Here is a 72,089-nt window from a genome sequence, read left to right as displayed (position 1 = left end):
TAAATTTTTTAACATGCTACAAACAAGACTCTAAAAAAATTATTACTCTACGGTGTTGCTAAAGATGAACTTTAACTATTCATTTCTTAAAAGAACACTACATGAGGTTGGTAAACAAAATGTTGCAATATCTTGAATTAATGTCCAAAATTAGGAATTAGAGAGAAATCACCAATCACGTTTAAGAAGACAGACACCAAAATTTGCTTATGCTTCTCACGTGAATGATGAAATTATAAAATTTTAAAAAAGGAAATTAAATTAATCTGAAATACAATATAAGGATTTTGAGGTGATTTTTAATCCTTTAAAAAATCTTGATAATCTGTACAATTATGATGAAAACGAGATGGCTTATGAAAAATTATATAAAGTTTAAGCCTAACCTAATTATCAACTTCAAGACGTAAATTTGATCTATATATTTACATAATACAAGTAATTTTTAATGTGATTTAAAAATTTACTATGTAAATAAGACCTTTTAAATACGTTAATAACCCTGCTTATAATTATCATTTTACTGAAAAGTTTTTGGAAAAATAATAAATGTTCTTTTTGAAAATAAAACCAAACACACTTCTAGAAGTTAGAGTGAATATACCCGTTAGGTAAAATAAATTCATAGCCTCAATATTAAACAACCCGTTAGGAATATTTTAAACCACTGTTTAAAAGAATGATTTTATTTATAGGAGAGGACCTGCAATTCTACAAATGACCCAAATTGTAGGGTAACGCATGACTCCTGGATGGTTGCATTGGGTGTAGACTGAAGTTGGGAGCCTTTGATAAAATTAAAAAAGGAAATAAAATGATGGGGGGTCTTATATAGGAGAAGAAATTTATTTGCCAAAGATCAAAGTCAAGAAAGCTATTTGCCAACAGTAAAAATAATAAATTAATTATTAAAATTATAATCTTAGGCCATTAGTTTTTAAAATTCAAAAGTGTTAATCATTTTAGTTCTTGATGACTAAGTAGGATTAATCCAGCAAAAAAAAAAAAAAAACAGTTTGACTTCTTAATTTTTTTATCTGTATTTGACTTCTTAATTTAATTTCTTGATCACTTTTGATATCTTTCAAGTTATAATGGGACTTTTTTTAACATAGTTAACATGGTACTTAATTAACTTTGTTATGTTAGTCAATTTAGTTTCTAATGCTAAGAACTAAAATAATTTGTAATTTTAAAAAATAAGAATGAAATTGAGTGTCTTTGTTAATTTATAGGCTAAACTGACTATTCTTGAGTTTTATTAATTTAATTCTTAGCTATATTCAAGAACATAATTGAGAACTATAAGTTTTATTAGGTCTTATTGACAACTATAAGTTATTTCAATTCAATTCCAAATATTAGATGTATAAATTTCATTTCTAGCTTTTTAAAACAATTAATCATTTTTATTTTTTCTCCTTGATTTTTTTTAAATAAAACTTTATTAAAAGAGCTTAGAAACTTCTAGAAAAATTAATACAAACAAAGTTAGCTATGAATGCATTAGAAATAAATGCAGGCGCTACATCAAAAACAGGAATTGAAAACTGTAAATCCAGCCCAAATTTTGCCAAGGCATCACCAACCTGTGATTTAGAGTTAATGGCATTTACTACCGTTGGTGAATAATTTTATTTATTTTTATCACATTAAGAACTGATTTGGTGGGGGCTTAAGCCTCTCCAATACACCAAAAAAAGGAAAAAAAATTAATCAATAATCGAAAATATTAACTCACTTTGGGTGCCTTAATTATAGCATTTAAGTTAATAAATAAATGGGAATCATTCAATATTACATTTTAATGCTTAATTTTTTAAGGGTAAGAAGTTATTTTCGTCCTTAAATGTGTAGAACATTGATAAATTTACCCCTGAAAAATTAAAATTAAAATTTTAGTTTCCAAAAGTAAAAAAAAAAAAGCATACGTAGCACATTCAGAAATTTACCAGCACTCTGCTCAAGGACGAAAATGACTATTCATCTTCTCCTTTTTTAATCGTTGCAAGTATAACATTACGATAAAAAAAAAGGAAAACAAGCATAAGTTATAACAAACACAATAATAATCATAATATTGATTAATAAGCATAATATGTGTTGTTTTGAAATTTCTATTGTAATAGCATGAAGTAGAGACAAAATCAAGTTGAGTCTCATTTTTTTGTAAGGATTAACTTAATGGTTGTGCATTTTTGTTTGAGTCTCATGTTTTGGACAAAGTACTATCAGAACAATAAACAGATTATGCTTATTAATTAATATTATATTTATTATTACCTTTGTTCTAACTTATGGTTATTTTTTCAATTTTTTAAGTGTTTATTATAATGTTATACAATGATTAAAAAAGGAGGAAAAAATGAAGATTAAATTATATTTTAAGTAAATAGTCATTTTCGTTCCTGAATGTGTAGAGCACTGATAAATTTGTTCCTAAATGTGTCACATAAACTCTTTCATTAACGGACAAAAGTTAACGGATAAATAAATACGTTACATTTACTAAAATTTAAATTTTCGTCTTTCGGAAATGAATTTATCTGTGCTTTATACATTCAGAAACGAAAATGTCTATCTATCCTTTTTTAATGACTTAATTATATTGGGTATAAAATGAAATTTGTTATATAAAATATTTTTTCAAAAATAACATTCTTTATTTTGATATCAACTTTGTTAACCATTATTAGAGTAGTGTTGGAAATTCATTCCCTAAACACACTTCTTCAGGCAAGGACAAAGCCATGATGGAATAATAAGGGGGGGGGGGGGTTTGTTCTTTTTTTAAATTTTAGTCTTCAAATTTTAATTTTGGTCTAAGTTTTACATCTGTACACGTTTATTTTATTTTTATATATATTAATTAATTAAACTATATCTTAAAATGAATATCATATGTTTAGAGTTTAATTGGACCAAAATAAAAGAAATAATATATATATAAAATTGATAAATGAATCAAAATTTTGATTGTTTAAATATGGAGACTAAATCACAGAGGATCAAAATCATAAATCATGAAAAAAGAATCAAAATTACAATTTAATTCAAATAAAATCTGTCCAATAAATATATATGCATCAATTTTAATATAAATTATTATAAAAATAATATAATTGTCTCGTGCTCATATATATATATATATATATATATATATATATATATATATATATATATATATATATATATATAAATTGTTTTTTATTATATCAAATAGGTTAAAGACTTAATTTTAATTTACTAGCTTGCTTTTTTTCCTTTCAAGAATGATGAATAATAAATTAAATAAAAAAATATGAAATAACTATAAATATTTGTCTATATCGTGTAGTTGATTTTTAAAATTACCGACCAGCCATGTCAAGAGTGTTTTTGGGCACTAGCTACTGTGGACTGATTGGTTTCAACTGCAAACAAATTAGGGGAAATTCTTTCTCTACCAATCATTTTTCTTTTATACCCAACAAATTATGTGAAATATCAAATTTGACCTTCACTTAAAAGCTGATATACACCATCCACTATGCACTCATCCTCTCAGTCACCAAATTTTCATATTTGTGCCTCTTCTCCTTCTCCATGCTTCCTCTGTAAGTCTCTTCCTATCCTTGTGTTGTATTCAATTCGTGTTTCCTCTGTGAGTGTCTTATCCTCCACCGTTGAGTACCATTGTGTTATTGAGAGTGAGTGATTTTTTTTTCCATTGTATTTAATCCATACGAATTGTCGATCCGTATGAAACATGCAACATGATAATCCCTATGACCATACGAATTAATAATCTATATGAATCATATGAATTGTTCGCAGATGTAGAAAACTAACCCCTTCCGTCGTTACCACCATAACACCCACCACCACAACAACCACAAACTAAATAAACATGTAACTAATTACCGCAACAATGCATCTTGACAAAACCATCCACAACGGAAAGAGGAGCTCAACCAACATTCAAGAAAATGAATGATGTAAGAAGAAAAGGAAAAAGAAAATAATAAAGAAGAAGTAAAAAATGATAAAGTTGAATTTATTAAAAATATATTAGGTGTAAAGCAACTTAGGTGAAAAATAACCACAAATTAAGTTTCTTTTTTTAAAGTTTATTTTAATACAATTAACTCACAAAAAATTGAACCACATTAAAGGCCCATTGTCCCTGTCTATTATTTATTATTTAAACTATTCAAGAGAATACTTATCTCTTAAATGACAAAATAAATGACTGAATAATTAAAAAATCTATTCTTTTTTGACTGCCAAAGCCCCCCACTCTACAACATACATCCGTCCTTGCCTCCAAACACACACCAGCTAATTAATTGAAAATTTATTAAAAACTATATGATAAAAATCATTAAATATGATATGAAATTCACTATTTATCATTTTTAATAATTTTTAACCTATTGAAGAAAATATATTAATAAGAATAAGAATATAATTTTATCATTTTTGACCTATTAAGAAGAAAATTTCAATTTTTCACCTAAATATAAGAAAATTAAAATTTTACATTTTTAGTTCCTTAAAATTCTGTTTTAAAATTTTAAAAATTTAAATTTTTCATAAAAAAATCCAAACAATAAATTTTAGATTAAAAAAATTTAAATTCTTTAATAAATTACTTTTCTCAATTAAAATTCTCTATCCAAATATATTTATAGAAATAATGATAAGGAATTAATATAAGTATATTTTACTGTTAAGAAGTGGGCCAAGCTGGTGTTTGAAAATAATGGGCCGAATGACAAATCAGAATCCACTTCCCGGCTGAAGGATATTCTACTTCACCACAAGAAACAAAAAGAAACTCACGCGCGGACGAGTAGAGTGGGGAACCACGCGCCATTTGAGAAATCCAAAAGCCGAAGGAAAACGGCTTGACGTGATGACAGAGAGAAAAAACACTCTCTCCTCTGTCTGCTTTTAAAAGAAGTGTACCTTAAATAACAAACACTGCGGGTCCCACCCTCGTCCCCCTGGGTCCCAGTCTCATTTTTCTCTAATCTCTATTTTTCCAAAGCAACAACCCAACGCGAGATGAAAATAAAAACGTATGATGTTTAAAGAAAAATATTATTTTTATATTAGAAAGCAAGTATAGACACCATATTTTTTTAGTATTTATTAAAAATTATGAACTTGTGAAAAAATTATTAAATAAGTAAAACTTGCAAAAAAAATTATAATTTTTAATCAATAATAAAAATAAATTTAAAATATATTATTAATATTTATTTATAATAAAATATTTTTTTGTTTATATAACAACTAAAAGTATAATATAAAAATCAAGGAAAATAAATATAAGATTTAATAATACTTGAAGAGAAATAAATACAAAAATTAAAACTGGTCTGAGCTTGTTATAGTTTAATATTATATAAAATATTAAAAATGAAAATTTTATCTTTTATATTTTAATAAAAAATAAATGTGATATAAACAAATTTATGTAAAATATTAAATGAATTGTTGTATGAAACACACTACATAGACACATTTGTTAATAGGGATTCAAACCTTTATTAAGCTGTAAGGACCTAATCCTGTTCGTATAATTGTCATATTTTGAAGAAGAATTAAAAATAGTATAATTAATAAAAATAAAAAAGCAAAAGCATGCAACCATAACTATCACCACCAATTGACAAAAAAAAAAAAACTATCACCACCAACAGCAACAGCAACAATTTGGTGAGAGAGAATTCTTCCTCCAGTTTGAGAGAGAGAGAGAGAGAGAGAGGGTGTTTGTTGTTGGTTGGCTTTGAATTAGTGGGAACAAACCCCATTATATCATATCATTACTTCAGTTTTCTCTCCTTCGTTTCAATGCTATTGCTGGGTCTGTATTATTTTGTTCCTTTTTCTCCTTACTATGACTTTGTTTCTTCTTTTCTCTTCTCTTTTTGTTTTATGGACCGTAGATCCCTCTTTTCTCTGAAAACATTGCCGAACAACTCTTGGGTTTTGTGGGTTTTGTCATTTCTCAAGCAATAATAAATACAACAAAATGTGTTTTTTTAATTAATTTAAGAGAGTGGATTTTGTGGATTTTCCTGTTTCTGTGAATAGTACCATTTTTTTTTCTTTTCAAGTCGGTTTTGATTGCATATGGAGTTAGTGTTTTGATGCTTCAAGAAACTATGTAGTTTCCTGATCTGCTAGGCCCCCATTTGTGATTTCCAAGTTGGGGTGGTGTTTTGTTGTTAAGGGTTTGCAATTTTGAGATTTTTTTAAGTAATATTTTTTTTCCGCTTTCAAGCACCAGCTATTGGCTTTTCTGTATATAGCATTTCTTTGTTGATTTGGTTTGGTGTGGTGGTTGTCTTTTAGTTACTAAAATAGAGCAAAGTGGGATTACTTGATTTTGTCATTGTTCCATTTTATGTTCTTCTGTTGGTGGTTGGTTTAAGACTTGTCTTGGTTACTTTCATCATCTTGTTTGTTGGTAAATAGTTATTTATTGAAATTTAAGTTAGAATAAATGAAGCTAGTGTTGAATGAACTTGTGGTTTTATTTGCAGGGACTTTTTAACTGGAAGTCTTTTGTGTGATGCTATCTGATATTGGGACATGGAGAGGGTTGCAGAGCCGACGGTACTTCCTCGAACCTTGCCTATCCTGGTTGAGGTATCGAACTCGTGCACAGTTGCTGCTAGAGATTCCAGTCAGAGACTAAATCGCCAGGAGGTTTCGGGTGTTGGTGGGATTTCGCTGAGAGAAGTGAATCAAATGTCCAGAACAAGGGATGTGCGTGTTCCTATTACACATCTGGCCTCCCTCAGAGAAGTGGCTCAGTTAACGAATGCGCGGATATATTTGGTGCAAGAAGATACGGGATTCGATGCTCGATCCTCTGAAGAATCCCTCACCTTTGAGCCTACTATGGCATGGAAAGGAAATGGCTCTTCACCAGAAGAAGCCAAAGAATTCGTGCCCGATGTTGAGACATTGAAGGGGAGCAGTGATTCATTTGAGGATGGTGGTTTGAGTTTATTTGCTGGTGCTAGTCATCCCCCTGAACCTGTTGATACAGATCTAATGAGAATGGTTTTTGTACCGATAGGTCAAAACAAATCTGAGGCTGGATGCTTAATTAAGAACTTGCCCACAAAGGGCCCTTTCCTGGAAGATCTCTCAATTCGTGTTCCTGCAAAGAAACCAAGTCCAGCTGTTCTTTCCTCTGAAGAAAGTCTTGTTGAAGAACTAAATGGTATAGGGACCTTATCATTTTTGGGTCCTCGGGCATCACAGAATACTGAGAACTCTATCCTCCTTCTGGATGCTGAGGAAAAAGAATGTGTTTGGGATGCTTCTTTGCCTCCTAGTGGCAATGTCAGTCCACTTAGTAGTATTGATAGTATCGGTGTTGTCACTGCGATGAGCATTGCTAATAGTTGTGCTAGTACATATCGGAGTGATGCAGTGACTAGTGATGGCATGCTTAGTTTAGACAGGAACTGTGACAGTACTAAAGGGAGTGTAAGGGGGGATTCACTAGAGAGTGCTAAAACTAGTGTTAGTCGGCCAAGTGATAGCAGTGGCCTCAGCGATGACAGCAACTGGAGCAACATTACTGGTAGCGCCAATAAGCCTCACAAAGGAAATGATCCTAGGTGGAAGGCTATCCTTGCCATCCGATTACGGGATGGGATTTTGGGCATGAGTCATTTTAGGTTACTCAAACGACTAGGATGTGGTGATATTGGAAGTGTGTATCTCTCAGAGCTGAGTGGAACTAGGTGTTATTTTGCAATGAAAGTTATGGATAAGGCATCGCTAGCAAGCAGAAAGAAGCTGACTAGAGCACAGACAGAGAGGGAGATATTGCAGTTGCTGGACCATCCGTTTCTACCAACTTTGTATACACATTTTGAGACTGACCGATTCTTGTGTTTGGTAATGGAATATTGTCCGGGCGGTGATCTTCACACTTTACGGCAGCGACAACCTGGGAAACATTTCTCAGAATATGCTGCACGGTATGCTGTATATTTGCATAATTTGTTTCCTTTACCTAAGCTTTTTTTAATTACTTTCCATCCTGAAGATCTGCTTTGGACTACGGTGACCGACTTTTCTATGTATTTGTGTCTTATATGTGCCTGAATTCAAATGTCAATGCTGTAATGTAATTACCTTTTTTGCTTTTCATGAAGCTTTACCTAAACTAAAGAAATGTTAATTTTTGTAGCATTTAAAGAACAATTTCTTCAAAACAAAGGGGGAATTAAGGATTTGTAATTAATCTTCTTTACTTATTTATTTCTTTTGCTCATGCATTGAGGTGCAAACTTATTCAGAATCTTCAATGCCTGATTGTGTATTTCCCTAATTCATGGCTTTATCTTTTCCTTCTCTACAAGTTAACTTCCAATTCTGTTATTTCTAATTCTCTTTTGAGAGCTGTCTAAATTTGAACTCATTGTAGGCTTGAGTTATGCTAGTACTTGCTATACCTTCAAAACACAAACCATTTCTTATTCTGCTGAACATTTCAACAAGAATATTTCAAAAAGCATATTTGTTTTATTCTTCATTTCATTCAACCATGTTAAGTGATTCATGCATCATATTCATAATCAATGATGTGACTAGGCGGTGAACTGCATCTAGTTTGCATAAGGTCTCTTAACATGCTCTTTATTTTAATGAAAATATGAAATATGCTCATATATGTGTCTATCTAGTATTGTTAGATGGACCTGCCAACTACCTAGGGAACTATCTAACAAGTATCTTGCAGAAGTGGCGATTCTTACGAGAGTATTTCTGTTTTTGTATTATTTTTATACAGACTGATGTGTCTTCTTGCTTTAAAACTAAACATAATATTGAGGTGATCAGCCTTACAATTTTTTGTTTCTCATATACACAAAACTGGTGCATGATCATCTTGTTCTCCATATCATGCCTTTGCACTTGATACATTATTATTTGGCACCCAATCATCATAACGATTTACATTTTCATTTTCTCTACATATAGCTTTTATGCTGCGGAGGTCCTGCTTGCTCTTGAGTATCTTCACATGCTTGGAGTTGTGTATAGAGACCTCAAACCTGAAAATGTGTTGGTCCGAGATGATGGTCACATAATGCTTTCAGATTTTGATCTTTCCCTCAGATGTGCTGTTTCACCTACTCTTATTAGAACTTCCTATGATGGTGACCCTTCAAAACGGGCCGGTGGTGCATTCTGTGTTCAACCTGCATGTATTGAGCCATCATCAGTATGCATCCAACCTGCATGTTTTATTCCCCGGTTATTTCCTCAGAAAAACAAAAAGTCACGGAAGCCAAGAGCTGATCCTGGGTTGCCATCCAGCACACTTCCAGAGCTCGTTGCCGAGCCTACTCAAGCTCGATCTATGTCCTTTGTTGGCACTCATGAGTACCTTGCCCCAGAAATTATCAAAGGAGAAGGTCATGGAAGTGCAGTTGATTGGTGGACATTCGGAATTTTCTTGCATGAGCTATTATATGGTAAAACCCCATTCAAAGGGTCAGGGAACCGTGCTACGCTTTTCAATGTAGTTGGTCAGCAACTCAGGTTTCCCGAATCACCGGCAACCAGTTATGCCAGCAGGGATCTGATCCGTGGCTTGCTTGTGAAGGAGCCACAGCATCGTCTTGGGGTTAAAAGGGGAGCAACCGAGATCAAGCAGCATCCGTTCTTTGAAGGTGTGAACTGGGCGTTGATTAGGTGCAGCACACCGCCAGAAGTGCCGAGACCTGTGGAAAATGAAGTACCAGCAGGGAAGGTTGTTGGACCTGTTGATCCTGTTGGGGTTGGCAGCACTAGTAAGAGGATAGTAGGTACTGACAACATGAAGTCTGGGGGTAAATATCTGGACTTTGAGTTCTTTTAGTTTGAATTCCTCAATCTACTTTTTATTGTATTTGCCATTATTGGTCAGTTTCATGGGTGCTGCCCAGCATTACCGTGTTATCTCAGCTTACCTGTGCCTTTTAGTAAAACTCCATTTCAGTTGGAAATATGATACCTCAACTTTAGATTAGGTTCTTCTCCTTGTCTGATCCCATGATTCGTATGGATAATCCATAATGTAGTGTTTCTATACAGAATTTAAATACTTCTCTTGAAAATTATAATCTTTCTACATTTTTGGGCAAGATTTCTTCTGATGTTATCAGGTGCAGCTGATGGCATTGTTGTGTGATGTTCTTTCGTTCTGCCTATGATTATCATGGGAGTTAACATAGAATGCTCATAGAACAATGATAAGGAACAATCACAATTGGATTCAAAACTTCAAAGCAATTATAGACTGTTGAATTCTAGTGAGTTAAACAGGGTCAAGAGGCTACCTTGACTCATTCATTTTATTTATTTAGGAAAGCCTGGCTTATTATGCTTTGTATGAGTAGATTTTTCAGTTGAATCTTGGGTATGATAAAAACCCACACGACTTATGTTATTTCCTGTGGTTGTGTTAATGTTAGTATAAGATATCCTGCACGTTTTGTGAAATTTGATATAAATTATGTATTAAGACTTTTCACATTGAAAGGAAATAATTTCTTAATCACACGAACAAAATTTATGGTAACATTTCTTTCTTAACCACCGGCGACCTTTTTTTCCCTTTCTAATTTTCCCATTTGTAAGACTCAACAAATACAATATAAAAAGTGTGAAATCATTGAATTGATGTTAAAATGAAAAGGGTTTGAGTAATTCACGAAAGCAAAATAAGGGCCACATTTCACATAGCAGGCCTTTTCATTTTAATTATACAATCACTACTTTTCATGGTTTTTCCTTTGGTCCCCCCTCTACAACATTTGTTCTGCATGTGTGATAGATTCTTTGCGTGGAGATGAAAGGAGAGTTGTCAATATAATGTAGTCTTTTGTAGGTTTGTCACAGTTTGCTTATGTCCCATTATTTCTCTCTATTGTCCTTTCATGAAAACAGATGTTTCTGAAAGCTGCTACATAGTTTATGACAATGACATACCATTTCAAACCTGGACTAGAGTCAAGGTATGTTTGAATGGAGTAGAAGAAAAGAACAAAAAGGGATAATTTTTTCATTTTTAAGTTGAGAAAATTATTGAAAGTCACCAACCAACTACTTCTATAAACTCAAATAAACTTTTCTAAACTTTAATAGCTTGCTTATCCTTAAATATGGTTATGCTGTTGGCCATATTTTGCCATGCATATAATTACGATATGACTGGATCACTAAAATCCTTGATACATTATTTGGACTTAGGTCAACTTATTTACTTCATAGTAATATAGTATTTTTAAAATTCCCTATTTATTGGTACTTGCATTGCCTGCTTGGTTCAGGAAACTAGTTGGGCAGTTACCAAATTGGATCTTACTTGAGTAAACCCATTCCTTTTATGCGATAGTCAAATTTAGGGTAATTACTTTCTGCGCCTTATTTTTTGCTTCCTACACCTCCATAGTTTTTAATATCCCAAGATTACCCTTCTTCTATTGCAACTTCCTTCTTTATCCTAACTCTTGTTTCTTCTAATTAAATTTCATACCCCCTTACACAGTATCTACTGTCACCCTTCATTCACACCTTCTGTAGACGGCAAAGTCTATGTTTCAAGTAAGTTTGTAGGTTTTTTTTTTATCAACTTTTATTTCTGGATTTGCCCATCCATAATTCTCTTTTGTTTTTTGCCCTATGGATTTGCTTATCCAGAATTACTCAATTGGAAAGACATGTAGTCCGGATTACTCAATCTGAAATTGTGCTAACATAATTTTGGATTAGCCAATTCACAAGTCTTTTAACAATGTTCTGGTTTCTTGATTACTCAATCCAGAACAATTTTAAAAAGCTTCTGGGTTGACTTATCCAGATTATGTTTGTCAATATTCCAGATAGAATGTTTCTGGATCCTTCCGGATTTCAAGGTCCGTAAAAATGTTAGTTATATTCCAGAAAAGCAGTTCTGTAACAATGTTGATTTTAGTTTGTTTCCGGCAAAGCGCTTCCGTAATCTCATTACACTTCCAAATTTCATTACACGAAACAGGTCAATGACTTAATACACTTCCAAATCTCATTACCCAGAAAACTATATCCTGCGTAGTACAAAAGCGTCCCCAGAAACTATAAGCGTTTGTCCACCATTGTATAATAAACATAATACTAACGAACTACTTTTTGCATAAATATTGTCCGAACTGACATAACTCTACGGTTCCACACCACTATTGTTCCCATCTTCAGACAAATATCACAACACAAAAACCATAGTTGTAGTTAGTGTTAATATGTCCCCATTTAAGTATCAATCCACACCATATAATCCTATTGCCTAGTCATAAGCATATAGAGCTTTTATACCCTTGAAGCCGCAAAACATCACTTACGATAAGCACAGCAGTGACCAGTTATAAAATAAAACGATGCTTGCTGGGTTACATTGAAAAGGTATTTTTGTCCATTGAGATCATTTTGAGTTTCCTATAGGGTCCAGGAAGCAATTTGAAGGGAGTATCTCCAAAAACAATTAAAATAAAAATGACAGAACCAAGGGTTTTTCTTTGTGCACCCAGCAAAATTGTTGGTGCACCCAACAATAATATTGAAGTGACAAAAATGCCCTTCAGTAAGAATTTAAAAAAGCTCTCTCCCTCACTCCCTCTTCAACGTGCTGTTGTTGCTACTATTCATCTCTTCCTTTGTGCATCCAGAGTTCCACCGTTGGGCTGTGAATCAATGTGAGTCCCTCTATTGTCGCCCTCCGTTGTTGTTGCCTTGTCAATGACAGCCTTGTCATTGTCTCTGTCATAAGTGTCACGCTCCCTACCCCTCTAGTGGTGTGGTTGTTTTGTGGGTTGGGAAATCCGTATAACGCATATGTATTGATCAATCCGTATAACGCATATGTATTGATCAATCCGTATGTGTTATACGGATTTCTCTATCCGTAATTTTTTTATAATTTAAAATTAAAAGAAATAGTTATTTTTTTAAAATTATAAATATATTAATATATTTCTTATAAAAATTAATTTGTAAAAAAATATTTTGGAGACATTTTTTGGTTTATTTATTTAATTAATTATATTTGTTTTTTGAAGTTGTTTTTTAATAAAGAAGTTAAGTAGTTTGTTTATTTTTGAAACAATGTATATATATATATATATATATATATATATATATATATATATATATATATATATATATATATATATGTTATTTTGATTTAATATATTTGTTAAAAATACAAGTAATTTATTTATATTTGGTATTATAAGATATATTTATAATTTTTTTATATATGATAAATTCCAAATTTTAATTAGTATATACTTCACAATTTAGTTTAATAAGAAAATGTAAATTTGTAAATTATAATTTTTTTATTGATATAGTGGTATATAATATTACATTTATAGTATTAAATATTTATATAAATAGTGTTTTGAATTGTTTGGAAGTATAAAATTCAAATTTTTTCATTAGTTAAAAAAATTAAAATTATTGTGATAATAATTTGTTGAACTCTATCTATTTGAAAAAGTTATTTCTATATTCATTTATGAATATATAAAACTAATAAAAAAGATATTTAAAAAATAAATAATTTTTTATTTATGAATTATTAAATAGGAATTGATTGAAGTATTGTTTGAATTTTGACATAAATTGTTATGATTGTTTAAATGTGTAGATTATGGTTAGAACCAGAGGTTTGGGTCAGGCTTTAGGAAGGGTTATAGGAAGAGCCCCGGGGAGAGAAGTAAATCGTGATTTAGATGAAGCTTCCCAACGACGAAGGCCCACAACATCTGCATGTAGGCAATGGGAAGCTGCACTTGTTGCTGAGGATGTTCAGCAGGTGGATCATGTAGCTAACGAGATCCACGAACAGCCCGAAGAAGCAGCTGTTGATGATGTAGTTCCTGATGCTAAGGGTTTTCTAGGTGGGCCCCACGACACATCAGTTTTGATTGACTATGTTGATCATGTTGCAATGATTGTTTGGAATGGAGAGGTATTTATATTTTGAAATAAATCATATTTTAATAAGTATTTGTTATTATTGTTGAAATGATTTAAATTTTTATTTTCAGGAATGTCCTGAGTTGAAGTTATCCTCCCATGGAAGGAAGGTTTGGAAATTCGGCAGGCCTGCTCTAGAGATTGAAGGCTTAATGATTGCCACATGATTAAGTCCTCTGATCGCATTTTCCTTGGACACTGGTGATCGGGGACTTATATCAACTTTTGCGGAGAGGTGACATAAGGAAACTAGTAGTTTCCATCTTCTTATAGGAGAGGTGACTATCACCCTCGATGATGTGGTATCGTTGCTTCATATGCCCATCACAGGCGCCTTCCATAGCTTTGAGGCTCTTCATATGGACAAAGTGGTGTTGCTGTTAGTTGAATTGCTTGAAGTGAGTGTAGATAAAGCAAGAGCTAAGACAGTACAATGCCATGGGCATATGTTTGACTATCATGGCTGCGAGACATTTATCGCAGCAAATGTGATGTCGCACAGTGGACTGTAACATCTCGAGCTTATTTGTTGCATCTGGTAGGTTGTACTCTCTTTGCTAACAAGAGTGTCACATACGTGCATGTGGTATTCTTAGATGCTTTTTGTGACCTCACCCATAGTGGAAGCTACGCATAGGGAGTTACCACCCTAGTCCATATGTATGACAATTTGAATGATGCGTCTAAGAGCAACACCAAACAACTTGCAGGATATATCACACTTTTTACAGGTAATTATAATTGAATTTAATTTTTTAGTTTTGTTATGTATTTTATGTTGGTTATTGTGTTGATTTTTTTTGTTTTCAAAATATATGTAGTGTTGGATTTATAAGAATTTTCCTTCTATTGCTAAGTCTATTGCTGCTGAAGATTATGATGAGAGGAAACCAAGTGTCTGTCACAGGAAGTCTGGGAAGGCATTACCAGTGTCGACGTATCGGAAGCGTCTTGATAGATTGATGTCTGATGCTGTCTGCTAGATTTCTTATGGTGACCACTGTGCAATTAGAGAATTTGAGTTGATTTCTTTGTTTCCCAGACATATCCGATGAGGTCCAGTTGTTGTCATACATTGACCTGAGAGGATTGTGCGACAGTTTAGGTATGTTCAAACCATTCTTCCACACCTTGTTGCGTCAACGTTATGCATAGAAGATATTGATGATAGATGGATTCAATTTTCTAAATACCTTGCACTAGTGGGTCAGATATGTGTTGTGCCTGGACAGTGTGCAACAAACTACAAGGAGTGGTTCTACATGATTTCTCATCCCTTCATGAGTTTGGCATAGCTTGGGGATCCACCTATTGTGCATGATGACACATTTGTTGAACTAGATATTCCTCAGCACCCAGTGGCGGTAGCAGCTATGGACGAAGCACCTGCAGATGCACCTGGTCATTTAGAGCAACCTCAACATGCAACCGTAAAATATAAATTCAATTGACTCTGTTATTCATTTTATTTGAACATGCAATATGTATAAACCTTTTTCATTGTTGTCAATGTCATAGGAGGCTTGCCAAGCAATAGTTGAAAGGTTGGAACGGTTGCTCAACTTAAGGATAGTGACTGAAGGTACAAAAGCATACAATGTCATGGACCTATGGATCGTCAGAGGTTTGATTGCAGATCGCAGTGTATATGTGTGATCATGACGAAGATGGTGTATGGAAGACGCATGAAGACATAAATTTTATTTAAGAACTTTTTTATATTAGTCTCGAAACCCTAGATCATAGGTCATGAATTAAACCATAAACCCTATATTAGTCATGTAACAATAAACCCTAAGTTTTGAATTAACCCTAAACCCTAACTTGTGACATAACACTAAACCCTACTTACTAAAACCCGCCAAAACCCTCATTATTAACATACCAATAAACCCTAAATTGTGACACACTACTCAACCCTAATTAGTTACGTACCACTAAACCCCACGTATTCAAGTAACACTAAACCCTTATAAAGCACGTAACACTAAACCCTATGTATCATAGTAACTATAAACCATTTGAAAGTTAAGTAAAATAGATAATTATATGATTGTCCAATGAAACACCTGTATATTATTGTGTTGCATGACAATTACATAAGTAACTAAATGTTCACTCTTTACTTAAATTAATATACCTTGTTTTTAACATCAACAAATTTGTGTATTGATGCATTCTACTAATATATGGTGTTGACCACTACTTTGCCTGGGGATGACAATGTGTAGACCATAGCAAAGCTAGAGGCGGTAAGGGACAACAATCTCTTAGAAATACCTATTAAATATGGACATACACATTCAAATTATTATAACACAATTTAATACATAAATTAAAAAAACAGGATTGTCATGCATTTACCTGAACAAATTGATTGCCATGCACATGATCGATACATATTACGCGATGCACAAAACAATCTGTTTATGGCTGACTTCTAAAAGGATAGAGCGTCATGCTTTGTTGGAGAGACAGGGAAACAAGGTTGACATTATACCTTGATGCAATCACATATTCCATGTCGGTTATATTCATCCACTTATCCATGGTAATCCGCATGTTACAATTATAATCACATTTATTTAAAACAATTTTTAACTAATAAAAAATAACAAAATTTATATACCATGGATAATCTATCAACAAGTAGGGATTACTTTAATTCCTCAAATCTGTCTAAGCCACCAAGCAGGTTGATATACTCATCAGACCATTTGGCAAGTTCTTTAAGCAAATGGTTGCACACCAAATACCATGAATCTTCACTCATACCTAATAAGGCAACAATTGCACAATATCCACAGTTACCGTTAGCTTTGACATTGACAATGTTTTCAATGGAATCATGAATGCATGGATGAAATTAATCCAACATCGGAATAATCCTTCTTGGACTTGCTTGGTCAGATGATGATGCACTACATTTTACTGAAGAATTACTATTTTGCATAGAATGTAATGCATCAACATACTCCTAGTAAGATGGATCATGCTTTGTTTTGATCTTTTTTGGAGGAGAACACAGAGTTTAGATCAAGGAATGCAATTTCCCAAAGTTTACTCTTTAGAGTAACTTTACCATAAACATCAAGTTCTTGAAACCGCTTGGATATTGTTTTCGTCTCTTTTGTTATGCTAACTTTGGACTTAGATAACCCTTGGTTTGAAAAACTTAGCTTTCGCCAAAACATATGGATTACAACTAAAGGTATGCTACCAAAAACATATCTAGCTAGCTCGCATGGACAAGGAAGACCATGAGTAGTTCTTATTACACAACCACAATGAGAACTATCAATACCAACATAAGTCACACGCTCACACTCAGCAACAATTTGGTTTAAAACATACCTTGATACCATGCCAAATAGTTTTTTGTATAAGGTAACTTTAAAAACATGTCCAACCACATGTGTACTTGTCTCAAAAGATTTCTTAATTTCAGTGTGTTGCAGCGTGATCATGTTGTTCATGGCTTCCCAAATACTACATAGGTCTCCAAGGCTATTCTGTAGTAGTATTGTGAAGGCCTAATAAGCATATTCAACCTTGCATATGAAATACACCAAAAACAATAAACAAAGACAACTATTTTTATACGTTAAGTCCTAAAACCTAAGAAAAAATATTACGATTCTCATACTTGTTAGTTGTGGTGTTTCCTAAGTGCATCACCTTATTCGTCCAGGCCTTAACAATTTTTTCTTTGTAGGGAATTATCCATGTTTGGTTGACATAGTCAACAAACAATGGCCATGGTGAATAAGCAATTTCAAACTTCTTAAGGCAATCATCAAACTGATCCTCAAAAGGACAATCAACCAAACTCCCCAGGCTTCCATGACATAATCCCAGTAGATGAGATTAACTGATTTTTTTCTCCATGACTAACAACATTGTTAGCATTATTGGTATTGTTACTATTGTGGTTTCTCTGACTATTTTATGAATTATTAGTCATCCTTCCACTTCTTACTAACACATGCAACTCTCCTAAAGACTTGTTTTTAAGATCGAAAGTTATGGCAACTTAGTCACATTAAGCGTGCCAATTTGTTAACCATGAAAATTGTAAATAGTTTTGGAAAATGGGTTCTATCTATAAAACAATAATTTTTATTAGTGATTCTATTAACAAATAAATGTTCAAGCGTGAAACATAGAATTAATTTTCGATTGTAAGTTTTTTTTAGTCAAACAAACAACTATAGTTTCCATCTTAAGAGAATTATCTATATACTGATGAAAATAATGATAATGCTTTCAATAGTAATATCCATATTAATAGTTTTTGTACAAGTAGTCTTATTAGTAATTTCGATAATAATAGTTTCAATGACAATTTCTAATAGTACATTTTATAACAATTCTTAAAATAATTTTGATAGAAATAATCAAAATGAGATTGGATAGTTTAAAGAAGAAATGCAAACCAAAAAAAGATAAGGATTCAAAGAAATGTAGAAAAGTAAACGAAAACAAATTTTATTAAAAGTGGGATGAAACATACTTTTCAATGATAATTTTTAATGGTACATGATGCAATCCTACCCCCCAAGGGCATTGGATAGAAGACTCCAAGAAGATTGGACCAGAGATGCAAGAAAAGGCCCTAAGGTTCTCATGAGCCTTAAGGTAGTTTTGGGCCCATGGGCTAAGTATGAGCCCACTTATCTTTGTACATATTAGATTAGGATTTCATTATTTTTGGGCCTTGTATTTAGGGCTCCATAATGTAGGTAGGGTACCCTAGAAATGTAGGATTTTTCAGCCTTTGTATTTTAGGGCACCTAGACTAGTTTTTGTATTAGGGGTAGTTTTGTAATTTCATACACATTAAGTGAATATTTGACGTGTGTTTCTAGAAATAAATTTAATTGAATTGGGAGAAGCCCAATCCAATTAAATTTTAGAGGGGGAGGTGAGCATTTGCTTGCTACACCCCATTGCCAGATCATATAGTCACACTTTGTGCATGCCCTTCATGCTTTACATGCCTCATGACACCTAATCACACTTAGTGGAGAATCTTGGACTTGATTTTGGATTAGTGGGCTGAACCATAACTAAAATTCACTAATCATAATTAGTGAAATTTTGGCTCCAAAATTTGGCTCCATAAATTCAATTTCAAATTCAAGTAAAATTTGAATAGAAATTCAAATTTCCCTTCAATTTTGTGTGACACTTAGGCTATATATTGAGGCCATGTGTGTGCATTTTTTGAACTTTGAACAGTTGAAAATTTAACTTCAGATTTCAGAGCTCTTTTAGAACATAAAATTTCGTGCTCTTCTCTTCCTCTCCCTTCATTCATCATCTTCTTCCTCCAAGCTCTTATCCATGGCCTCTTATGGTGGTGAACTTCTTCTAGACTCATCTTCTCCTTGAAGTGGCATCTCCTCTCTCTCTTCCTTCTCCATTCCACTGTCATTCATCTTCCAAGAAGCAAAGGAATCCATTGATGAAGAAGATCCAAGGCCTACAAGCTCCAATGGAGCTACATCAGTACATTTTATAACAGTTCCAATAATAATTTCAATAGTAATAAAAAATAAGATTGGAAAGAAATAAAGTTCAAAGAAGAAATGGAGATTGGAAAAATATAAAGATTTGAAGAAATGAAGATTGAAAAAATATAAAGATTCATAGAAATGCAAAAAAGTAAACGAAAACAAATTTTATTAAAAGTGGGATGGAACATACATTGTGACCTTTGAATTGATAACCATTTTCGTGTGAGTGGTGTATGAAGATTTGTGTGATAGTGATTCAGTCCAACGAAAAATGGTTATCAAATGCCTTATTTATATATGCTTCTTGTTGGATCAAGTGGCCTTAGAATAATTAAGAAGGGGGGGTTGAATTAATTATTAATGTGTCTTGACTAATTAAAAATTATCCTTCTTAATATTACTAGATTCAATTAGGCTTTACTACTAAGTTATGAGGAAGTAAATAACAAAAACAATAACTTAGAAAAAAGTAAAGTGGAAATAAAAAGTACACAGTGGAAAAGTAAAAAGTGTAGGGAAGAAGAAGACAAACACAAGATTTATACTGGTTCGACCACAACCTGTGCCTACGTCCAGTCCCCAAGCAACCACCGGTTCTTGAGATTTCCAATAACCTTGTAAAATCCTTTACAAGCAAAGATCCACAAGGGATGTACCCTCCCTTGTTCTCTTTGAACAACCAAGTGGATGTATCCTCCACTTGAACTGATCCACAAGAGATGCACCCTCTCTTGTTCTCAGTATTACAACCCAAGTAGATGTACCCTCTACTTGTGCCACAAAGGATGTACCCTCCAATGTGTTAGGACAAAGAATTCTTGGGCGGTTAGTCCCTTGAATTCTCTGTAAGGGGGATACAAAAGATATCTCAGGCGGTTAGTCCTTTGAAATCTTTTGTATAAAGGGAAAGGGAAAAAGATATCTCATGCGGTTAGTCCTTTGAAATCTTTTGTAAGAAACAGAAGATATCTCAAGCGGTTAGTCCTTTGAAATCTTTTGTATAAAGGGAAAGGGAAAAAGATATCTCAGGCGGTTAGTCCTTTGAAATCTTTTGTAAGAAATAGAAGATATCTCAGGCGGTTAGTCCTTTGAAATCTTTTGTCAAGAGGGAGAAGGGAAGAAACAAAAGAATTCTCAGGCGGTTAGTCCTTTGAATCTTTTGGCAAGAGAAAGAAGTGAATGAAGAAGAAGTGTAGCACAAGTTTTTGAACAATGAACTTTTCTTGAATAAGGAAAGTTTTGAACAAAAACTCTTAGAAAGATGTTGAGAAATGAATCACAAAGTTTTGTAAAAACGTTATGAAAATTCATGCCATGGTCACATATTTATAATCATTTGATGACTCAAGTTAAAGTTTGTGACTCTTGGAAATTTCTTTAAAACTAGTCACCTTTTAAAAATTATGACTCTTTTGAAAACTAGTCACTTAAAAAGTTGTGACTTTTGAAAAAATCTTCAGAAACAAGTCACTTTAAGAATTGTGACTTTTGGAAATTTATTTTTCGAAATTAGTCATTGGTAATCGATTACCATTATAGTGTAATCGATTACACATCAAAAGATGTGACTCTTCATGTTTAAATTTGAAAATCAAAACATTTAGAAACACTGGTAATCAATTACAAGTATTGTGTAATCGATTACACAAGTTTAAAATGATTTGAAAATGTTTTATTAGTAGTTGTGACTCTTGAAATTTGAAATCTAACATTTTAAAATATTGGTAATCGATTATATGATTATGGTAATCGATTACAGTTTTGTAAATCAGTTTTGAAAACAATGCAGGCTACTGGTAATCGATTACTACCTTCTGGTAATCGATTACCAGAGAGTAAAACTCTTTGGTAAAAGATTTTGTGAAAAATTCTTGTGCTACTCAATATTTTGAAAAACTTTTTTAGTACTTATCTTGATTGAGTCTTCTCTTGATTCTTGAATCTTGAGTCTTGAATCTTGATCTTGATTGTTCTTGAATCTTGATTCTTGAAACTTGATTGAATCTTGAAACTTGATTATTCTTGAATCTTGATTCTTTGAAACTTGATTGTTCTTTGAATCTTGAATCTTTGACACTTGATTCTTGAAGCTTTTTGACTCCTGATTCTTTGAAACTTGCTTAACTCTTGATTCTTTGGCATCATCAAAATAATCTGGAAGTCATTGCTTCCATACTTCTAATACTAACGGCTGAATTATATGATTTCGACACTGTACACCAATTTACTAACTTCCTAAATCTAACGACCTTGATTGTCTTTGTTTGATCTCCATTGCTAACTGCTATAACTTCCTTTTCAAATTCAAACTTTAACTTTTCGTTTGAGCACTTCTTTTCTTTACATACATAATAAATTGTCATAAAACTACATTTATCGAAAACATAACATTTCGATATAAATATTGACATCTTACATTTGTTACTTCTAGTTAATATTGTCTTATCTCATTACTTCCTATCAAAATGTTTGCTATAAAAAATTGATGAAGTTCTCTCAAACTTAAATTTTTTTATAACAGAGATAACAATATAATTTGCATTAAATAACATAGCGCACACATGTAATCATGTAGTGGATTTCACGCTAATTGAAATAAGCCATGATTGCCTCAATAACCTATAACTAAGGGTGTTCATAAATTGATCCAATCCAATGTAGATTGAAAAAAATTGGAAACCAAATAAACCAAAAATCGAATGGATCGAAAAATTTGAAAACCAAAATTTTTCATTGGATTGGATCAGATTTCATATTTGATTTTAGAAACCGATTCAAACCGAACTTATACATATGTATATATTTTTATTCATAAATTTATAATATCAATCATTTCTATTTTTATTTCTTATATATTTATAAAGTTATCATATAACTTATATCTATTTATGAAAAATATTTAATTAAAGATATTTTTACCAATTATTTGAGTTAAGATGCATAAATATTCTATTATTAGTTATATAATGACATATAAATAAATATTTGATATTTTAAATTATTTTTATTGTGTATGTTACCTTTTATTTAGTATTTTCTAAAAAAATTTATAAATTGGATTAAAGCCGAAAATCAATCCATTCCAAACCATTTTAAATTGGATCGAATCGGATCGGATTAAAAGTTTAAACTAAACCGGTTGGATGATAAATTAACAAAACCAAAATTATTGGAGATTAATTTTTTCTTCAAAATCGATCCAATCCAATCCACAAACACCCCTATCTATAACTAGCCTCATCCATTAACTAGGTCAATCAATTATTAAAGATATTTTAAATTTAAATCATAATCTTCAAATTATCATTTATTTATGTATAAATGTGAACTATGATAGCTCTTTTTCCGCTTCCTCTCTTGCTTTCTCTCTCACTTTCTCCTTGATCCTTGAATTGTTGTCACTGTTCATCTTCTTCATTCTTCCTATTATAACGAGCTTTTACTAATTACTGTAATGGTGTTATCATCTCAGTTAAATCCTCAATTAGAACAACAAGATACTTCAAACAACACAAAAAGAGTAATCAACCTCAAAGATCCATCGTGATGCACAAAGAGAATTGGGTTTAGATTTAATCGTCATCCTTGGTCATGAAGATGAATGTAGAAGGGTTTGGGAAACTCAGGTACTACTCCTTGCTTATCTTGAAAACAAAATCATTTGTTTTGCAGGTCCATATTGGTCCCATTTAAACTTTGTAGATTTAAAAAAATGGTTCCCAACTTGTGATGATGAATATCCTATTATTCATAAGGAGAATATTAGGAATAGTTTTCTGAAAGACAAAGGTGGTATTTTTAGAGCTTCTCCTCTTAAAGACAGGACAACCTACATGGTTTAAGAGATTAGAAGCCATGAAAGTTCAACGTTGGAATAATATAGGCATCTACAATTTAATTCAACTTAGCAAATATGATGTAGTTAGCCTCGATATGCCTATGTTGATGGAAAGTTTCTTATTTTAGAATTGAAGTCTTCATGCTCTCAAACTTCAATGTGGTGCTATTACCCTAACCCTTCTAGATATAGCTGCCATTACTAGCCTCACTTGGGAAAACATACGCATTAGGTTTTCTTGATGACCAGATCAAAAGAAGTGAAATTGCAATTGATTAGAGCATCAAGTCATATGGAGGTTTCATTGAAAATAATGCAAAAGAGACAAAGGAAATCTCTAATGAAGAGCACTACACATTGCTTTTTTAATGTATTGGGTTTCAACACATTTGCTATGCACTTGATCACTTCGGATCCCAATGTACTGTTACAGCCTTGCTTAAGTTTCACATTGCAAGGAAAACATTTGTCTTAGAAAATTTCTCTTAGCTTTAGTTTTTAAGGTAATGGATGAGCCTATTGAAATTATGGATACTCCTGGAAGATGAAACATATAGTTGGCCTTTATGGATTGTTCAAATTTGATAAATTCAATTTTAGCCAACGATATTACTCTCAAAAGGACTATCTCAAAAGACATCAAACTCAAGCTTGAAGGAGCTTGACTGACCATTTTTACCCCAAGCAAGGGACTTTTTTTTACTTATGAATGTTATAATATACTCATCAAGGCCTTTCTTCAACTTGAAAAATTTGATGGAAATTTGGCTCTGTTTCTAAATAATCAATTAATTGAGCCACATTGATTGAAACAAAGATTTCCTTGTGAAACTCTTGGGCTGCAAGTAAAACTGATCAAAATTTGGAGTGCTTTTCTCACTTGGGACATAATTTTTGCTGGAATCACCTCAAAAGACATTGGGTTCTATCCCTATTAGCCTCAAATATTTGCAAGACAATTAGGACTCTATCAATTGCCTCCAATTCCTTTATATAAAAAGAAGACATTACCTTATTATTGTCGCAACCTATCCTTCGGTGGGAGGACGAGGCGAGATAAAAGCGTGTCTTCCTAAAGAGAAAAACGCGTGAGAGTCACAACCAATGTTTGTTCGAGGGAAAATTTTAGAAAAACCAAAAAGACAAAGTTCTGCGGATTTTGAAATGAGGGTTCGGGAGTTGTTTACGCACGGGGAAGGTATTAGCACCCCACGTGCCCTTCACAAGGGATGACAACCTTTAATCGAGTGTGCAAAACATGACTTCAAAATTGTGTATTTTCCCTTTTGATATTTTTATTTTTATTTTTCGGGGTCAATAAGGGTGTTGTCCTCCGGACACCTTTTGTCATCCAGAAGCGGCGAGCCCGATGACACGCAGAGACAAATTATGGTCATTCTGCACCTTTTGTCATCCAGAGGCGGCGAGCCCGATGACATGCGGAGAAACCATATGATCCCACACATTTTTTTCACTATCCAGAGACAATCAAGTCCAATAGCACGCGGAGACAAATTATGGTCATCCGCACGCTTTTGTTATCTGTAAGACTCGATGCTTGATAACACGCAGAGACTAACGTCATCTTCTGCACCTTTTGTCATCCAGAGGCAACGGGCCTGATGACATGCGGAGATACCTTATGGTCATCCATGCCTTTCGTCGACCGAGAGGAACGAATTCGATAGTATCAGGATGATGTTGGTTGTTCGGTGTTGATCATTTTCAAAATTTTTGCAGGTTTTTTCACTCTCGTCGTCCGGAAACATTCAAGTCCAGCGACACGCAGAATTCTTCTCTACTAGGCAGAGACGATTGGGTGCAATGGCAAAGGGAAGTGTCGTGGTTGTCCAACTTTGTCATTTTCAAAACACTGAAGTTTATTGACGCTTCTGATGCTTTTTCTTTTCTTACTGAATGACAGGTTCCACTGGCGAGGATATTGACCGGTCGAATGATGTTTCGCTCGAACGAAATTAGTGTCTTATCTTTACTTCCCTTTTATCTCCAATAAAAGACAAGTAAAGAGGGGTAACTGTCATACCCTAATTTCGTCCGGGGACCATCTGTTTGTTGGGATGTGACCTTCGCTTGACCACTTCGAGGTACTTGACACCCATTATGAGGCAATCCGTGAAGTTTCGTGACATGTCGGGAGTCGAAAGGAAGTGTCAATGCGCAATCCGTAAAGTTTCATAACATTCCAGAAGCCAAAGAGGGAACAATTGCGTAATCCGTAAGGTTTCGGACATTACAGAAAGAAAACAAGTATCGTTATGTAATTCGTAAAGTTCCGTAACGTTACAGAAAAAGAATCAGCAAAAAAGGGAAGATGGGGTGTATTTAGTAAACAAAGGTGTGCAAATAGCAATAAGGCCCACTTGGGCCTTCCAGGATGTTCTAACAGAAGGCGGTGCCTTCTGGTGGGAGCAACCCAACTCGCCTGGGCAAGCTGGGCGGCAACCACCTCCCTCTTTTTCCTTATAAATAGGGGGAGGAGGGTAGAACAAATTCATTCAACCCTCCTAGTATCTGAGATTCACTTAAAATTAGTGAGAAAAATTATTTCCGTGAAGAAAATCCAAGTCGAGGCGCTTCCGTAACGTTTCCGAGACGTTTTCGTGGGTGATTTCGTGAAGATTTTCCACCGTTCATCATCGTTCTTCGGTCTTCAACCGGTAATTTCCCAAAATCGAACCTTTCAATTCATTTTATGTACCCTTAGTGGTCCCCACTTGTTTCGCGTGCTTTTATTTTTATTTCATTTACTTTCCGTACCCCCTTTTGACGTGCTTTAGTCATTTATTTAAGTCATTTTCTCGCCTAATAAAAAATAAAATAAATTTCCACCAATCATTTGAGTTGTAACATCTTTTAATTTTTGTTAAAATGAAATCCGACCGTTCTTTCACGCCGTAACCACGTTTAAAACGAAAAAGAGGCAAAATAATAATATAATAATCAAAAAATATCTTTAAATAAAATAATTGAAAAAAATCAATCGGACATTTTTCTTTGGGATTTTCTTTCTTAATCGAATTGACTAATAACCAAAGTGAAACTAAGGCTAAAATCAATACATAAATCAAACTTTTGTCATCACTTAAAAACCCATTTTTAAAGGTCCAACGCCTTGAAATGGTCCTCTTCACTTTTATTGGTTAAACGTGGATTTTTAAAAGCCTAAAATCAATACATAGCTTTGTCACCTCTTTCAAAAAACCAAGAGATCATTAATGGTCCAATGCCTTAATGTTTTCTCTCCCTTCAAAAGAATCGAAAGATCGTTTAATGCTCCAACGCCTTAAATGACCTTTTATTCAATCAAAATATATCTTGCAAAAAAGGATAAAAACAACTTAACCAACGTTTAGTTATGAAAGAACTACGTAGGTCTGATTTCCTTATCACAATTGAGGAATACGTAGGAGCAAGGGTAACACCCTTGTCGACCACAAAAGGATAACAAATACAAAAGGCACAAAAAGACATAAAAAGCGTAAAAAAGGGAAGATAAAACAAATTGAAGTCATATTTGCACACTTGATTAAAGGCTGTCGTCCCTTGTGACGGACGCGTGGGGTGCTAATGCGTTCCCCGTGCGTAAATACAACTCCCGAACCTTTCACACTTAAAATTCGTAGATCAAGCCTTTTCCGGTTTTTCCGACGTTTTCCTCGAATAAACGTTGGTGGCGACTCCGTGCGTTTTCCTTCCTTAGAAGATGCACCCGTGAGTCTCGCGTCGCCCTCCCGCCGAAGGGTAGGTTGCGACAATGTTGAAGTAGGATGAAGATGTATACGCCTTTTTTTGAGCTAGAGATACCACGAACCAAGGTAATAGACAGAGTCAAGTTTCCTCTTGAGAGGGTATTGTCATCCCAAAATAAGGGAGAACGGCTTGTGTCAAACTTTGAGAAGAAAAAAATTGCCAATCATGTCTGCCATCTGCCACCTGCCACGTTGTCTGGCTCCTAAAAAGATCTATTGGAATGTGCTTGACCTCAAGAAGAAGAATTACTTCTCGTGCACTATTGGACGAACACAAGCCAATGCTCGGTATACGCTTGCTTCACAACAGAATTTGTTGCATTTCTCAAGGAACTCCATACTTTGTCTCAGAGCTAAGATTTATGTGCTTTTACACCTTATAATTAGGATACTTACCCAACTTCAGAATTCGGTATATACTAGCAAACTTCATATGCCAACATTGCAAGTTAAAGAAAGTTGCTAATTTTAGTATTCACTGAATTTCTTGTACAACATGGCGCTTCATTTAGCCAAATTTGCTTTTATGCCAACACATGTAATAGTTATTTCACAAGTAATCTATTTCGTTAATAAACCCAAGAAACAAAAAAAAAAATAAAGCATTCTACGACGTTTGTGTGGCAAAACTATCTTAGAATGTACATTCTAAGACAGGTTTGTCTCCCAACCTGTCTTAGAATGCACAACATTCTAAGACGGTTATGACCCAAAAACCATCATAGAATGCTGGGCATTCTAAGTCGGGTTTGGAGACAAACCCATCTTAGAATGCACACCATTCTAAGATGATTGTGACCCAAAAATCATTTTAGAATGGTGTGCATTCTAAGACGGTTGCACAACTGTCGTCGTAGAGTCTTCGATATTCTACAACTGCCACTTCAAAGACAGGTGAAAACCGATGTAGAAAGTTGAAAATAACCGACATAGAAAGGTGTTTTTCTAGTAGTGACACTTAAATCTTATCATCTCTCCCTAAAAGTGTGTTTTGTGTAAATTGAACTTAGATTCTCCCCACAAATTTAGCCTATGTTGCCAATTGAGTTACATCAATTGGGTTCATTTTTTAGATTTTGAATATGGAGAAATAACCCATGAGACTGATGTAGTGGTATAAGGCGTTGCTGCATTCTCATGTGGAAAATGATCTACTTAGTAAGAGAAGTTGTGTGTGATTTTTTCTGAGTGCAAAATTTCATTGGACAAATGACAACTATGCACCGCTTGCGAACGAGATTACTCTTTGATCCAGTGTGGATTGGAAGACATTCGTGGTCTCTGACTCAAAACAAAAAAAAATGATAAGAAATTTGATGAAAAGTTTTTATTAATTTTATTGTTTTATAATTGTTTAATAATAATAAGAACAAGAATAAGAATAATAAATACGACTAAACTCAAAGTTAGAACATGTTAGTGGACCAAAAGTGTATTGTAAGATGTATTAAATGTATTACATTAATTGTTTTTAATTATTTAACCAAAAGAATTAAATGGTTTTATATTTTTAATAAATAATTGTTTCTTTTTTCTTTTAATTGTTATATGCTTTAAATGTTAATTAGCATTAACAAATACAATTAAAATATTAAGATTGACATAATGGTGTAAGATATTTTTGTATTCATTTATGTGGAACAATCAATTTAATAAGGGGATATGTGTACAAAATTTTCTAGGGTAAGTGATAGTTACGCAATACGAATGATATCCGTCTTTGACCTAGTAGATTGAGGAACTTCTGTGGTCTCTGACTCTGGAAAAAAGGAATAAATAAATAAGGAATATGCTAAAAAGAATTTTGAAGTTTTTTTATTTAAATTTATGTTTATTTCATATTATTAGGAGTTATCAAAAAACAAAATCTTGAATGATAATTGCAAATAACTAACCTAATTTATTTTAGAGAAATCTTCTTAATTTATACAAAAATTCGAGAATAAATTTTTTTAATCAAAACATGAACATTCATACTTCATGAAATATACAAGTACTAAAAAATGAGAATGCATAAAAACTTGATAGTGAATAATATTGAGACTATGAATCTCTTGGCGCTATTTCTTCGTTGTTATTTTCCTAATGAACTTAGTGATGAAAGTCTGTGTCTGTAGTTCCTTAAGAAAATAAGTTTTTATTTTCAACATTGGTTGATTTGGTTTTTGCAAAAGAGTTGGTTTAGGGAGTGAATTGGCACTCACTGTTTTCCACACTTTATTCCAACCTATTATTAATTATTTCAGCTCGAATTATTTTTCATCATTTGTTTTTACCAAAATTCTTATATTATTGTTTTTTCACATATATGTTTCAATTTATTATTTCTATTTATCGTGTATTTGAATTTTAATTCTTAACATTTATGTTTACCTATTATTATTATCACTTCAATTATTTTATTCATTATTTTTCTTACTTAAATTCTTAGATATATTGTAATGTATCACATTTGTTATATCTTTTGATTTATTCTTTCCATTTTTGTGTATTTGAATTTCAATTTTAACATTTATTTTATTTTTATTCTAGTTCCATTTATATATTTTTTTTATTATCTTTTACTAAAATTCTTATATTATTGTAACATGTCCCCTGTGATACCCTCTACCCCGACACATAAAAGGTTCACATTCATTTCACTATTATTAAATAAAACTTATTAAAAATATATTCGATTCAAAACAAGGCCATCAAAATTTACAAAAAATGTTTTGTTAAATCAGTGAGGTAAAATAAAATAGACTAACATTATGAAATTAATATAGAACTTATGCCCCAATGTCACATCATATTAGAGCATTGTGTCCCAACGTCCTTCAGCACAAGGTTCCTTTAAGCAATTCACCTAGTCATTTGCTCTCCCAAACACAAAGTTCAAGATCATCACAGGATCCAAACACAAACAACACACAGGGGGTGAGTTATCACATTCCTAACTAATACAGAAATAAGACAACTACATATACACATAATATAAATGAGATACAACTTATTTAAACATAACTCACGTAATTCCACCACTTTGTCATTTAAAATTCTCTTTTCAATCATCAATCACTTTACACATGAATCACACACTCCGATCAAGACATAATAACACATCAATTTCATAATAAACAATTAGCAAGCGTATGCAACTGTTATGCTAAGACTCAAGCCTATATGCAATGTGGTACCATGTCAGTGAAAAACCACCCTAGGGCGCTTGGGAGTCCATAACAAGACACACCATACAATGAGTATGTCAGGTCGCTCTCACTAAGTAAAATCATAGGGAGACCAGTCAGAATCACGCTGTTTTGCAAGAATGCTCCAACCATGTGGGATCGACACAGGCTTAAAGGAGCACCCAAAGCGGGTGACCCCCAAGGACTACATTTCGAAGAGTCCATCAGGGTCTCTCCCTCCTGATTCAGGTACAACTCCTAAAATTTTTTTTTTTGCATGCAGACACTACTAATGAATTATACAATACCCACGACCTAACACTCGTGTTTTAAACATGTTTAACACAATTGTACTACAATTTAACACTAGTTCCTAATTAGGAAACCTACACTTTCTCTTTAACACTACGCATCAACACTTTTCTCAAGATAACACTGATCAAGTTATTGTACAATTCACAGCTGACAACACAAATAATGTCACATCAAGTGTTAACCACACACTTATTCACAACCAAAGCTGATTCACGGTTTTACATCTCATAATGTCACAATCCACCATCACATGTTTACACGTATCTCACAATTAACACATGTTCAACTTTGCACTTATACTCAATCTCAATAATAATACTATAATCTCAAAGCAACATGTTATTCCACAATTAATCACATATTTCATTTATAAACACTGCTCATGAATTATACAATACTCAAAACCCCACACTTGTGTTTCAAACACGTTTAACACATTGCGCTACAATGTAACACTTATTCCTAAATAGGAAACCTACACTTTCTCTTTAACACTGGTCGAATTATTATATAATTCACAGCTCACAACATAATTATTGTCACATAAGTGTTAAACACACACACTTATTCACAACCAAATATCATGCCCACAATTTAACATCTCATAATGTTACAATCAATCATCTCATGTTTACATGTATCTAGCAAATTGACACATTCCACTTTGTACTACTCAATCTCCATAATAATATTATAATGTCATTATAATAATTTATAAAACCTCATAACTCATACACATCACACAATAATCATATTTGCATGACACAAAACATATATATATATATATATATATATAAAAAAAAAAAATATATAATATATATATATATATATATATATAAGAACATCCTAATGGCTTACTAGTTATTTTTGTCTTTCTATTAACTATTATATGTCAATTAATGTGCAAGGTATATGATTAAAAAATTGTATTTCTGATTTTTAAATACCTAAAATTATGTCATTTATATAACAAATGAATCCTATAAATTATATTACTAAAACTAATGAAAAAATAATATGATATAATTAGAATTGCATGAAAAATCAATAGACTTAATTAGAATTGCATGATCCTGAAGTATATATATATATATATATAATATATATATATAATATATAATATATATATATATATATATATATATATATATATATATATAATTTGCAAATAGACCCTGCATCATAAAAGAAACCAAATAGTAAGAAATAATCTCACATATTCGGGAATTGGTGCATGTAAAAGAAACTAAATGATGTGATAATGAGAGTACTTTATTAACTATCTAGGACAATTAATTAGTACGTACTATTTTTTTTTAGAAGAGTATTCCTCTAATTAACTAGGATTTCATATACTCTAAGTTGAGACAAAAGGTTATAAAGAGTATTTATGATTCCAAATATAATAAATAATAAATAAATCTTAATTAGATGTAAAATCCTAACCCAATGCCAATTAACATTTTAAAAAATGGAATCTGAATCAAAATAAATAATATTTATGATAATATATTTTAAGAGGACATATTATAAATAATTTCCTAACAATAATAGAAAAACAAAAATCTTAAATAATTGTTTTTTTAGATACAGAGTTTTTTTTCTTCTAGATTTATTACAAGATAATATAATAATTCCTAAATTCTCCATTCAGCATTTATATATTTAATGTACATCACTTGGGGTATTAAATACTAAATCAACCAAAAATACTTAACTAGTATATATGCACAAGCATAGTATGTTATATTTTGGATTCTTTCTGGATAAGCTTACCCAAACAGAGACAAACTTCTCCCTTGAGCTAGGTTTGGGGTGTGAGTTAGGTCCAATCTCTTTTCATTTCTAGTATAAAGTCATTCATATGTTACAAATAATATAAAATCATTGATGTCACTCTTCCACCTATAATGTTGTTAAGTGAGGACACATTAATGGCTTTATATTACATAACATATTCATATAGTACGGTGCTACAGATAATTTAATTATTCATGCGAGCTCCCAATATGTATTGGTGAAAAAGAGGTTACACGTAGAAAACTCACCATCTTTGCATTCACTAGTGGCCTGTCACCAGCCATATGCATAGCTATTCTAGCTATGCTAATTTTTTAACTCGAAATTCAATTTCTTACTTATCATTTTTTATCTCTATTATGCTAATTCTATTCTGTTATAGTTTATTATGTTATCATAATATGCTACAAAAGAGTAACTGCCTAAGTTTAAAACAGACTTGATAAGTGATGTATTTATCATTTTGGTTTTATGAGCTTGATTTTGTTTTGGCCATTGTGCACATTGGTAAGTGATGTATTTATGTTGCTTTGCAGGATCCTTCCATGAAAATTCTCAGAAAATTGCTCAGGAAGGTTGAAATCATAAAAAGCTGGAGGAAGGTGAAAATTGCTCAGGATCCTTCCATGACAATTTCTCCGTTGTATGAGCATTAGTAGCTTATATTTTATTCTTTTATATAGAAACAAAAAACTAGTGGAAGGACGAAAGTTCTTTTGGAGACTGTTCCAATTCACAAGTTAGCTAATATATTTGTTGCTAGCTTTGAGATAGGTTTTGAAGAGCAGCTATCAATGTTGGATTCAGTTGACCCTAAAGTGAGGCTTTCAAAAGCAACATAATTGGTTGATAGGCACTTACAGGTAAGTAATAGTGTTAATGATGCTTCAGATGAGTTTGGTTTCCTTTTATTAATCTCTGATTCCAGTTTTTCCCATGGGCGTAGTCAATACCTGTAGCTCTCTGATTACACAAAAGGTTGAAGGACAATTGTCAAAATCTCAAAAAGAATTTTTTCTTCGACAGCAGGTTAGCTTTCTTGCACCATCCTTTTGATGTATACTTGGAATGTGAATCCAAGGGTGTAGGGATGATAAATATTTATACCTTACTAAAATTAAATTACATGTTCCAAGCCAAAAAAAATTTATGACAGTGATTTCAAATGGAAAATTCCTTTGAGCAATTCCCTTAGCTTAAATCAAGCGTTGACTCCTTTAATATTTTCGGAGTTCCTATCCATATGTAGAGTTTTATGTTAAAAGAAATTAGGTGATACAAGCTGTCGCCTAGCTATGAGAAATAGTGTCTTGTGAAAAATCATAATGCCTTTACCTATCTCATTGTTTGGAAGTTTCGATGTATGTTTGTTTGACATAATCAGTATGTCTTTGTTGCAAATGATTATTGCTTTGTCTGCTGAAGTTTAACGGTCTAAGGATTTACAAGCACCATCAAAACTTTGTTGGCCTTTTAAGAGTGGAAAAATACAGACTAAAGAGTGTCTTTAATTTTGTTTATGGAAGCAGCATGTAAATGGTTCAATATTAATATTATGCCAAGAATTGAATAACTTGTGGACTCTTTGGCCAGTTCAGCTGCAGAGGATCATTTTGTTTCTATTTATATGTTTTGTCTTGTATGGATTTTTTATCTAATAGGACTATTTTTGTATTGTTTTTTGTGTAAAATATGTTAGATGAGAGCTATAAAAGAGGAACTTGATGATAATGATGATGATGAGGATGACCTAGCTGCCTTGGAAAGAAAGATGCAAAAGGCAGGAATGCCACAGAATATCTGGAATTAAGTATTAGTTACTAGAAATTAGGCTAATACTTTGGTGATGTATTGTATCTCATTAAGTATTAGTTTTGGTTACTAGAAATTTGGCTACAAGAGTTATTTCCAATATTAGTCTCACATGAGACATGTTTTGGTATATATATCGTTGGCTAAATTTCAAGAAACAAAAAAAAAAAAAACACATTCTACATCGGTTGTCAAACAACCGATGTAGATCCCTCAAGATACTAAGACGGTCAACAGATGTAGAATTAAGCAATTATGGGCAGCATTCTACATCGGTTGGATGAAAACTGATGTAGATATCTGAACATACTAAGATGGTTGTCCCGAACAACTGATGTAGAATGTGCATCATTCTAAGGCGGCTCTGACTCGAGGCCCGCCTTTGTATCCATGTCTTTCTGCATTGGTCCACCAACCCTCGTTGTAGGGTGTGGGGTTTTCAACGACTCCCACTACCACAACGGGTCATAACCGATGTAGAAATGGTCAATTAACTGATGTAGAAAGCCTAATTTCTAGTAGTGATAAGAAAAATATCAATTCCTATCATTCAAACCAAAGATAATTGCTAAATAAATATTTTTAAAGATATTTTCCTCCTAAGCACTTGAAATCTTCTTATTTTGAATTCTGCTAATCAAAGACAACAAATATATTAATTTCTTTATTATTTCATTAAAAATAATAGTAAAGTAAAGAAATTGAAGTCATTCTTAAGCCAAAATTGACTATCAAAATTGCTTATATTTTGCAGTTATCAAACTTTCCCAAATTGAAACATTTGCTTGTCCTCAAGCAAAAGACAAGTTCGAAATGTATCAACACATCAGATAACTGTGAAACTTTTCGGAGAATCGATGTTAACCAACTCACGTTAACATCGATTTTTGGAAAACCGATATTAACCAACTCACGTTAACATCATTTTTTTCGGAGAATCGATGCTGACAAAATCACGTTATTTACGATTATGCCACTGCGTTTTGGGTTACATCGATTTCCTAAAATACCAATGTTATTCTAACGATGTGAAAAGTAAATTTTATAGTAGTGAGATCTATTCAGTCATGGCTTTCTTCTAATGCATCATCATCATAAACAACTATTCATATTACTAAAGGAAAGAGATACTCATAGAGTGACTTAGCTAACAACACATATATTGAATTTGTAGAAAAGGATATCATCATCGTAACTACTCATATAATTATCATGAAAAAGGAAAGATGTATTTAATGAGTGACTTAATTAATATGCTAAGTTTATAATAAATGAAATGAAGTTTGATTTCTTAGTAATACATGTTTGGAGGAAAATAATGAAATTTTAATATTGATTAAGTATCACATTAAGAATTAGTCATATAATCTATTAAAAAACAAAACTTAAAATTTTTTGAGTGTTTTTACAGGAGAGCCAAACACCAAAATTGTAATTAATGATTAATTAACTAAAGGAAAATTATTAAGACTATCACAAATTATCATCACACTTCTACAATGGGGAGACATTAACACATTTCATGTATAAGCATTCCCTATTATTATTGTAATCTGACTCTTTGGTACAGCTGGTATCGCGCTTATTAATTAAATACATCTCCTTTTGCCGAGAACAAACAAAAAAAAATCCTTATTATTGCCACCTATTGTCCATAGGAAACTGTAACATATTTGAGTCATTCAGCTCCAAATTTGTGGAAGCAGTGCCATTCTTACTCCGTTTTGCTGCCACCTCCGACGATGACAAGGAAACATCGAATGAATGTTTCTTTAAGGCAATCCTAATTGGCTCGACATGATGATGAGCCGAGGCAATTAAATGAGGAAAATTCAGCTTTGCTTTTGAGCCATGCATCTTAAACGCGGCTCGATCATAAGCCAAAGCTGCATTTTCAGCAGTCTCATAGGTCCCAAGCCACACTCTCACACCATTCCTCTTAGCATCCCTTATCTCGGCCGCGTACTTTCCCCATGGCCTCCTCCGCACGCCTCGGAAGCTCAACCCCCTCCTTGGAGGCACGTGAGTGCCACACGCAGCTGCTTTGTCACTATTTTGACTCTCATTTTCCATTTTCACAGCCATCCCTACCTTGCTCACCCCATTGCCATTGGCGGGGAGCCATCCCATGGTGGCGGCCTCACGCAGAACACCGTAGATAACCATGTCTTCGGCGTTATCCTCCTTCAACGGAAGCTCTGCCCAGTTCTTCGCCAAGAAAATGTTCCGGAAGCTGGAGTTCCGGCCAAACACTGCCGTCGATGGCACTGACGCGGAAGCATCCTTAAATGGTGTCGATACAGGGAGCCCAATGTCATGAAGGGCATTCACGTTGGTGTTTAAAGCATGAGGGCTCATTGTTCCATACAAGTTTGATGTTTTGTTACTTTTTCGTAGGTTCTGTTGTTTGTGACTTGTGGGTGTTGTGTCTATATTTATATAAGGAAAAACCTAGACATAGTAAAGATGAAGAAAAGCACTAGTATAATATTTAATTCAATTCTGGCATGGTGGTTCCTTGAACGTTCTTAATTTCCCATGTGGAAGAAGGGCTTTGTCTCACATGGTAAAATATATATTTATGTACTTTTTGATTTCAAAACACAATAAAAGTTGATGCTTAGTCGGTGTGTTTGTCCCCACTTTTTTTATTTTTATTCTATTATCACATTTCTATTAATATAACATTGGTCAGATTTGAAAGTTGAAAGTAAAGACCATCATATCACGTTAGTTTTTAACTTTTATAGTAAAGAATGTCTCCCAAGGTATATGTGCTGTGCGTGCTACTAAACTTGTTTTCTTGACTCGATTTGTTGTTTAGTTAGCATTTTTATTTTTTTGCTTTCTAAGTTATTATATATATATATATATATATATATATATATATATATATATATATATATATATATATATATATATATATATACATGTGAAAATAGGAACGGAATTGTTTTACAGTAGTGTATGGTTGATTCTACAGAATTTCAAAAGAAAAAGATTCCTTTCTACGAAAGAATGCTAAGTAAACCGGTCAAACATTGTAACTCTTTTAAATGTAAGAGCAGAAGGCTAGGCAAAAAAGTATCAAATAATTAATAAATTGTACAACCATGCCTTCAGCTAGATGAACTTGAAATATGCTATTCGTTCTTAGCTATAGTTCCCACCTTCGTCTCATACATTACATAATAATAGACGCTTCTAGAAGTTTGCACACAGTTTGGAGAAGAAAATTATACTAATGGTGTGTTTGGATGGAAGAAATAAAATAAAAAAAAATATGAATATTAATTTATTTTGTTTTGTTTGGGAGAAGAAAAAAATTAAAGAGAAGGAATAAAAAATGAAAAAAAGAAAGAGAAAATTTGATTTGTAAAAACATTTTTTTCGTTTCTATTTTCTTTCCTTCAATTCAAATAGAGAGTAAATTATCCTTAGTATAAGAAAATTCACTCTTAGCCTCAACAAAATTAAGCATGATTAAATGCTAACTATATATATCAGCTCAAGCCTCACCCACTGATCTAATCATCTAACTTAGTTTCTTACGGGCGTTCCTTACCTTGGTCAGAATATATGTAAGACATTATGAGAATTGTTGATCAAAAGTGTTACGGATAATTTGCTTTTGAGAAGGATCCCACGAAACTTTCTTTTGCATATTGATTGGGAAATATCTATTCGCTAGGTAAATAAAATACATATTAATTTGTAAAATAACCATGAATAAAACAATACAACTTATCCTAAATATCCTCCACCAGTCTTCCCTTATACACTCAAGGGTCCTAGACCAACAATGCTAAAAACGTTGAAATTGTGTCCTGATGTCATGCCTAATTGCAACGACTAAATGTAGCATGATTCATTTGCAAAAAATCAAAAGTCAATATCAAAAATCAAATTTAGTGTTTGATATATTTTATTGAAATATACAACTCCGATGGTAGGAAAAGCATTTACTACAAATCAAAAGAGTAAATATTTCAGGTCACTTTGAGAATCACTTGTTTTCGATCCAAGAACGTGAAAATTTTAAAATTAACATAAAAAAAACTTTAATTGCTGATAAAAAGAAAAAGAATACCGTGCATGTCTAATACAATTTGTCCATCACCCGAAAGGCATCCTACGAAACGTGGAAGATATACACAAAAACATAAACTAAAGCTAAGCTATGTTATCTATATATGACTCCAAGCTCCATCAGCACGCAACTTTACTTGTTTCTTGAAAAAGATAAACTTAAAAGAAATGAGACGTAATATCTCAATTAGTGGTCTAAAGGTTTTATAAATATGTTAGATTCCTCTATCCAAACATTTTTCTTATTTATCATCTCTCATGACTTTAATTGCCCTCACTAGTCACTAGGTCCATAGTAAGATTTTCATACCCATGGTTAGACATTAACCTTTAAATCATTAATACTACTATCGTTATTATCTTAGGGTTCATCCTTTACTATTAACAGGGGTTTCTCTAAACGTCGAAAACACGTAAGCATACCATGGGTTTATACAACCCTGGTTAATTATCAGGGGTTTTCATTGCAACTGTAGGTAATTTCCGACTGTTGAAAATAAACCTACGTTAGATTTAATAATACTGTTATTATTTTTTTAGTTTAATTGTCCGAAAAAGTTTAGCCCCAATTTGTTTTTGGACTTCTATCTTTTTTTAACTTTCTCCTTTCTTCACATATACATCCCAAAAACCTTACCTAAATTATTTTATTGAATTAGGGAAAATTGTTGAAGCGGCTAGAAGGGGAATAAGCTCATGGCGCCATTGCTGGCCTTTAGAGAAAGAGGAGAAGGGACAGAGAGAGATAAAGGTAGAGACTAGAGAGTGTGAGAAAGAGCGAGAGAGGAGGGAGAAACCCTTAACTCCTCCAATGATTTTCAAACCGGCGAGTACCTTGAGAAAGAGCAACGACCAAAACCGGCGCCTCAGCATCAACGATGTTTCCTTTGTCGACGTTTCGTTTCTCGATGGAAACCCTCTTAGCCACCAACATTCAGGTTATCTTTCTCTTCTCCTCTCGGTTAACTGCGAACGACACTACTTCTTCTCAATTGTTTACCATTTCATGCGTCCATCGAGATCAAACAAAACACGTTCAAATATTCCATTTCAGAAAACCAAGATCACTCAGATATGTTGTACACTCTGAACTTGAAGAAGTTTGAAGACGCCACCACCAAACTCTAACAGTGGGACCACGAGCCTCACTCCAATGATTCATTTGGAATCAGAAAACCTAAGAAAAATAGCAAATTCAATATATGCAAGTGTTTAGCCTAGGGCAATGCCTTTTTCAGCAACGGAGGTTTTTTCTTTTCGGGTGATTGTAATTGTAATTCTTTTCCATTGATTGGGTGTTGAGTAGTTTTGTTTTGTGTTTGACGGATGCGTGATTTGCTAGGGTTTTGGATCCAGAGGAGTTGAGACTGGTATAATTGAAGGTGTTGAGAAGGATGAGAAGCACATATTACTGCCTATTCAAGAGGATGTATACAAGTCGTGTGAGTCTATATCTACGTTAGCGAGTGATTTATTTGAGGATGTAAGAGCTTCAATTCAGAAATCTAGCAAGAAGTCCACCCCATCAACTTCAAACATCAAAGTGTCATCTTCCCCTTCGGTTCCATTGTTCCAAACTCATGATTGTATGTCTCTGTCTCCACTTTGTGTATTTAGCATAGATCCTTGCTATTTGTTTGTGAATTGTGAAGAGCATTTATAAAGCATGGGTTGACTAGGCTAGATTGGTTCCATGATTTTATGTTAACTGGTTATCACAATTAAGGATTTGCTTTTCATAATAACATTATTTGAAAGTGATTTTAGCTCTAGTTGTAGATAAAAAATTGGTTCTAGATTCATGAAATGACTGGACAAACATTTCACATGATTTTTTTTAAAAAAAATTGTTTTACTACTATGCTTTCTCAATTACGGATCTTGCTTGTGTGCATTCTGAATTTCTGAAGAGTGTTTGAAATTTATTTTTTCTACTGTGCTTTTATTTTGATGTACTAATTTATACCCAATTGGTCAAATTTTTTATTTCTGGCTTTTGTTTTCAGCTTCAGAAAAGGTTGGGTTGGTTTCTCGCAATAAGGTAAATAGCATTTGTGATAGAGACTAGAAAGTTTTTGTAATGTTAATGTATATCTGTGAATGATTCTCAAGAATACTTCAAAAAAATGCTTATTGTACTAGGAAAGTGGGTTGTTTCAGTCGTAGGTTGATTGCTTAGTCGTACCAAAAGTTTGCGGGTGTAGTATGTGTCCCCAAAGTTATCAATTTAGGACAAAGGAACCGCAGAGAAATGTCCATGGTGAGTAGAGATCCTAATATTGTTCTGTTGTACTAAGTAAGCACTCTAAAAATAACATAGTAGGAGCAAGTGGTACATGGTTGGAGACAACACAAGTGTTGGCTCCTTAAAGGTCTATGTCATAGATTTTTATCTTCCTTTCAACATCTTAATGAAGGTTTTCTATTTTAATCTTCTTAGTACTTGTCTTCAATCTCATTCTCAGTTTTTATGTTCATTAATTACTTGAGTTACGATTATAGCATTGTGAAATAATGTTAGAATGTACTACCCTTTCACGCTTTAAGGAGTTATGATTGAGATGCAGTTTGCAACAAATCTTGTGGTATCTGATGACTAGGTTGATTCCACAAGGTATAATTTTTGCGAACTATTCAGTATTAGTTTGACTTAAACTAATGTTGGAGACTCAGTAGAAGTTGATACTTATACATATGCAAATGTTGGGATAATGACTGCTGCTACATGAGTCGAGGTCATTACTTTGGATGCTTACTGACTCATGTCTTGAATTTGATTTAAGTACAAATCTAAAGGTAGCTTTAGAGGTTCTAAATATTGTGTTGTGTTGTGATATGAGGTATTTTAATTTAGTTGTGCATTTTCTTGTTATAAGTAGCTGAAATTGCTTCTTGATTGACCTTTTTTTATTTGAATTCTTACATTCCAAATTAAGATATTGTTTATGTACTAGGGGAATAAGCATGGAAGGTAGTGAAATTACTTGGAGATGGTTATGGTGAAGGTATGCTATTGGACAATAGTTCTATCTTCTAAGATTCATCTAAAACTAGTGCATATCTTTTATGATTTTTAACACTACAAAAAAAGCATGATTCGGTCGCTAAAATTCTTAGCCACTAAAATAGCGACCGAATTATGTATGTTGCAAAAATCCTAGTCCTATTTTGCCACCAAACTACTTAGTCGCAAGCACACAAAATTTGGTCGCTAGATATTTGGTTGCCATTTTGCTTGGGACCAAATCAACAACCGAAGTTTGGGGTAGCTATTTCTGTCGCTAACAAGTAATTAAATTTTAAATATAAAATAAATTAAAATAAGATGCGGTTACTAATTTGGTCGCTAACAAAAAATTAAATTTTAATTGTAAAATAAATTAAAATAAAGGTCGGTCACTAATTCAATGGCTACTAAATAATAAAGTTATTTTAAAAAATAATTTCGTTTGCTAATTCGGTCGCCAATTTTACATTTTAAATATTTTTGGTCTAGTTTAATAATTAATTTTTAAATTTGAAATAAATTCAAAAACAACTCGATTGTTCAAAGAAAATATGCCATTATTTTTATTTTTTCATATATTAGATTTTAACCTGTTTAATAATTACCAATTGTAAATATAATTTTTTTATTAAACTATATATTCAAACTTATATATAAAAGTGAACATTCATAATCTGTAAATACATCTAATAACAAAGTTCTAATTAAATATTGATAAAGTGCAAATGTGGAAGCAATGACTTCCAAGATTATTTTGATGATGTCAAAAAATTAAGAGTTAAGCAAGTTCCAAAGAATCAAGCTTCAAGAATTAAGTTTCAAAATTCAAGATTCAAGAACAATCAAGATCAAGATTCAAGATTCAAGAGAAGAAATCGAGAAGCAACAGTCAAGACTTCACAAGGGAAGTATTTTTCAAAAATCCAAACATAGCACAATTTTGTTTTACAAAAGAGTTTTCTAAAAAAATTTCTAAGTTACTAGAGTATTTACTCTCTGGTAATCGATTACCAGTTTCATGTAATCGATTACCAGTGACAAAATTTGATTTCAAAATGTTTTTAACTGATTTGCAACGTTCCAAAATATTTTTCAAATGGTTTAATGGATTACACTATATTGGTAATCGATTACCAGTGTATCTGAACATTGGAATTCAAATCCAATTGTGAAGAGTCACAACTTTTCATAAAATGCATTGTGTAATCGATTACATGATTATGGTAATCGATTACCAGTGATAACTTTTGAATATAAAGTCAAAAGTTGTAACTCTTGACATGATTTTCTCAAAGTTATAACTCATCCAATAGTTTTCTTGACCAGACATGAAGAGTCTATAAAAGTAAGACCTTGACTTGCATTCAAAAGAACTTTTACAATTCTTTAACAATTTTTTAGAACTTCTAAGAGTTCCTTTCTACTCATCTCTCTTCTTGTTCTTCCTTCGCCAAAAAGCTTTCTAAGTTTTGTTTTTCCAAACCTTGTTGTCATACCCTAATTTCGTCCGGAGACCATTGTTTGATGGCATACAACCTTTGCTTGACCGCTTAGAGGTACTTGGCACCCATTGTTGCACAATACGTGAAGTTCTGTAAATGCCGGAAATCAAAAGGAAGCATTGTTACACAATCCGTAAGGTTCCGTAACATGCCAGAAATCAAAATGAAGCATTGTTACGCAATCCGTGAGGTTCCGTAACATTCCGAAAGCCAAAAAGGGGATGATTACGTGATCCGTGAGGTTCCGTAACATTACGAAAGGAAAACAAGTATCGTTACGGAATTCGTAAATTTCCGTAACGTTACGGAAAAAGAATTAGCAAAAAAAGGCAAGGGGTGTATTTAGTAAACAGGGGATGCAAATAGAAACCAGGCCCACTTGGGCCTTCTAGAATGTTCCTCCAGAAGGCAGTTGCTTCTAGAGGAAGCAACCTAGCTCGGCTGAGCGAGCTGGGTGGCAAGCTCCTCCTTTATTTTCCTATAAATAGGGGGAGGAGTGAAGGAGAAAAACGTTCAGCCCTCTTGGTATCTTGGGATCACTTGAAATTAGTGAAAAAAATTGTTTCCGTAAAGAAAATCCATGCCGATGCGCTTCCGTAACACGTCCGAAACGTTTCCGTGGGTAATTCCGTGAAGATTTTCCGCCATCTTTCGTTCGTTCTTCGTCGTTCTTCAGTCTTCAACCGGTAAGTTCCCGAAATCGAACTTTTTAATTTATTCTATGTACCCTTGGTGGTCCCCACTAGTTTCGTGTATTTTTATTTTCATTTCATTTACTTTCCGTACCCCCTTTTGACGTGCTTTAGTCATTTAATTAAATCATTTTCTCGCCTAGTCAAAAAATAAAATAAATTTCCACCGATCATTTGAATTGTAACATCCGTTAATTTCTGTTAAAATGGAATCCGACCGTTCGGTCATGCCGTAAGCACGTTAGAAACCCAAAAAGAGGTAAAATAATAATATAATAATCAAAAAATATCTTTTAGTAAAATAAAACAAAAAAATCAATCGGACATTTCTCTTTGGGATTTTTCTTTCTTAATTGAATTGACTAATAACTAAAGTGAAACTAAGGCTAAAATCAACTCACAAAATCAAGCTTTGTCCGCAAAAATCACTGAGAAAACGTTTTAAGGTCCAACGCCTCAGCTTTTCTCACCAAGTAAAAATAGATTATTTTAAGGTCTAACGCCTTAAACGACCACCTTCAAAGTAAAAAAGAATCACTTGATTCGCCCTTTTTGAAAGAACTAGGTAGGTCTGATTTCCTCTTCGATGGAGGATACGTAGGAGCAAGAGCCCCGCTTTTGTCGACCTCAAAAAGAAAAAAGAAATAAAGGTTTAAATACATAATTTCACACAATTCTAATCTAAGGCTGTTGTCCTTTGGGACAAACGTGAGAGGTGCTAATACCTTCCTCAAACGTAAATACAACTCCCAAATCTGGAATATTCTTCATGATCGGTTTCCTTTGGTTTTTCTAACGTTTTCCTTTCAATAAACATTGGTGGCGACTTTGCGCATTTTCCTCCTTTGGAAGACGCACCCGTGAGCCTCGCCTCGCTCGCCCGCAAAAGGATAGGTTGCGACACTTGTTTTTCTACAAGTGAAAATTCTGCAGAAAACAAAAGTGTGCTATCTTTTCTTCACTTCTCCCTTTGCCAAAAGAATAGAAGGACTAACCGCCTGAATTCTTTTGTGTCTCCCTTCTCTCTTTCTAAGAGAATTCAAAGGACTAACCGCTTGAGAATTCTTTTGATTCTTTCCTTCCCCTTAAACAAAAGATTTCAAAGGACTAACCGCCTGAGATATCTTTTGTTTCCCCTTTACAATGATTCAAAGGACTAACCGCCTGAGAATTCTTTGTCTTAACACATTGGAGGGTACATCCTTTGTGGCACAAGTAGAGGGTACATCTACTTGGGTTGTTATACAGAGAACAAGATAGGGTACATCTCTTGTGGATCAGTTCAAGTGGAGGGTACATCCACTTGGTTGTTCAAAGAGAACAAGGGAGGGTACATCCCTTGTGGATCTTTGGCTTGTAAAGGATTTTACAAGGTTGAAAGAAATCTCAAGAACCGTTGGTTGCTTGGGGATTGGATGTAGGCACGGGTTGTTGCCGGACCAGTATAAATCTTGTGTATGTCTTCTTCTTCCCTACACTCTTTAATTTCCGTTGTGTACTTTTAATTGCCGCTTTTACTTTTGGTTAAGTTTTTATTTCTGTTCTTTACTTTCTTAACTTTGTAGTAAAAGCCTAGTTGAATCTATTAACATTAAGAAGGATAAATTTTTTAATTAGTCAAGACACATTAATAATTAATTCATCTCCCCTTATTAATTATTCAGAGGCCACTTGATCCAACAACAAATTCAAAGTTTAATAAAATGCAATGTGAAAGTTTAATATAGTTTAAATTCATAACTAACATGACATAATCAAACTAAAACAATAGCCAAGAGTTAATGATCAACTTGAGCATCGTCAACATGGTGCTCAATTCCATCCACATCTTCTGACTACGCGATCATGATTCTCTATCAGTCACAACATCTTTTCCTCAAGTATCCTCTCCTTATCTGTCTTTGCCAAACAATTAAGCCAGTCCTATAAACTTTCCTCCTAGTATATAATATTGGTTGTTGGATACATTGTAGCACATATTGCTATATCACAATCTAACATGAACAAGTTAAATGCTAGAAGGGAATATGTATTGGCACTAATTCACTCGATATGTTGCTAAACTAAATTTAGAAGGTCCTTGCAATAAATGGGAAATGGGACAATCATCCAAAAAAACTGAAATTCATTTTGATATAAAATAATAAGGAATGAGGCAGAAAGCATTAGATGGTGTCTCAACTTCATATTTATATTTCATAATGAATGTATTTAATTTTAGGCATTACTATGGATAGTACAAGAGGAAAGGATGTTTTAGGATGGTGTTCAAGCATGGGTTCTTGGGGATGTTTTAGATTTACTTTTCAGAAAATCCATGAGGTGTTAATGGAGTTGTGATTCAAATTCGATGCTGGATTGATCATATAGGTAATTTGGAAGGTCCTTAAAGATCAACATAATGTATTAAGAGAAGAAAAATTAATGAGAGAGAAGAAAATCAGAGAGAAAAATCTATTATTTTGCTCTACCAAGGAAGAAAACCCTTCTACAATTGTTAAGTTTGCAAACTTAGTGCATGTTTAGATTAAACTTAAGTTGCAAACTGTGTGTGTATGTGTGTGTCTTTGTGTGTGTGGAGGGTATATTCCACTGCGACAAACCTCTATACCAAATAAAATGAGGCCTTACAATCCGTATGCACAAATAGTAGATTCATCCCATAAGGCTTTCACGACAACAGCAGATTCATAAAAGGAATTTTTTTATCAACATTTTCCAAGAGGCTGATGTAGATAAAATTGTCACAGCTCTTTTCATTCAGTAATTTTAATGTATTTTAGTTTTGATTGTTTTGGGCAGGGAAAACAACTGAAGAAGGCAATTGGTAATATCATGTACATAGAAGGCAATTGTTTTGAAGCTGTTGTTACTACTATTACTTCTTATTTTAAATTATGAGAGTAATATTTCTTGTTCTATAAGTTGTATTTGGTTTGGGCAAACTAGTGTCTATTATCTTTTTCTCTGCAGGATTCAAGATTTAAAGCAAGTTATTAGTAGTTATTATTAAAAGCAGGCTTTAGTTTTTTATGTGCTCTCTATTAGTCTGCTAGTATAAATCAAAGACTTCTACAACTATACAAGTAATTCTTACAAAAACAATTTCAAAGTATTTTTCGAATCAAAGATATAAATACCTGAGTTGGAGGCTTCAGCACAATGGACTTTATATAATGAGCACATGAGCACTTTTGGAAACAGCAATGAGCGCAGGATCAACAATGGCTAAAATCACTCCTAGTGGAATCTGAAAATCAAATGAGAGTAGGCCTTATAATCAATTAACATAGGTAATAAGTGAGGTTGTTATGCATACAGGCAGAGGACAATGAGGTTGTGAAGCATAGTTGTAATATATGTTTTTAAAATTTGGTCCTAGTTGCTTTCATTTTAGACAAAATTGTACTTCATGTATTTGCATTCAATTAATATCTACTATTATCCCAAAAAAATAAAAACAAAACATTTTGGCAATTTAGAAACCTAGTCACATAATCTAAGTCCATGGATGAGTGCAAAGTGATGATAAGTAGGTTTGATTTGAATGGGGATGGCATGCTTAGCTTTGAAGAGTTCAAAATTATGAAGAAGTCATTATGATGATCATGATGATGCTACATGCACATTGATTCTGGCACTAGCTAGATGATTTGGTGGGTTTCAATTTGATTGATGATTTGTTTGTATGTACATTTTGCCTAATTTCATGTTTTATTCTTTTGTTGATTGGTACAAATCATGGATTTGTAAATCGCTTTTGATCATTAGAAATAACATCTTGGTTAAAAGGAAGATATCAATTTTTTAATTAAGTTACCTAAGGCAGTTAAAAGGTATCTAAAAGGAAGTTAAAAGGATCCTAAGGAACCTAAGGCAATTAAAAGGTATCTAAAAGGAAGTTAAAAGGATCCAATAAGAAACACATGTTAAGGAATTGAAACCAAGGCAACCAAACAAGGTGTGACCATGTCAAACTGGGCCATAGCAATTCCATGATAGGTCTTAAGTTGTTATGGTACTGAGGTATGTTAGTGTTTTTCAAAACAATGTGACCCTAACATGTGTCAAGTGTCAACTCATGAGGTGTTAGGGCTTTGACCGTAGAGGCTCATGAGGTAGTAGTTTGGTTTGGAAAATCTGGTTGCTCATATAAAACCTATGCAACCTCAACAAAAGTTGTGGATGAAGGATCGGTTTCCAAGGCCACGGAAAATTTAAACAAGCATGTTCAAGTGGCAAACAAACATTCATATGGCCAAATTCATAGGGACAGATATCATCAGCCCTCCAATTCTGTCATGAGAAGCTACAAAGATAAGACATGTGAGGATGGAATTAACCAGCACAAAAGATCATTCTCAGTCGGCATCAAACTACTTTCGGGGAACAAGTCATCATCATCAACTTCATCTGTGTCTGGCTCAACTTCATTTTCATTTTCAAACAAATCATATGGATGCCAAGCGCAACAACTATTGAAAAGGTGCAACAATGCAAATTTAGAGATAGAAAATTCAATCCAGGGAGCAATTGCACACTGCAAGAAGTGTCAGCAAATGTTTTCTTCAAAGAAGACTGCAATTGAAGTAGGAATCTACTCAATGTCTGCATCTAGAACCTCAGTTTGTGAGGATCATGAGAGAGTAGAGCTTTGGAGGGGCTGATAGGGAATTGAAAAGTAGCTTCTGCTCATTTGTTGTATTCTTCACACATTGTCTTTCCAATTCAAAAGTAACTTTGGTGAAAGATAGCGCAATTCACCAGTACTAATTTTAGAAACACTCATGGTTGTCAACTTGTCATTGATATTTAGACCAAAGCTTCAAAATATGGCAGAATTTTGTCCACAAAAGATATTTGCATCTGGTCCTTGACCAAATTATGATGACTAGAAATGACATTCTTCTGAAAATAAAAATCTAACATTTTACTATCCACTTTCCAATCCAAAACCTTTCCAATCCCAAAACCTTTCCCCAGTCTAAAAAGCACTGAATTTCCTCCAATATATCAAAACACTGAATTAGCCAAAGCACTGAATTATATCAATGGCTTCTTCTTGAACTTCCGCTGGGGTGTCAATTTCCCCAGGAACTTTGGCTCCAAAATGCCGAGTTTGACTGTGAATAAGATAGGGTTAGAGAGGGTTGAGGAAGGGAAAGAGAATAATAATAATAAGAAGCAGAGGAGGGATGGTTCTGAAATTGATTTGCAGCTGTTGAAGGGAATGTGTTTTTGGATAAGAAGAGATTTGGAGATTGTGGAAAAGGAAAATAGGGAGATGAAGCATTTGTTGGATGAGATGAAATTGTGAAGGAATAATCGCCTTAAGGAGAGCAAAGGTGGTGGAAGGAAGCTGAGTGAAAGCAATGGGGAGGTTCAGCGTTGGAGAAGTTACAAGAGTGAAAGACAAGAGGAAGAGAAAAAAGTGCAACAACCAAACAAGCCACAAAGTGTAGCCACTAACGATGTGGAATCTGAGTTGGAGAAAGCCATTAAGGCTGCCACCTCTACTTCTTAGCAAAGTCAGTTACAAAGAATGGAGGAAGAATCTTGGTGTTTTTGTATCTATACTCTATAATCTGATCATTATATTTGCATTTTGACGGATATATAATATAATTATCTATCACCAGGTGATATTTAATAATCTAGACCTTCGCTGCATAATGAATAGTGTGGTTCGATTCGAGGTGATGGATCCAAAATCACATGGCACCATGAAAAATGGGAAGCAATTTTGTGTTGCTTTGCCTTCAAGAATTCAACATGGAAAATCTGAATTGATTTTGGCAAAAGTGAAGTCAAACCAAACTTGCTATAAGTGTTACTATAATATAAATAGTGTTTGTAATTATGCTAAGTGCTTATTATGTTTTCTTTGAATAAATCACAGCCCTCCTGTAGTTAAATGTTCTTGTTCTTTTCGTTGCAAACTTGTTGGGTGAAAGTGAAATTATTTGGGGTATTCATGAAGATAGTACTCTGTTGGTAACATTTTTCGATAATGAATTGTTAATTTCATCTTTGATGTCTGTTTTACTTTAGACACTGTTTTTCCTTGTTAGTTCTTCCAAGAAATTTTGATTTCTAGCTCATTATTTTGTCATCAACATGTTATGTTTAATATCAGATGTTGTGGATGATAATAGTTTGATCAATTTTGGCATATTAGTTGGCTACTAGTTGTTGCTAGGACAAATGATTTTCGAATGCTAAGGTCTAACAATGGATCTTACTCCAAATTTTAAGGTGATAAACAATGAGAAAACTAATCATAGGGTTGGTTGGTAATCATCATTCAAGGGTTTTCTAATATTTCAAGAAGCCATTAATTTCAAGTTTTGATATATTTAATTCAGTCTAAAAAGCATGGATATAGTTTTGTTGCAGGTTTAGAGCAATCACAAGTTCATACTATACAGGAGCCTTAGGGGCAATGCTAGTGTATGACATAAGTAGGAGATCAAGTTATGAGAATGTGAGCAACCATAATAAAATTTTGTTTTTTTGCATAGATATTTAAGGTGGTTTGAATTTATAAAAGTATTTATTTTATCTATCTTCTGCTCAATGCGTATGATAGACCAGTTGTTAAATTCTGGGGAGTGGAGGCAGACATCAACTTCAACATCGACCACTATAAGGAAGACTTGAAGCAAGTGAGTCATCAAAACGAGGGAGAGAATCTGTGGAAAGGCATTATCTTATCTCGAATAGTCGTGTGATACCTTATCTTCTACAGTTCTTAATTAGTGAGTATTTTATCAATCTTGAACCGGTATAATTTAGCTAATTAATGTTTATGTTAATATAGATGACCAATTTAACCAAGGAAGAGTTTGTCCACGTACTTCGCTGACAGAGCATTGGATTTCCCAGACGAAGCTCCAAATATAGAGGTGTAACTTTGCACAAGTATGGAAGATGGGAGGCTCGAATGGGCCAATTTTTGGACAAAAAGTAGGACCTCATCTATCTTCTATTATTTATGTATTTTATGCATCATGTCATTTATGTGTGTTTGTTCATGTCGTGACAAAATTAAATTAATATTTTGATTTGATCACTAGGTATGTTTGACACCGAAATTGAAGGTGCAAGGTATTTATGTGTGTTTGTTCCTATGTACACTGATATTATAATTTACAAGCAGTTAAATTCATCACAAATCAAGGTTATAATACTCATTTTAACCAAGATGCATCATGTGATCAACACATAGCAACAAAGGAAAATGATATCCCTAGGAATAACTACTTCACAGTAGCACATACACATACACATAACAAATACATTTTAAAAAATAAGTTATACCATTCATGTATAAAAGGATGAAATAATGGAAAAAACATGTACCTCTTATTGCCTTTGCAGTCCGAGTTTGGCAACTAACTTAGGGTGAATATGAATCAAAGTCTCCGCCTTCAATCCCTAAAAGTAAGTTAGCAGAAAAAATGGCATATTAGAATAGAAATTCAATTTGTACCAAAAATATAGAAATAGAAAAGTAATCAACAAAAAAATAGGAAAGTTATCTCTCTCTCTCTCTAATAGTAGTACTAATTAATTTAAAACCCTTCTATGCCATTGGCGAAAAGGATTACCAAAGTCTCTCTCTCTCTCTCTTGGCTAAAACCAAAACAACAACTTTTCTACTAAGCCAAATGTGGTCCATACACAACATGAAGCTTACCTCGAACTCAACACTGACAATGGCAACGAGACTCTGCTATTCAATGGCAACGACAATAGGTCTCACAGGTCACGACAAGTTCCCCAATCCTTGAACCAGAAACCAAAAAAGGTCCTTAGGTTAACCGAAGGTTCCAGAAACAGACCTAGCTATTCAATGGAACAACACAGCTAGACGAAATGACACGAGCCTGTCACGAAAGTCTTCAAATGTTAACGAAGAAGAAGAGAGCGCTGAATAATACACGGAGAATAAGAGAGCGCCAGAGAATAATACACGAAGAAGAAGAGAGCGCGAGCAAAATAGGTCGCATCAAAATAATTTAAAATTTAATTTCAACATCAGTTTTCAATAAAAAAAAACCGATGTTAACAAATTGATGTTAATGTTAACATCGATTTTATTAAACAAACCGATGTTAACTGATCTAACGTTATCATCGGTTTTTTAGAAACCCGATGTTAACTAAGTGACGTTAACATCGGTTTTGTATAAAACTGATGTTAACATGATTTCGTTCACATCGGTTTTACAAGAATTGATATTAACGTCACTTCGTTAACATCAGTTTTCTGCAAAACCAATGTTAACGGATACACATTATTTACAATTATGCCACCGCGTTTATGTTAACATCGGTTTTGTCAAAAACCAAACCGATGTTAATCTGTCGATGTTAAAACTGCTTTTTGTAGTAGTGAAAATGAAGGGTCAGTATACAAAGACATAGTACCCAATAAGCTAAGATAAGAGAGAAAAAAAATGAAGAGTCAGTGTATACAAAGACGTACGTAATACCCGAGAAGATAAGATAAGAGAGAGAAAATGAAGGATCAATGTATACAAAGACGGGTTTTTAAATAACCATCCTTGAACTTACATTCTTAAGATTCTAAAACGGTTTTCTACCAACTGTCATTGTTGGTGCAGCGTAATAAATGACTTTTGTAGTAGTGTTGGTCAAAACCACGGGTAACACGATTGCCATGGATGCTTTTTCAGCGGAAAGAGCAACCGTAGAAAATGCATTTATTTGAGGTTAAAATCACGTACGAGTAATGTCAAAAATAATCCCAGCTAAAATCATATTTTCTTGTAGTGCTTATCCATATTTTCTTCTGATAAATTACCAAACATATGTTTTACCCGACCCCTCTAATATATTATTTGTTGATGGGGCATGTATGCTAACATGCCATGCAAGTGGTTGCTAACGTGGTAGAAGTGTTGATGTGTGGCATGCCAAGTATATTGCTAAAATGACAAGTCCATTACAAATAATAATATTTTTCAAAGACTAAAAGTTAAGTAAAGTATTTTAGGTATCAAAAATAAAATACAACTATATTTTACGGATAAAACATATTTAAACTTAAATAAAATATCTCGTAATCATTAATAAAAGAAAAATACAATTATACACAAGTATGATGAAATAAAATATTGGCCTCTAGGACCAGGGCCGTGTTTAGGAACTTTAGGTCTTAGGTAAATTTTTAAAGAAATTTAATATCATATAAATTATTTCTCAAACTAATTTGTTTTAGTTTTTTATGACTTCTTTTTACCAATTAAACTCATTTTTATATGCATTTCTTTATGAATAGTAAGACATTTACCAAGAATACTATATAATAAGATTGAATTAATTTTATAACTTATTTTTTATTTTAAGTTTTGAAAACCAAGTTTCTATTTTCTATTTGATTTTTTTCCTATTACTACAAAGTATAAGAATAAAATAAAGAAACACTACATAATATAAACAAAATATTTTAAAAAAAATTGGATATCAATTAAGGTATTAAAAAAATTGAAAAAGTCATAGAGAAACAATGAAAGTGTTGAATAAATGTTATTTTTAATTAAAAGAACTGATAAATCGTGCATCAATATCTCTAGTCCTTAATGCTGTCAAAAAAAATTATCTCTAACATTAATAACCATGTTCATAATTAATGGTATAATTTCTTATAAATAAGCTACAAATTCAATTTTCAATTATGTACATGATTTTGGTATTTAGCTTTTTCACCTCTAATTGATAATTAAGACAAGTAGTTAACTTTTGGATAATTTTCCAATCATAGGACATCCTTGTTCATTGTAATTTGAACAATATATAAGAACAAAGTCATGTAAAAGCTTACATAATAACAAGTAAAATAAAATTAAGAGGCCGCCTAAGACAATGGTCTTAATTGCCTTGCACTATCCACGACCTTGTCTAGGACTTCCACTAACATAATAAACTTATTCTAACAAACCATAATCATAATTAACTTGGGAAGGATTAATAACTTCAAAAGAACAACAACAAGATAACAAAACACATTAATTATTTATTTAATTTTCCCACTACTCATTAATAATGAGCTAACTCCTTATTAATTGGCACACTAAGAGGTTGGAACCCATGTTGAAGAGTTGAACGCCAAACTTTGTCTATGTTATGCATTGTGTAGTTGCACTCATGTTCACTCCATCCTTCTAAACAGTGCACTATCCCAGCTATGCGCCATGCACTCATTACCTTCCTTGGCAGCCAATTCTACAATACATGTATGGTGTTTGACATTTTATCCTTTGACATCAAATTAATTCAATCCTCAAAGTAGCAATTGAATATGACAACAAAATTGATTGAACTATGAAAAGATGATATGAACAAACCTCACAAGAATGGACATTTTGAATAGAACTGGGAACTAGCATTGCTGGGGTGAAGTGGTAGGAGCAGTCCTTACGGTATTTAATTGGTGGGAATTGCGAGTAAGTAATAAATAATGTTCCTTTGGGTGCCTTTAGTTGTTCCTCTTCAGTTAATCCTTCTCCTACCAACCAAGTCTATAAAAAAATAACGTGAAAAATGAATGATGAAAGAAAGAAAGCCTTATTAGTCATTGTTGACAAAGCAGATTATTGTCTAAAATAATTAAGGGTAAAAAGTAGGAATTATTTTTTCATTAATTTTTTTTATCTGTGAAAATTTGTCCTTATTTTTTAAGGGTATTTCCCTAAAACGACCCTCATGATGGATTCTCATAACCCAAAAATAACAATATTAAAAGGCTCACTAAAATTAATTTCATGATGTGGAGACTAATAATACCTTTGGATTGCAATTAACTATAAGCTGTTTCCAGTAGAGTATATTTTGAAAATAAAACTATGAAAATTTGTTGTATTACCTTCTGGGTGTAGCTTTTTTCAATGATAAAATTTTTTCCAAAGCTACTGAACGAGTTTTTGAGTTTCACATAATCATCCTTATGCATTGTAGCAACCTGAAATATAATTAATCATATCATGAATTTTTTTAATCACGTGGTGAAATTTTTGATAGATAAAGAAGTTTACCTGAACACCTTGTTGACACAATGTGAATGCAATAGTATAAGCAACCTTGGTGAGTTTTCCCCTAAGTAATACTTGAGTTGTTCCATTAGGAATGCTATTAAGAACAATAGCAGTTGCAAGACTACTGCCATCTATAACCTTAACTTTTAGGTTTGGATGCTTACTAACATAAAACCCTCCATAACTGTTAAGATCTTCTCCTTGATTCAAAAGACCTAAACTCAACACTTTTATGCCTTTTTTGTCTGCGTCCAATATTGCTTCCTCAATCATTTTGTTGATGGGCATTTTTTGTGATCTAATAAAGTACTACAAATTAAATGTACAATATTATTTTGCATATTGCCATATAATAAACAAGAGATCACATATAATTACATTAAAGCATTACAGAAATAATTAATCCCCTAAATAATGATATGAAAAAGTAATAATTTAAAGTTGTTAGTTAAATAATGACATTCTTGACCCATATGGTAATTGTTGTAAGACAAGTCCATAACTGACTGGGTTCGAATCCGGCTAGTATAACATTCAACATCCAAAAAGGTTAAATATAGACATATCAATTTGATGTGCAATATTCATTAGGATTTTATGAAGACATTATCAAACAAAAAACAAGGATATTCTATTTTATTTTATATATACTATATACTTTTTCATTAATTATATGTGGAATTGATAAAACAAATACATATATAATTATAAAGAATGAAATTGTTAATATTTACTTGTTGACTGTACTTAGGTATTGCCCAACTTTGCAGCTTAAGTTTGTCAAAATGATTTCCCTCCACAATGAATGTACGACCATAGGCTAATGTGAGGATCATGGACCAAGCTGTCATTGGCCACATCAAACAAAGGTACCATTTTGATGTACAAGGCTTGCAGGCTAGATAAGCAAATCCAAGCCTAAGATGATAAATAGATTCAGGCGTTGTAAGGTGTGTTAGGTGCACAACATCTGGAATTTCTTCCTCTCGTTTTGATGCTGAATCATGTAATTGATCTGAAGCCTTGTCTAAGGTGTCATAAATGTAGTCATAAAATGGCATAAACAAAGAGTAATTTGTCTTAAATTGGGTGTGGTGCAAAGAGTGAAACCTGTAAGATAATGAGTAAATTTTGTTACTTGTTGTAATTAAAAATGCAATATAAAATAAATTTTGTTTAATGGTTATGATTAATGTACAATCTCACATTATATATATGGAGAGAGAGATAGTAAATATACATACGATGGGGTGTACATCAGATACTTAAGACACGGGAAGATATTAAAGAGCCACATTGGAACAATCTCAAAGTTGCAATGACCCATGTTGTTCATAAAATCAATGTAAGTCACATATCCAAACACGGCCATCATAGAGGCTGTTTTTGTGAAGACAAGGATTAACAAGGGAGTTGCGAAAAGAAATAAATATGATATGTGCTCAGCAAATGGATGGATGACAGCTGCACCAAGAGAAAAAGGTGATTGGTTAAAGAAAAAAGTGCTAAAAATAAAGAAAATAATTGATTGGAAACAAATGAAGTAAATCCTTCTGTACACAAGTATAATTTAAAGAACAAGAAATGTATTCCAATTTCCAAGAGTAATTTATATTCGAAACGAGAACCAAGTCAATGTATACTTAGGCCAATGAGTGAATTATTCCAACAAATAATTTGCAACATACATTTAAACTTTCAAACAACAAATGCAAGATATAAAGAAGTAGATTAAAATAGGTTTTTTTTTATCTTATAAATATGAAAATGTTTGAAATATATTTTTCTAAATTTTTCAGTGTATTTTTCATCCTCACAAAATTAAAATGTATTATTTTTTATTTTCTCTCAGGAGCAAGGAGACATCCGAACCTAGATGTATTACTTTTTTTTTTTACATTAGTTATATGCACAATCAATGTAAAAAAAGTTATATCTTATATCGGTTATATGCATCATATATGTAAAAAGTCATTATCGTAAATACGGATTTATCCAATCCAATGTCCGAAAAAAATGACATATTTCAATTTTTTGAGAACGAAAAATGTATTAGAAATTTTGCAAGACAAATTTTAAACATTTTTATATTTATGAGGACGAAAAATATATTTTATCCTATAAAATATTTAAGAGAAAGAGCAATACTAATTTGTTATAAATTACAAATATCAACAATTATATTATTGACAAATTTAATTGAAGGATAGCAAAATAATGTCATTATTTGTATTTTATCATACACAATTAAGTATTACTTTGTTAAGAATATTAATAACACCGGCAAAACAGTAAAATTAAAGGAAGGAAATTGGATTAGGATTTAAAAAGATTATTTTAGTATAAAAAAGTCTTCTGAATTTTAAAAGATTATGTAAAAATATTATTACTTATCTAATTTTCATAAAAGACTTTTTAAATTAAGATTTTTTTTAGTTTTGAATTTAATAAATTTATATTATAAGAATTTAAAAAATTAACACTTTATAATTTATAAAATTTGAATTGATATATCCCTGCATAATGGTATTTGCCCATCAGGTGCAATCTAACTGTCATCTATTTATCATACTTGTAACATATATGTGGGGTCACTTTGGTATTGGACTTTTGTTTGTTGAGAAGGGGACTATAATGCCCTAAGGCTCTTAGTTGTGTCTTACGTGCTTAATTTTATGTTGGGTGTTGTGTGTCCTGTTCGAGTCATTCCTTATGCTTTACAGGTCTACTTCATAAATAAATAAATATATATATATATATATATATATATATGGTAAATAATTAATTTTATTTTTAAATATGTAATTCGCTGACAAATACGTCCTTAAAAAATGAAAATATAAAATTTAGTCTCTGAAAGTGTAAAATATGTGACTAATATATCATGTTATTAACTTTCGTTCATCACAGTTAATAAATTAAATAGCCTACGTGGTACATAAGGACGAATTTGTCACTAAAATGATTACCAACGTGATCATACTGACTATATTGGATAAAAATGTCAGTAAGATACCATTTTTGAATGTAAATGTCATTAATTTTTTGTTGGATGAAAATGTCAATATTTTTTTATTGGAGGAAAATGTCAATAATTTTTTTTGGATTTAAATGTTAGTACGTTTCATTGGACCAAAAATATTAATAAGTTACCATTATTGGACGAAAATGTCCGTAATATTTTATTGTGCCTAAATATCAGTATGTTTCTATTGAATTAATTTGTTTAACCCAAAAATTCATTTTATTTAAGGATAAAATATAAATTTAGGATAAATTTTTGCTATTTTTATCGTTATAAGCATAACATTACAATAATCATTTAAAAAATATATATATTGGAAAACATAATAATAAGGATAATATTGATTATCAACCATAATTTGTCTGTCACAATATAAATTATCTAAAATAAACATTGTACCAGTTTACCAAAATAAAACATTGTAACAATATATCAATCATTACAAATTTTTCCAAATTACCCTAAAAGATAAATATATATTATATTTCACTTCTTCGAATTTTGACTATTTTATTAATGATAACGGACAAAAGTTAACGACCGAATATATTTGTTATTCTTTTTACACTTTCAGAGACTAAATTTTGTATTTTCATCTTTATCGAACACATTTGCCAGCGACTCAGCGAGTTACACATTTAGGGACAAAAATGACTATTTACCCATTCATATTTCCAGAGAGTGGGAAGACGAAAAGTCAAGAAAATATTATATGACAAATATGTCCCTATGTTGGCAATTAGAGATGATCATGTTTGTAATCATTTCAGTGACAAATTTATTCATCTGTGTCACATAGACTATTTTATTAATGGTGACAGATGAAAGTTAACCACCGGATATATTTGTCACACATTTTATACTTTTGGGGACTAAATTTTATATTTTGATCTTTCAAAGACACATTTATTGGTGAATTACACATTTAATGACAAAATAGCTATTTACTCTATATATAAATAAATAAAAGCTTATAGAAAAAGTGAATTCCTTTCCAGGAAATTCTTCATAATGATATTCTTTACAAAAATATTATGAGGATGTCTATATTATCTTTTAACAAAGAGAGAAGAGATTATATGTGATAGGAGATAGAAAAGTTTGGTAAAAAAAAAAGCCTAAAAAATTCTTAAAGTTTTGAATGAGATTGTTTGAATGTTTTTTATCAAAAAGATCATGAAATTCATTTTAAAAAATAATCTATTAAAATTTATATAATATTTAAAGATTTTTTTATAAGCTATAAAAAATCTTAATTAAATATTACCAGATTTTGTTAACTTCTTAAAAAAAAACCTTAAAGTCTTAATTGAATATCAAAAGATTTTTTTTATGAAAAAATCTTTTAAAATCTTAATCTAATAGGGAAGGAAGGATCAAATTAGTGAGTAATTAATCTTAACCTTCAAATTTTAATATAATCTTTATTTTATAAAAATAAAATTGTTAATATATGCATTGTGAATCTATATATATTAATGGTACGATATTGTATTAATATTTGAATATTAAAAGTATATAGCAAAAAAACTATTTACGAATGCAACTATTCTCTTAGTAAAACCTTAATTAGTATAATGTATCACTTTGTAAGTATATTAGTTTCTATTAAATAAAGCTTATAGCAAAAAATCAATCCAATTTTCAACCATTAATGTAATCAATATTTTGTAGTAAGTATAAACAAAGTATTATTGATTAAAATCTAAAGTGTGATATTCAAAAGTTAAACATAAATTTGTGAGATATGTACACGAACGTGTCAAACCAATTTGAAATCTGCTGAGTGAAGTAAAATTAAAAAATTATTAAATGTCTATACCATTTTCAGATGGATTTGAGGGACAGAAATAGTGAGACAGGAAGAAAAAGGAAAATTAGAGAAAAAAAAGTAAAAGATATGATCATTGATGTGATATGAAAGGGAGAGAAAATGATATCAAATTGAAGAGAAAGCAATCATTTGTATATATAATTACATGGCTAAATTTATCTTCTAATTTTACCAGAACTTGCAGGTACTCTATGCAAGCAAGCCTTTTATATTTTAGATGAAGACATATAAATGAATTTAGATTAATTATCCCGAAGACATAAAATTGTTGATTGACAGCAGATATAATAATTTCTATATTAATCAGATAATGAAAAGCAATGACAACTGACAAGCATGTAGTGCGCGAGTGAAAGCATGGACAGTTGGACATTGACATTCAAAGTGATAAGATATTTGACATTTTGCATTCAACAAACACGAAAGCAAATTAAAAGAGATTAATATTGTGACTCACAAGTAATGGGTTCTGTGACAATGGAAGAATGATGGTGAGAATGGTAACGAGAGTAGAGGAAGTGGTGATGAAGTGCTCTGTGTAACCAGTAATAAAGAAACTCCACCGGTCCCATATGAAGAAGTATTGTCACAACTGCTGCATCTGTTCTCCATAATGGAATACGTGATGCCCCAGCAAATATATAGTTTGACAAGTAATATGTTAATCCAGTCAACAATATTTGGTCATCCCTGCACATAATCAAAACAAAAGTAATAAATAATTATCTAACTTAAATAATAATATGAAATATATGTATTTTTTTCTCTTTTATTCATATTTTCATGTTACATTCACAAATTACCAAGGATTCCATATACCTGAAAAATCAAGGGTGTAAACGAGCACAGATTGATCAAGCGTACGTATGGTACAAATAGGAGTAAAAGAAGTGCCTATAATCAAATATACATGTTAAGTTCATATCATATTTTTCAGTTTGGGATCTTTTGGTGCGTATTTGAAAGTTACATTTGCTATATCTACTTTTTAAATTCATAAAATTCAAAATTATATATATTGGAGACCTTATTTAAGAGAACTCGATTAGTATCATTTCTACTTAAACCACTGGGCATTGGCAGTTCACGTCATACTTAACACTGCCTTCTATACTTTAGATTTTTAATTATAGTAGAAAATAGAAATCATTCCTATGGACTATGGAGCTAGCATAATAGCATTTAAAAATTCATAATAAATGAGTAACAGTATATTATTTGAGAGTCCTTCGGAATGAGGTATTACTCTTAGAATGTCATTCTTTTTTACTGAAAAAGTCATCTATTTTATAATATATCGATCTGAAAGAATAATTAAGTCTTGAATGTCATCTACTTTATAATGAGTAAACTACCATTTTAGTTTTCTAAAAAAAGTATAAAACTGTCACATTAATCTCTAAAATAAGAAAAGTTCAAATAAATTCTTAAAAGTATAATTCATCAATCACATTATTTCAAAATTAAAAATGCTACTTAAATGATAAAATTATTATACTTTTAGGAACTAATATGATAGTGATTAAGTTTAAAAATTTAGATGAAACAATCGGAAAAAATAGACTTATTTAGTTTCTTTATATTTTAAAGACTAATGTAACAAATTAAACATTACACTTTCAGCAACTAAAATTGTGATTTATTCATTTTATAATATATTGGTCTTAAGATAGAATAAGTCTTGATTTACACTAACTAACCAATTTCAGTAACTAAAATTGTGATTTATTCATTTTATAATATATTGGTCTTAAGATTGAATACGTCTTGATTTACACTAACTGACCAATTTCTTTCTCTATCAACTTGATCAAATTCAATTCCCTTGTCAACAATTCTACCGTTGCCTTTTGCGGTTCGGTGACGAGAGAGAGTAATCCATATTTGGTTATGAAGCATACGCCAGAGCAAAAATGGTAATATGAGAAAGTTGGTTATGTCCCTTTCACTCTTATCTTTCGCCAACATAGAATACAAGCTGTGAACGACCGAAGGAGCTAGTATCACATACTGAAAAAAAACACAATTAAAATCTTGATTAAAAATAAGCAATACAACAGATTCCTCTAAAAAAGAGAGCAATACAACAGATTAACAAAAGTAACGATAAAATAAAAGGGTAAAAAGAACTAGGTATACTTTGGTTTGTGATTTGGGTACCTATAGGAGTTTTAGTTTTTATTGAGGTTTGACGCAATTGAATTCTTAATCTATTTTTATTTTCATTTTTTTATAAACGGAATAATATATTATTAATTACACTCCATTTATTAAAGGGTCTAACTCAATTGGTTGAATAAGATATGTGAATTATTATAAATCTATTATACAGTCTTCGATTTCTATGGATAAAAAAATTGTATTTCATTTTTTTTATTTTCAATTGATATTTTTATATTCATAATCATATAAAAGCTTTTTATTTTATATTTTTTGATGGTTAAAGAGAAATTAATTTTTTAATAAAAACCTATTCACTATAAATGAAAAAATAATTTAAACACACCCGAAATTTCAAGTTTCAGTTTATATGCTGTGAGTGGCGAATATACACATAAGTTAACTTCTTTTGGGTTATCATAAATGGAGACAATTTATTTTGATTTTGTAATTTTCTTTGCTTGTATATTTTCAATCTTGACTTAAGTTTAGTTTAATACTTGTTGTACCCTAATTATAGCACTTCTTGTTCTGGGTTTGGGGGTTTGGGATATTCAATCAATAATAACTTTTTTTCCTTTCAAAAAATATTGAAAGTAAAGGTTAAATGTTTTTACAGTTTCATGATTTATTATTCATTTATATATGCATGTGTTGGAGTACAATTGTAAAAATAAAATCTCATATTGAATAGGAAAAAATAAAGTTGAGCAACATATAAATAAAAAAAGATGTATTTATATAAGTGAGAAAATCTAATATAAACTTAATGTTTTAAGGTTTTGAATTGAAGTATGGTGTCAAGTTCATTTATGTGTGATTTGTTTGACACTCAATGATAAAGATCTCATTGGTATTTTATCCTCCCACGGTTTACCAAGACTGCATTTTATGACATCATTATGGAATTTTATGCTTAGTTCTCGAGCTAAAAACATAAGAAAACCTTTTTTGCTACTTATTTTTGGGTAAAATTGCTTATGTGAATATCTATGTTAGACAAAGAAATAAAGATAGAAGTAATAGATATAATAGCAGATATGATCTGACAAAAGGAAATAAATGTAGAAAAAAAAGATAAGAGTATGAAATGAGTGTTTGTAATAAGAGTAGCAAAAATACTCAGAGTAATATGACGTGTTCAAGTTGCCTTAATCTGTTAACGAAGAAACTATTACATGATTTGGGGACCATATATAAGATTCTCACCAATTTCTACTATATATAGTACTGAATTATATGTAATAATTTTTCCTATCCATGAATAATGAATGTGTGTGGGGTGCATGAGTGAACCGAAAAGAAAAATTATGCATTTTCTGGAGAGACAAACTACTAATTTAGGAGAAGCTATTGAACCTTAAAGCTGCCAAGAGGCTTCCAGGGCCAATCAGTGAGGATTCCAGGCTTTGAAGCCATGCTTGCACTATCTCTATACTTTTTTTGAAGAATTAAAAGTCTTCTTAATTTGTAGCGATCACAAGTTCATGCTTTGAACCCAACCGGGTAGTGACTTCATTTATATAGATATCATCCTATCACTTTTGACATTGGAACAATCAACCCCCAACGACAAAAAACCCCGCTTCATTACAACCCTAACTACACGTACCTTAGAACTATTAACAAATATTTAAAATATACAGTATAGTGTCCCTCACAATTCACATACGTGTGGTCAAACTACACCTACCTTGTATCAGATATAATATGTATTCCAATCAATGATAAAATTATCTTAAAAATTATTTTTATCCTAAATTACTTAATTTCTATCATCAACAAATTGGAATATATAGTTCTGTTGATCTTGTTCTTTTCTTGAAATTGTCTATATTTTACATAGTAATTAAAATTGAATTTTTCATAACTTTTTTTAGAGGCTTAAATAGTTCACCAGTACATACATATGTTATGTTGGTGAAGTATTAAAAAATATCAGTATCAAACTGGTACATGGATACATGAAGTAAACTAAAGATTTATTTTTTACAGTCCCAAAGCCTAAATCTTATTCCACGCTACCACCCTGAATTGATATATATACAGTTAGGTAGATATATACAATAACTCCCTGGCAATTCCCTCCAATATAGGAAAAAAATCCAAAACAGGACGAATGTACGTTAAATGCACCCACATGCTTTCTTCATAGACCTCTACTATCTCATTAATGCGTCAGTGAAACGAAATTGATTCCTCCGCATCTATATGCATAGAGAGAGAGAGTGAGGTAGCTTTTACTTAAACTGCCGACATGAGTATATGTCAGACAAATTTCTTCTCTTTCATTTCATTTTGATTTCATTTTCCCTTTACTTTTTATTTTTATTTTTTTCATCATATCACATTGTATTTATTAATATTTATCTATAATTATTTTTTTATTTTGTATTTTTTTTTTACCTTAATGTACCTTTTAAGACGGATTTTATTATTCCTCTATCCCTTAATATCTCGTACCGTACATCAGGTGGAGAGAAAAATAGTTTGTGCACCGTACACCATGTGCACTTAATTAAGAATTTGTACTATAACATCAATGGCATGTCGACACCTCTCCACACACATGCTTGGATAAATGAACTGTGCTATGCATGACTAAAAAATATTTTTAATATTAGATTTATTAAAATTAATGTTATAAAAAGTACGATAATATATTTATAAATAAATAAAGATTATTAATATCAATTTTTAAATAATCAATTTTGTATTTTGAGGTTTACATTAATTTTTATTAAAATCGATGTTGTTTGATGGTTAATAACATCGATTTTTTAAAAATTAATGTTAATCTCAAAACACAACATTAGTTTTTTTTGAAAAATCAATTTTATATTTCTCTTTCACTCAAAAACCCTTTTTGGTTCACTCGTTCTCTCATATCCATGAATCAATCCCCTAACTTTTCTAGTCTTTCTTCCACACTCTCGTTCTCTCCGTCACACCATCACCGTCAACCCTGTAGCATCCCAATTTTTGTAATCTAGATTAAAAAGGATTGTTATTTATAAATAAATAAAGTTTTAGAAAAATGATGAGATTTTATAAATAAATAAATAAGGAGATATAATTATTAATTAAAATAATGATTTGAGAGAAAATAAAAGGAGTATTTCATTTATTTGTTTGATAGAAAATAAAATAGAGTTTGTTTTTATAAAATAAATAAATAAATAAATATAGAGCAAATAATAGGCTGAATACCCTAGGTATAAATAGTTATGTTAAGTGTGCCTCTTTTTTGCCTCATTTTCGTTTTTTCTCATTCTCCTCTAAAAACTCTTTCTTTTTCCCGCAGTACACCAAACCTATCTCAGAAAAACGACGATTTAGATCTCGTTCACCGTTGGATCGTCGTGAAATTTGAGTAACACTTTCACAACCCAATTTCGAACATTCTCACCGTTGAGAATTTTAAAATCATATCTGAGCTTATAGGAAAACCCTTCGCATTGTAGCATTTTAATTTCCCGCAGAAACCCAAAACTGTCTAGGTAAAATTACGATCCTGGTTTCGTTAACCGTTAGATGTTCGTGAAATTTGGATATGTTGTTCGAAATTCAATTTTTCACACTTCCACCGTTGGGATTTTTGAGATAATATTCATGGAGGGAGAAAAAGGAATCGCATGAAGACAGTACAAGTGGAGGTTTCAATCTCTTCTCTGTCTCTCTGACGTTTGAGAATTCTATCGAAGCAGTCGGAGGAATAACTGAAAGAATCTCAGGGAACAGCTAGAGATGTTACTATTGATGGCTGAAGACACGTGAGTCCTCTAGAGGTAAGGGATGAGTTATTCACAATTGGGGGTTAGAATGAACATGTGTAGGGATCCTTAGAGAACTACATTTAGATTTATTTTGGGATGTTTATTGAATTATAATTTTTCCTTTATGATTATAAATACAATATTATTGTGTTCTATGTACCAATTGATGTCCAGATGAGAATTGATTGATAAACTTGAGTGCTTTAGATGTCTTTGTGTTTAACCCATGAATTTGATTAATTGATTTTGATATAATTGTGAGAAACTATTTCAGGGATTTTACACCCCATGTTGTGATGAAATTTTTTGTATAAATTGTTATGTTGAGGTTATGAAATGATGATTCAAACTGTGATTATGTGATAAATTGAACATGTGACAGATGATGAAATACATGTGTATTGAGATGAGATGTGTGTATTGAGTTGTGAACTATGAATTAAGCAATTACACAATTGTAAGACCCTTTAAGGGCGACGAGTATTGTGATGGGATCCATTATGGGAACCCGACGAGTTAAAATGATTTTGAAAACAATTGAGTAGATGTGTATATTGCATAGTTCATAGGTAAAGTGAATATGATTAACGAGATGTGATAACATGCTATTTTGAGATTATACCATTGTGATTGAGATCGAGTGTATGTGATAAATTGTGTATGTATGTGATTGAGATGTTGTGTGCATTGAGTATTAACTATGAATTGTACAATCACACGACTATATGTCCCTTTAAGGGCGACGAGTTAATGTTAAGTCCCTTTTTGGGCGACGAGTTAATTTTAAGTCCCTTTAAGGGCGACGAGTTAATGTTAAGTCCCTTTTAGGACGACGAGTTAAAGCTATTTTGAGAACAATTGAGAAGTCGTGTGTTTTGTACAATTCATAGATAGAGTCTGTGTGCTAAAATATTTTTTGGGTTGGACCTGAATCAGGTGGGAGAGGCCCTGATGGACTCTTCGGAGTGTAGGCCTTGGGGATCACACGGTTTGAGTGCTCCTTTAAGCCTATGTTGATCCCATATGGTTGGAGCATTCTCACAAAATACTGTGATCCTGACTGGTCTCCCTATGATATTACCTAGTGAGAGTGACTTGACTTGCTAGTGTGTGGTTTGTCTTGTCATGTACTCCTAGGCGCCCGACGAGGTTTTTCACTGATATGGTACCACATTGCATATAGGCTTGAGTCTTAGCATAACTGTTGCATACGCTTGCAAATTGTTTATTATGAAATTGATGTGTTATTATGTCTTAATCGGAGTGTGTGATTCCTGTGTATTGTGATTGATGATTGAAAGGTGTGATTGATGGATGAAAAGTGTGATTGATGAATGACAAAGTGATGAAATAATGTGAGATATGCTAAGTAAATTGTATTTGGCTACTATATGTTGTGTTGTTTCTCTCTAGTAGTTAGAAATGTGATAACTCACTCCCAGTTTGCTGTTTGTGTTTGAATCCTATGATGATCTTGAACTTTGTGTTCGGGGGAGCAGATGAATAGGTGGATGACTATGAAGAACCTCATGCTAGAGGACACGAGAACACCACACTCTGATAGGATGTGACATTAGGATATAGGTTCTATATTAATTGTATGAAACTTAGATGACCTTCTTTGAGCCGAGATAACTTTATTATTTATTTGGACAAGTTTGAATATGATGTAGAAGAAAGTGAATGTGAGTCTTTTACCCATTTGAAAGGCTTGTATTTAAAAATGTTTTAAAAAAATTTTAATTAATATTTGAATTTTTATTCCTTTATTAATATATATGTGAGGGGTAGAGGGTGTCACAAACCCTAAACTCTAACCTAATACAATGCCCTTTCAATCCCCACCACCTCCTTCCCCCTCCCTCCCTCTTTCTTCACCACCTTTGTTGCCCTTTCTCTCTACACCCTCTCCCCAATCTAAACCCCTCTCTCACTTACCCTAAAACCCTCCACAATTCCCCCTTTGATCAACTCTTTTTCTATCTCGATCCACTCTTTAACTTCTTTTACCGTGATTGCCCCTCTGATTCGCTCTTTTTAAACCCCTTCCTCACTTACCATAAACCCTTCACAATTCCTTACTAGAATTGTTGCCCTCACCCTTCTTTCTTTTTTATCTCTCCAATGCTTGGATATAGAGACGCACTCCAACCCTGAGAGTCATTCTTTGTGTTGTTTCAGCTTTCGATCCTTTATGGTGTGGTTCTAGCTCAGGACAAGACCTCGTCCTCTATTGGTCCACTTTGCTTCTACGAAATTTCTTTGTCTCTGTATCTGACCCCTTAATGCCTTCTCGATTCCCAACTCCTTCAACCCTTTGCACCATTCAACATGCCATCGTTATGCTCCCTTCAACTCTTGGTAAATAACAATGCCACCATAAATTCAGTCCTCCTTTTTCCTTTTCTTTTGATTTTAGTTGATTGGTTCAAATTGAAGATATCATTTCCATTTCTATCTCGTTTCTCGTCTTCATAGCCTGATTAGGTTTTCCGATTCGTCGGTGATCTCTCTCTGTTCGTGATCAATCACCAGTTGGAGGTTTTAGGGCATAGAGACTGAGGTCGCCGCCATGTCAATGTTGGATTTCAATTCCCCCTCCTCTTCTTATGGTGTGTTGAATACAAGAGTCTCAATCAAGTTAGTTAGGACCATGAGTATCTCTTCCTCTTTTTTGTAATTAATTAATTTGATTCATGATTCCTGATTTCTATTCTCCCAACAAATCTCAAGGTAACTATCTTTCCTTCTCCCAACATTATCTAATTTCTACTCTCTCTTTTTTCCTAACTCCCAATTTTACTCTTTCTTTTAGATCATTGACCTCTACGTAATTTATGTCATCTTCACCTCTCTCATCCAGGTACTTTTTACTTACCCAATTTCGCTCATTCTAGTGTCACCGAGATTTGTCCCATTATTTGTTTTCTTTTGCAATGGATTTTTAATTATTTGAGTTTTAAGTTGATAGTTATTGTCGGTGTCATTCGGGAGACAAAACCCCTGATTGAATTCAGAAGATCTAGGCCTTGTTTCTTTTTTGGATTTTTAAAATATGTCTGCCCCGTCAACAATTGAACAAAGTAATACTTGAGCGGGCATAGAAGATGGATATGATTCTCAGATTATTTATTTAAGAGATTATCTGGCACCAATTCTAACTTATCACTTCTATTCTTCTACTTAGCTAGCATAACAATCGCATTTACAATTCTGTGTGTTCTTCCCCCACCCTTCATTGTATGTACATATTCATTCACCTGTGACCCACCCTCTAGCTACCAATAAAATTGTTCACTTTTAATAAGTAATTTTCTAATATGGAAACTGAAGAGCATGCGATGAATATGATGATGAAGTCATCATCTAGGTTCAAACATATCTGTGTTTTCTGTGGCACCAGCCCTAGCAAGAACCCCAACTACCAGCTTGCTGCCATCCAACTCACCAAACAACTTGTAATGTCACAACTCAATTATTATTTTTTCTTTCTTCTTCAATTCGGACAAAACCAAATTTATTTATTCATTTAATTATTGACTAGAATATATATACACTCACATATCACACCACTCAATTTTCTTTCTTTAATTTTGATCTTCAAACTATATATGTACCAAATCAGAATAAATATTCCCTTGGCCAATTAAAATTTGTATGAGTTGGAATAATAATCAGGAAATCAGTAAGTATTCATATTAATAATGTAGTAAGATGAATGGACAATTCAAGGATTATTATTTATTATGAGTTTATTTTTTTACTACAAGAAAAATTATCCATGCCTACAGATACTTTTGCCTACATGCTTAATCTATTGTAGGTAAAACCTAGGAAAAAATTTTTTTACCAACAAATATTTATTGTAGGTAAAATCAAAGAGTTATACCTATAGTTATTGGTGTAGGAAAAAGTCAACCCCCCCCCCCCCTCCTTCTTAATTATTCTGAGGCCACTTGATGCAACAAGTGGTATCAGAGCAGGTATCTTGTAGAAAGTCTAACCACTTCAAGATTAATGGCCTCTCTATATTCTTAGGTTCTAGGATAGCATTCTCCAGTCCCTATCTACTTGAAGAATCACTTTTTCTTATGACCACCAAACCTTTGTATCATGCCACCATTCATAGCGCACGAAGATTTTCTTGATATACATTTACTTTCAGTTCTTATTTCTTTTTTCTTTTTGTTTATACACACACACACACACACACACACACACACATATATGTATACATATTGATGTGCCATCATTTTCTTCTATTTTCTGAACCCTTTTTGCACCATTTTAATTATTGATTGGTCTTAATTGTCAATTAATTAGGCAGTTTTATTATTTGGGCCCATTCAGCTAATTTGATGTTTTTAATCTAATTTCAGGAATTAATGAAGCATTGGGCTTGAATCTAGAATTGGGCTTGGACTTGAAGAGGGCAGACTAATTTATTCTATAAAATTAGATCTTATCTTATCTAGATATTATTTAGATTTGATCTCATCTAGATATTATTTCATCTAGATCTTATCTTATCTTATCTAGATTTGATTTGATTTTACTTATGGGCTTGGATTTAAAACATATTTGTAAGCTTTGGGGCTGAAAAAAAACTATATAACAGCACCAAGGTTCTAGTTTAAGGGACTCCCTCTCTCCCTCGCGGGAGACTCTCTCTCTCTTCTCTCTCTCTTCTATTTTTCGTTTTTAGTTTTAGTCTCTCTTCTCTTTCTCTTTTATTTTCGTTTTTTTTACAATTCCAGTTCAGACTTTTAGTTTTATCAATAAAATTTCATTCTCTATTTGATTAATGGAAGGCTAAGTCTGCAGCGTTGTTTTCCCTTGAGGATCAAGCAGAGTTCTCTTTGAGGTTCTATTATTACTGTTAAATTCTGTTTAGTTTTTCCTCTTCACTAATTACTTTGAATTTGTTGCTTTTAATTCATGCATGCTTAGTGCTTGATTAATTGTCTCTGTGCTTAATTTACGTTCATGCTTAATGATCGTTTATGAGTAATTGGTGTATGTGATGCTTAATCACATAATGAATGCCTTATGTTGAATTTCGCTTAGTAATTTAATTTAGGGTTGGATTAAGTGGTTAAACTGATAAAGGATAAACTCTCGTAACCTAGGATAAGAGACTTGCTTGTGAATCAAGGGGAAGCAACGTGTTTTAATTCTGATATTATCTAATTCACATACATTCACTGTTTAATTTACAAAAGCAAACAACCCCCCCCCCCCATCGTTACTGTTACTGTTACTGCAAGTATATTATGAACATTTGGCTTGTCACTGCTCGTTGGGAAACGACCTAGGATCACTTCCTAGTTACTACATTTTAATGTTTATTTGATTCGGGTACGGCCTCGATCAAATTTGGCGCCGTTGCCGGGGAGCAGTGTCCAAAGGTTCATAATAGCTAGCTATTGTTGTGTGTTTAATCCTTTCGTGTTTTATGTTTAATTGTTAGTATTGTGTTAGTATGTGTGTTAGTGTTGATTAGTTCACTGGTATTGATAACAGACAAATCCAAAGTCCATATATCTAGGCTAATTAGACTTGTCAGGTTTTAGCGATTTTAATATATAGATTTTAGTCCTTATTTTCATTGTCGGTCTTCCTTAGAAGTAGTTATTCCTTATTTTTTACTGTTGGGTTTTAGGAGTAAGTATTTAGATTTAGTAGATTTAGATCTTATTTATTTGAATTTCTTAGAAGTAGTTATCTTTATCGCAATTTAAATATTTTATCATATCTTATCTTTAAATTTTTTATCTTATCTTATCTATTATCTTTATCTTCTATTTTGATCTTTCAATCTTTTATCTTCGAATTTTATCTTTAAATATCTTATCTTTTCTTTTATCTTCTAATTTTATCTTTAAATATCTTATCTTTTATCTTCTATCTTCTATTTTAAATTCTTATCTCTTGCTTTTAAATTGGGTTTGCATTAATCTAAATACAAACAAAGTCCCTGTTTCAGTCTTGGGTGTTTTGCTGTGAAGATTGTGCAGCCAAGCAGGAAAGATTGGAGTACCAGGCTTGATGACGCTCTCTGGGCACATCGGACTGCCTACAAAGCACCCATAGGAATGTCTCCTTATCGGGTTGTCTTTGGAAAGACATGTCATCTTCCAGTGGAAATTGAGCACAAAGCATACTGGGCAGTGAAGACTTGCAACTTCTCTATGGATCAAGCTGGCGAGGAAAGGAAGTTGCAACTGAGTGAGTTAGATGAAATCCGCCTAGACGCCTACGAGAATGCCAAGTTCTACAAAGAAAAGACCAAGAAGTTCCATGATAGCATGATAGTTAAAAAAGACTTTGTGGTTGGGCAAAAAGTGTTATTGTATAATTCTAGGCTTGGACTCATGAGTGGTAAGTTGAGGTCTAAGTGGATTGGTCCTTTTGTTGTTACTAATGTTTTTCCTTATGGTACAGTTGAGATCAAAAGCGACTCCACAAACAAGAGCTTCAAGGTCAACGGACATCGACTTAAGCCATTCCTCACGAACCCTTCTTTAGTGGACGTAGTGGTGGAAGAGACTTCCTTACTCCACCCTACTCTTCCTCCACCATGACTTAGGGAGTTTTTCTTTTCCTATCTCCTTCTTTGCTTTTATTACACTTGTCCGATTCTCTTTGATGATTTAATTGTTTTTAATCTTTTAATTGTGCTACATTGAGGACAATGTG

The 72,089-nt window shown here is 32.4% G+C and overlaps 3 protein-coding genes across 8 annotated transcripts; 1 reads left to right on the top strand and 2 right to left on the bottom strand.

The window, feature by feature from the left end:
- The first annotated feature begins 5,665 nt into the window (after positions 1 to 5,665).
- LOC100803708 (serine/threonine-protein kinase D6PK) lies at positions 5,666 to 10,121 on the top strand. Of its 3 annotated transcripts, none has more exons than XM_006583461.4 (3): positions 5,666 to 5,854; positions 6,537 to 7,994; positions 9,001 to 10,121. In XM_006583461.4, the coding sequence occupies exons 2-3, from the start codon at positions 6,586 to 6,588 to the stop codon at positions 9,881 to 9,883; spliced, it is 2,292 nt and encodes a 763-aa protein (XP_006583524.1). In that variant the 5' UTR covers positions 5,666 to 5,854; positions 6,537 to 6,585; the 3' UTR covers positions 9,884 to 10,121. The 3 variants fall into 3 exon arrangements, with proteins under 3 accessions (XP_006583524.1, XP_006583525.1, XP_040872934.1); XM_006583462.4 differs by lacking the exon at positions 5,666 to 5,854 and adding an exon at positions 5,867 to 6,460; XM_041017000.1 differs by lacking the exon at positions 5,666 to 5,854 and having other exon boundaries at positions 6,469 to 7,994.
- Positions 10,122 to 35,781: 25,660 nt separating this feature from the next.
- LOC100804762 (ethylene-responsive transcription factor 13) lies at positions 35,782 to 36,645 on the bottom strand. Its single transcript, XM_003530095.3, has one exon. The coding sequence runs from the start codon at positions 36,602 to 36,604 to the stop codon at positions 35,882 to 35,884; it is 723 nt and encodes a 240-aa protein (XP_003530143.1). The 5' UTR covers positions 36,605 to 36,645; the 3' UTR covers positions 35,782 to 35,881.
- A 16,663-nt stretch (positions 36,646 to 53,308) lies between these two features.
- LOC100805835 (very-long-chain aldehyde decarbonylase CER1) lies at positions 53,309 to 63,128 on the bottom strand. Of its 4 annotated transcripts, XM_003530096.5 has the most exons (9): positions 62,974 to 63,128; positions 61,241 to 61,464; positions 59,912 to 60,144; positions 55,840 to 56,059; positions 55,330 to 55,705; positions 54,596 to 54,904; positions 54,427 to 54,522; positions 53,909 to 54,082; positions 53,309 to 53,786 (listed from the first exon to the last, which is right to left on the bottom strand). In XM_003530096.5, the coding sequence occupies exons 1-9, from the start codon at positions 63,031 to 63,033 to the stop codon at positions 53,601 to 53,603; spliced, it is 1,878 nt and encodes a 625-aa protein (XP_003530144.1). In that variant the 5' UTR covers positions 63,034 to 63,128; the 3' UTR covers positions 53,309 to 53,600. The 4 variants fall into 4 exon arrangements, with proteins under 4 accessions (XP_003530144.1, XP_040872933.1, XP_025985000.1 ...); XM_041016999.1 differs by lacking the exon at positions 54,596 to 54,904; XM_026129215.2 differs by lacking the exons at positions 61,241 to 61,464; positions 62,974 to 63,128 and adding an exon at positions 60,274 to 60,681.
- Positions 63,129 to 72,089: the final 8,961 nt, after the last annotated feature.

This window comes from Glycine max, chromosome 7 (genome assembly GCF_000004515.6).
Source record: "Glycine max cultivar Williams 82 chromosome 7, Glycine_max_v4.0, whole genome shotgun sequence".
NCBI classification, from domain to species: Eukaryota; Viridiplantae; Streptophyta; class Magnoliopsida; order Fabales; family Fabaceae; genus Glycine; species Glycine max.
This window is presented reverse-complemented; position numbering and strand designations above follow the sequence as displayed.

What these genes read in the sequence shown, in the direction of transcription:
- LOC100804762 (XM_003530095.3), bottom strand. Translation starts at nt 36,604, where the DNA reads ATGAGCCCTCATGCTTTAAACACCAACGTGAATGCCCTTCATGACATT.
- LOC100805835 (XM_003530096.5), bottom strand. Translation starts at nt 63,033, where the DNA reads ATGGCTTCAAAGCCTGGAATCCTCACTGATTGGCCCTGGAAGCCTCTT. An exon ending in GTTGATAGAGAAAGAAATTG is followed by an intron (nt 60,145 to 61,240) that starts GTCAGTTAGTGT and finishes GATTATGTGCAG; the next exon opens with GGATGACCAAATATTGTTGA. An exon ending in TGTGTCAACAAGGTGTTCAG is followed by an intron (nt 54,523 to 54,595) that starts GTAAACTTCTTT and finishes ATTATATTTCAG; the next exon opens with GTTGCTACAATGCATAAGGA.
- LOC100803708 (XM_006583461.4), top strand. Translation starts at nt 6,586, where the DNA reads ATGGAGAGGGTTGCAGAGCCGACGGTACTTCCTCGAACCTTGCCTATC. An exon ending in TTCTCAGAATATGCTGCACG is followed by an intron (nt 7,995 to 9,000) that starts GTATGCTGTATA and finishes CTCTACATATAG; the next exon opens with CTTTTATGCTGCGGAGGTCC.